Genomic DNA, 70,138 nt, shown 5'->3' with positions numbered 1-70,138 from the left:
GAGATCACTGGTGAACAAACAGCATCGTGAAGATCAAGGAAAGCACCAGACAGGACAGAGATGAAGTTGTGGAAAAGTTTAAAACAGAGTTAGGTTATGGAAACATATCCCAAATTTTACTGAGTACTGTTTTATTAATCTGAAGAAGAGTGTGACACATCTCCAAACCTGCCGACACATGGTTGTCAACCTAATTTGGCAGCCAGGAGGGCGAAGAGAACAAGTCAAGAAGCATGGTGACTGTGGAGGAGCTGCAGAGATCCACCTGAGCAGTGGGAGAATCTGTTCACAGGACAATTATTCATGGCGGGAGCACTCTGTTCATGCACTCTACAAATCTGGCTTTTATGGAAGAGTGGCATGAAAAAAGACACTGTAGAAAAGAGCGGAGGTCCACACAAAGATAGATGTCAGTGACATGGAAAGAGGACATGGACCTAACATACTAAAACAAGAAATTAAGAAATATAAATACCAAACTCAGAGTCAGCAGAAAACAACATAGTCAGGAAGTCATTGGTACAGAATTTAATGTTACAGTTACAGAGATTTCTGACTGAAAGTGATCGTTTGAATAGGAATGCTACATGTCTCCATCTGTCTTATGTGGTAATCCAAGTGTATTAAGTTGGATTTGTTAATATGTAAACATCCAGACTGCTTTTGAAAATAACAGGATTTCCTGAGGATGTTGATCCTACCCATGGCTACACCCTTTTTCCTAGAAAACTTCTTAAAAAAAACACCCTTAGATTTTTCTTGCTACAAAATTCTTATAATTAATTTTTTTTAAAAAACTCTTCACACACTCAGCATAGGCAAAGTGAACGCAAAGTACAGTAAAGCACACCACCGCTGGACTCTAGAGCAGTGGGGATGTCTTTTCTGGAATCATAAATCACGCTTCTCCACCTGGCAATCCAATGGATGTATTTGGCGGTTGCCAGGACAGTGGTACTTGTCTGATTGTGTTGTGCCAAGTGTAAAGTTAGGTAAAGGGAGGATTATGGTGTGGAGCTGTTTTTCAGGGCTCAGCCACTTAAGTCGAGTGAAAGGAAATCTTAATAATTCAGCATCCAAAGACATTTTGACAATTTCCTGCTCCCAACCTTCTGGGAATAATTTGGAGATGGCCCCTTCCTGTTCCAACATGACTGCACACCAGTGGGCAAACTAAGGTCCACAAAAGGGGAGGACAGTGGATGTATTAGACAAACAATGGTGAATATGGAGCTGTCAGGCAGGAGGAAAAGAGAAATGTGGGGTTCATAGATGTAGTGAGAAGGACATGCAGAGGCCTGGTGTGACGGAGGAGGATGCAGAGGACAGGGTGAGCTGGAGGGAAATGTTCTGCTGTGGTGACTACTAAAGGCAGCATCTGAAAGAGGAATGCTAAAATGCAGATATCCACGGATAACACGTTAACCAGAATTAATTCATATAAGGCGCACCAGATTATAAGGTGCGCTGTCATTTTCGAGAAAATTAAAGGATTTTAAGTGCGCCTTATAATCCAAGAAATACAATAATTGCCTGTAAAATATAAACGTAAAAATGTAACTTCTGCAGTGCCAACAGGGCTCAGCAATTGATTTTCCCCAAGTGTTACATAACTGCTGTGCAAGGCCACACGAATAAACTTATAAAGGATAAACTTAATAATGCGCAGAACAGAGTTCAGCTTACTCAAGCAGCTCTTCATAGCAGCCCCATTTTCTCATGTAGCCCCATGGGACATTAATTGCTCATCCCTACAACCATATGCAATTTTTATAATTTTGACATCACATTGTGTGTCCTATGACACAAGTGAGTTCTTGATAAACCCAACAGAATGTGTTGATGATGGCACTGTGAGGCAGGATTAGGTAGAATATAGGCATTCATAATCTATAAAACAGTCTCACAGGTTTTCTATTTATTCTTTGTGAAGTAATTATCAAAGGTTCTATAAAATCAGAAGTGTTCAGGGCAACTGTTTCCAGTAAATGTGCACGCATAGGAATCCAAACGGATACAAAAAGACTGCAAAAAGACTTACCTTGCTGCAAATAAAACATTTATAAAGTATTTTAACAGAAGTTTAAAATACTTTATAAAAGTCAGTAAATATTGCAGTTCTTCCACACTCAAAGACCTGAAGACTTTTGAAGGCTTTCACATTGGAAATTTCAAAAGGCATTGATTTTGAAAAACAAATCTGAGTGATATGATAGTAAATGTGCTTCATCTTACCTGAAAGCTGGACTGTGCTACTTTATGGTAATTTGAACCACAGTTTTAAAATTTGGATTCCCTACTCAATATGACCTATTGCCACTGATTTTCAGTCCAGTTCTTGTGTAATTTAGCATACGTCAGGCTTTTGTCAGTGGGGCAGGTGAGTGATCTTCTCTTGGTGGGTCTGTCTCCTCTGAAACTCTGTTTCCAAATTCTATCGAAACAGCTGATTCCTGACTTCACCCTCGTAAACAACTCTTTCTGTTGACAGCAGTGGGCATGTGAAAAGAGAAAGCGCAGGTAAATCTGAAATCACCTCTTCAGTAGTAGCCTGCTCACCATAGTGAGCCCAACAGAGATTGCCAAATCATTGCATTGCACCTGGAGAAGGACCAGGAGACCATGACACAGGTACAAGGACTGTACGGAAAAATGAAAAATGAGTAAACATGTCCAAAATCTGACTCCTTGGAAGCAAAGGCTCAAGAATTTTACACAGTAATGTAAAGGTGATGAAAGGACGTGCTGTGATTTTTTTTTAGGTCTCCATAAGACTCTATAATCACCACTGTTTATATTATTGAATCTCCAGGCAAATTATTTTAATCTACACTGTCTTTTAATCAGATTCCACCAGAGGGCAATCCTCTTACATGTAATCAGACTTTACATGTGTTTTTTCTATTGTATTATTTTACATTAGACATTGTCTGACATGTCTGACATCTATTGTAAACATACAGTTAAACTTAATGTAGCACTCATGTGTTGTGTTTCATTTCAGTTGATCAATGTAATGTAATATGAGCCCACCTGTCTTCGTAGAAACAAGCAGGTCTCACAACTCAGCTCTTATTTTTTAAGTATTTAAATTAACTTCAAATAATAGACATAAAGACAGTATACTAAATACCACTATAAAGTTTGCTGACTTTGAAATGTGTAATTCTCAAGTAGATTCTAATGTTTTTGTTTTTTTGTCCAATTTTTATTTACTTCAAAGTATTTTCATTGCAGTAAGCTACTTTAAGGTCAGATCTGTCCACATTTAAACCTCAACTACATGAATACTTTTGACATAAATAGGTTTTTTAATTAATGATGTTATCAAACATAATGAGCTTCCAAACCTTTTGGTACTTTTGCTTCTTATAAAAACAAATGTTGGGTCTAATAACGGCTCTTTGGATTTCGCTCATGAAATATCAGAATTGATGTCTTAGTTACAGTTTCTATATTTGTTGACTTATGCACGGTTACCTCTAAGTGCATTTTTACATTTAGCAACCAGTGAGGTTTAAGAAGGTTAAGGTTCTAATCTTGACAGATAATCTTGCGTTAAACTTGACAGTGTGCCTCAAGTAAATGTTGCAAGTGCAGCTGTGTTGCAATGGCTTAGAGCTAATGAGTCACTCATTTGTGAAAATTCTTTCTGTCGTCAAACTCGGACCACCTGGCTCCAAACTGTGTGCCACTGAAGTTCCCTGTAAAACAGATCTGACTTTCAGCTGCTCCCTTATTTCTGAAAGACTCATCACAAAAAGTGGGTCTGCATATGTGATATGGCAGAGTTTTTTTTATGGCAAATAACCTTCCTGATGCACTACCATTTATCTAGGCACATACTGAGCAGGTTTTGCATGTCAGGCAAATGTGTGAACCACTTCACCATGGTGCCACATGCAGTTTTCTATAATAAAAAAATAAACAAGAAAAACAGAGAGCTGTCTTCCTGGAACTTTGCACCTGGAAGTGAGCTATGTCAACCTTCAGGTTTCCAGCCAAGAGTGCGTTCTTGCACAAAACAAAGTTTATCAGCTTTGTGGTATTTTCAGTATTTTCATGCTAGATTATAGAGGTTAAATCCATTTAGTGTTTTCCTCAGTGAGATTAATAATTGTGCTCTTTTTTTTTTCTTTTTTTTAGCAATGACATTCCTGGCAAAATGTAAACCTGTAGGGAGGCAATGAAAAAATACATAAAAGACAACTGAATAATCATTTTCTTTAAAACATTTAATACAAAAATATTCAGTATCGGTCAAAATAAAGGTTGCGTTTCAATGATACATAGAAAATTTAAGAAGCACTATAGCCATTTCATCTTTTGCAGCACAAAACATTTTAAAGGACACAAATAGGATGATTGATTTATACATGTTACAACATAAATTATAACATATACAGATTTAAAATCTTTTAAAAATTTACAATCTACTGGGAATAAATACATGAGATCTGACTCTGAGTACTTACGTAAACGTTACCCAATACTGCTGATCAAGCTTTTTAGAAATGTGGAAATCAAAAATTTTCACAGTAAGTTAGCAAGAAATATTTTGTGACAACATCAGCATTTTGCAATCGTTTTACTCCATGGCTCATGTCACACACAAAAGAAATCAAAAGAATACAAACTGCACACTTCCAAAAAAGCACCAATAACATGTAGCAAATATTTTTGAGAACATTTTATTTCAGTTTTCACCTCACTTTACTATACAAGCTTCACACCCAAAACCACAAAAATATATTTTCATCTTCCTTTCTCTTTATGTATCTCTGACTAAAATCACACCATGACAGAATACGAGGTGTTTTCACTCTCTGCAGAACTGAACGATCCCGTGGCTTTTCTAAGCCTTCGCTCTCGCCACCCTTCCATTGCCAGCCAGCTCCTCTGTCCCAGTAGCCCCTTACACATTCTGACTAGCTCCCGCCTGAATTTCACTCCTACAAAGCCGTACAGCAGAGGATTGAGGGCACAGTGTGACAGCCCCAGACTTTCAGTGATCAGAGTTCCAACGTCAAGCACATAGCCAAGCTCACAGGATGCACTTAACACACCCAGCCTTAGCAGACTATCTGCCAGCTGGAAGCAGGTGTATGGAGCCCAACAGATTACAAATACAGACACTAAGGAGATGATGAGGCGGAGAGACTTGCGCTTTTGGCGGCGAGAGGCATTGCACAGAGACCTGAAGATCCGGATGTAGCAGTAGAGCATAACTAGGAGGGGAACCCCAAAGCCCAGCACTACACTGACAAACTTCAGCCCCACCTGCCACTGTAAAGTGTTTTCAGTGAACCACACCTGGCACACGGGCCCCCTCTGCTGACCGACAAGGTCTATCATCACCACTTGTTTAAAGTAAATGTCAATTCCACTCAAGCCCAGACAGACTGCCCAGATGATGGCACATGCAAACTGAGCATGGCATGTGCTTCGTTTCCAACTTGAGCTGATGGCATGAACGATTGCCAGGTATCTGTCAAAGCTGATGCAGGCCAGGAAGAGGATGCCACTGTACCGGTTTAGGGAGAAGAGAGCACCAGAGATCTTACAAACAGCCAAGCCGAACATCCAGTGGTGAGCCCATTGCACTGCAAACAGGGGCAGAGTGAAGGCCAGAAGAAGGTCTGAAATGGCCAGGTGAAGGAGGAAGGTGTCTGTTAAGGAAAAGGCACAAGCTCCACTACTCTGAGAGATTCTGTAGCGTCTGATCACACACAGCACCAGCACGTTGCCAACAACTGCCAAGACGAACACCAGGCTGTATACTACAGGGGAGTACTTTTCTGCAAAACCATAGATGTCTTCCTCTAAGCACGGGGCTGCAACAGCTTCTGTCATATTTCCATAATAATCATAGTCCTGTGAGAAGACAGAGATACAGAACTCATCAATGTCTTTCAATGTCTGGGTAATTAAAAAAAAAAAAGACTTGCTTTTGGATAAGGTTCAGGTAACACTTTGTGTTTCCTAATGAACAATTATGCATAACAACTAAATAACTAATTTAAATTAATAACTAAATTTTAAAAATATCCACTCACCCAGATATTGTCTGTGGTTGACATGGCTGAATCTGGGATTGGACGGCGAGCCAGCAGAAGACCTAAAACCTTCCAAGGGAGATGAGAGTACTGTTCTCATAAACACGTTTGCCAAACATCCCTTTTCACATCTTGCCTTAGCCAGATGACAGAGGATCAGAAAGAAGAAGTAAGAATTTCAGGAACTGATTGTTTTTTTTTTCAGTTTTAGACAGATGAAAACATAGCTAAAGTGGGAATTGATGACTGTTTCAGGAAATTTTTTACACATATTTTTAATCTGTGTCTCCACCTAGTTGTAAGCGTCAGCCAGACAGACAGAGCATGACTACTGTGCGGAAAAATGAAAAATATTCCATTGCAAGAAAACTTAGAAGAAAATGCATCCTCTTTGAAAACACAAATTGATTACACATCATAAAGTAAAAAACTGTAAGTTGTCAGGTTTTAAAAAGCAGAAAGTTGTTTTTGCAAAGAAATCCTCCACAACTAAGGAGAAGTGAAAGTGCTTTGTTGGCACAAATTTTACACTCGCCACTGCTGCAAGTTCAACTTGCTTTGACATATCAAGCATTTCACTCAACCTACAATGTAGGAACTTGTTTGTTTGTTTCTTCAGGAGTATTTTTTTTCCTGTTTTTGTCAATTTATAGAATGTGAAAATATAAAACAGTTTAGAGCTCAGCAGGACTGCATTACAAGATTTATTAAGTGATTTCAAACATTGGTGACTTTGGATTTCGCTCATGAAATATCAGAGTTGATGTCTTAGTTACAGTTTCTATATTTGTTGACTTATGCATGGTTACCTCTAAGTGCATTTTTACATTTAGCAACCAGTGAGGTTTAAGAAGGTTAAGGTTCTTATCTTGACAGATAATCTTGCGTTAAACTTGACAGTGTGCCTCAAGTAAATGTTGCAAGTGCAGCTGTGTTGCAATGGCTTAGAGCTAATGAGTCACTCATTTGTGAAAATTCTTTCTGTCGTCAAACTCGGACCACCTGGCTCCAAACTGTGTGCCACTGAAGTTCCCTGTAAAACAGATCTGACTTTCAGCTGCTCCCTTATTTCTGAAAGATTCATCACAAAAAGTGGGTCTGCATATGTGATATTTGATATGGCAGAGGTTTTTTTTTTATGGCAAATAACCTTCCTGATGCACTACCATTTATCTAGGCACATACTGAGCAGGTTTTGCATGTCAGGCAAATGGTAAATGGCCTGCATTTGTATAGCGCTTTTTCAAGTCCTTAAGGACCCCAAAGCGCTTTACACTACATTCAGTCATTCACCCATTCACACACTGGTGATGGCAAGCTACATTGTAGCCACAGCTGCCCTGGGGCGCATTGACAGAGGCGAGGCTGCCGGACACTGGCGCCACCGGGCCCTCTGACCACCACCAGTATGTGTGAACCACTTCACCATGGTGCCACATGCAGTTTTCTATAATAAAAAAATAAGCAAGAAAAACAGAGAGCTGTCTTCCTGGAACTTTGCACCTGGAAGTGAGCTATGTCAACCTTCAGGTTTTCAGCCAAGAGTGCGTTCTTGCATAAAACAAAGTTTATTAGCTTTGTGGTATTTTCAGTATTTTCATGCTAGATTATAGAGGTTAAATCCATTTAGTGTTTTCCTCAGTGAGATTAATAATTGTGCTCTTTTTTTTTTCTTTTATTTTAGCAATGACATTCCTGGCAAAATGTAAACCTGTAGGGAGGCAATGAAAAAATACATAAAAGATTTCTGGGGGGAAAAAAAAAAACATCCCTCACTGAAAACAAAAGATCTCTCTATAAACATGCATTACATATTACTCAAGGGCGGCGTACTGCAGGTTTTAGATATCACCCTGGATCAACACACCTGAATCAAATGATTAGTTCATTACCAGAAGTCGGAGAACTTCAAGACATGTTGAAGTAATTTAGCCATTACAATCAGCTGTGTTGGATCAAGGACACATCTGAAACCTGCAGGACACTGGCCATTAAGGCCTCGAGTTCCCCCACCCCTGGTTTAAAGGATGACAACAGGATATAAGCTGTGTGCAGAAGCAATGTTAGAGGTACTTCAAAGGCTCTCGGAAGTGAATTAAAAGTAAATGCTAAAACTGTTTTACTAAATTAGTGTACTAAATACTAAAAGATTTTAAATTTTAAATTGAGGTAAGATGAAAATTTTTTAAAAAGCGTGTTAGCAAGCAGTGGGCGACTTAATTAAAGTCACTCAGTTAAAACTACTAAAGCTGGATTAACTGAGTGAGCCATGTCAACTCACTAAAATATTATATATATATATGTATAAATAGAGCAAACAAGACTTACCTTCTGAACTTTTATAAAAACAGGATACAAGCTGATGAAGGCTGGTGAAAGAGATACTGAAGGCTTTATGATTGTGCAGGCTTTAAAGAAGACAGGATATGATATTATCTTTGTGGTTAAATTAAACATAGGTTTAAGAGGATGACATCAGAATATATCGTTTGCTTGAAATGTGGTAGATAGGATTTCCTGCAGACGATGTCTCTATGCAGACTTTAAAAAACTTTAAAAGTTTATGAGGTTTGGGCACCAATGACACCAAAAGACAGTCAGTCCACAAGTTTGAAACTAAGGTGAACACATAAAAAAAAGGTATGTTTAAGCAGTAGATAATTGCATAGTGAGGTTCAAGAACATTCAAATGCAAATTGAAAAATTCAGTTAAAAAATGAGTCATAAACTAGACAGAGGCTGGATAGTCTGAGTGAGCCATATCCCCTCACGGTACAAGTGTTATTTTTGAAAAGCAGTTCGTTTGAGAGGAACTGAATACTGTTGTGGTTACATCTGTCTCAACCGAAGGTCTCCTGGAAAATTAAGCTATTGTGTAACATCATACATGTTTTTGTGTCTTCTGACAGCCCCTCAAACACTATGCTCCCATGTTTAAATTCAGACTTTTTCTTATGTTACCCAATGTGAACAAAAACTCAACCCTAGTGTTTTATTAATGTGACATTTTACACTTGCATTTTGTAGCTTTATTGAAATAAAAAAGTTGCAGCATGAGTCAGTTATCGGCACATTTATTTATTGGTGGATGCAAGTGTTCAGAACACAGATAGCTTTTGGAAAGAAAGGGTGTCACAATCTAGAGGTGCATGTTTTAGACGAAGAATAAGTCCCTAACTGGAAAGAGAGCAGTCCCCTGATGATGTTTTGTGGTCTGAGGTGGCAATGTTCTCTAGGGTTGACAGATAGCAACCGCTGGTTTTTTCTCCACCAGTGCTTGCAGCACCATTTTTTTCTGCCACAGAGCAGCATGCCTACCACACTGATGTGAATTATGTTATAACAGCAGAAAGTGGAGTCTCACTGAGGAACTCACAAGCTCTCCACAGTCAATACAAAATGACGCTTGGTTTGAGTCAAGCTTTTCCTGTATTTCAGTATCAACTCTTTAGTCCTAAAGGTATTCTAAGCTACTATGTTCACTGAACACCACACTGATGGGCAGTGGCGGTCTTAGCCTGTTTGGTGCCCTGGAACACCCCCTCTGGCACCCGCCCACCCCGCCCCCCGCACCCTCCACCCCGCCCCACCCCACACCCCTCAATCACACATTCAATATATTAAAGATTGTACAATAACATATTTTACTGTTATTGGAACAAATCAATAACTGACGATGACTAATGCACCTTAATATTGTGCTGAACACAATCCAAAAGATTCAGTAAGCTACATCAGTGTCTACTGTTTACTATAGCCAAGTGGCTAACAAACGTAAACAGACATTTTCACTATCCCTACTAATTAATGTTATCTTGTCGTATCTCTGTTGTGGTCAGTGCTATCTTCTATGCTGTTGCATGCTGGGACAGCAGGTTGAGGGTCACAGATGCCCACAGACTAAATAAACTGATCCACAAGGCCAGTAATGTTGTGGGGATGGAGCTGGACTCTGTCAGGGTGGTGTCTGAGAGGCAGATGTTGTCCAAGATAAGGACAATCATGAATAATACCTCCCACCCACTCCATGAAGTACTGGCTAGTTACAGGAGCACGTTCAGTGAGAGACTGAGATTACCAAATGCACCACTGAATGACACAGGAAATCATTCCTGCCCGTGGCCATCTCCCTGTACAACTCCTCCATCTAATACACTGTAAATGCTGCAATAGTTACACCCTTTTTACACACGCTCTTTTTTACTCTGGAATATTCTTGTCAATTTTGTTGATATTTATTTATAATCACCTCTGTTAATTCTTGATATTTATAACTGAGTGATCTGTATATATTAGTGCTATTTCCCAAATGTGTAAAATCTGTAACACAATGTATTGTTTGGAGTTTAGTCTGTTACTGTTACTATTTTTAGAATTTCTTCTTGGACCAACTGTAACCCACATAATTTCCATAGGGATTAATAAAGTATTCTGATTCTGATTGTTTCAGGACACATGACCTGCCATTATCCAATGACACATCTGCTTACCTGTATCTTTTGCTCGTTTCTCCTCCTCTTCTTTTCTCTTTTTTCCTAAACTGAGCACCTGATGGCTTTGAACTTTTCTTGTCCACCTTCCATTGGTTTTAATTTTGCACTCCAGTATGAACATCCACCCCCCAACCCGAGGATCACCACAACATAACCTAATAGACCTACACCTTAGTTCACAGATATGCTTTGTCTAGGGTTTATTTCTGGGATTTCGCACAACCCAGGAGTCAGACCAGGAATACAAAATGGGCTTGGATTTCCACATTATGAATGAAATGTGCTCTATTTGGAAGCAGCCGCCCCCTCCCCTATCGACACTTTGTGTGCCAGACTTTAAATCATCAAACTGTAAATTATAAATTGTTATTGATCCCTTTACTGCTAGTCCTAAAGTATATATATATATTTTACTCTTTTTATATTTATTGTTTTTTTACTTGCACTGTTGTAACTGGAGCCTCGTCGTCTCGTCTTTCTGTATACTGTACTGCATGTAGTGGAGATGACAATAAAGTTTACTTTGATTTCAGCACAGCAGCAAACGGGCGCACCGAGGGCTCTCACGTTCACTTTATAGAATTTCGAAAAAAAAAACCCAAAAAAACCTTTTTCAAACAAATTATAAGACTGTATCATAATGTCTGGTGTTTCGTGTTTGTTGGTTTGTTTTTATTTTGTTATATTCTGCGAGCTGGTTATTAGATGCTGCTCCAGGCAGTGAATCCTCCGCCGCCCCGCCCTCTCCTCCATGTGCCGCAAGCAGCAGGCGCACGTCGCAAACGGAGGGCGCCTTTACTCCCAGCAAATGGGTGGCAGAAAACCGACCGGTGCCTATGCCATCTCCAAAATGCACTGGCTGATGTCTGGCAGCATGAGTACGAGCAACTTTTTTTTTATTGGAGATGCCCGTGATGCTGCTCCCACCACGATGCCACCCTGGGCAACCGCCCATGTCGTCCCTATCAAAAACCGCTACTGCTGATGGGCACATCTCATCTCTGTATGCTGACTTACCTTCACCTGATATTAGCTCAACAACAATTGCATCATCAGCAGATTAAACAATGATGTTGGATGAGTGGACAGCTGTACAGTCACTGGTGTGCGCTATGTAAAGAAGCAACCTCAAAGAGATTCAGTGTTCAGTGTAATGGATGAGGATGTATGGGGAAAAATTTGATGTGATGAGAGGGGTTTGACAAAAACCTCTTGGTCCAAGTGCAGATCAATGACTTTACAAAGTGCTAAAAATAAACTTGTCAGTGATGAAGAGACAATATTGTTTCAGTATTTCCACATTGAATCATCAAGTCAACTAATGTATTCAGTTCAATTTAATGTATGTATATAGTGCAAAATTACAAAAACAGTTGCCTTAAGGCACTTTATATTGTAAGATAGCAAAGACCGTATGATAATACAGGGAAACCCCCAAGAATTTGATGGCCCCATATGAGCAAGCACTTACACATGGTGGGAAGGAAAAATGTCCTTTTAATGGAAAGAAACAACTGGCAGAACCAAGCTCATGGAGGGGCAACCACTTACCTCGACTGGCTGGGAGGGAGAAGGGGAAAAACAGGCCAAAGACAGAGTGTAGAAGAGAACCTGAGATTAATAACAGCTAATAATTAAATGCAGAGTGGTGTATGAATGAGGTCATTAAGGTAAGATGGGCCCCGATTATTCAAGACCTTGTATGTGAGGAGACAGAGTTTAAATTTGATTCTGGATTTAACAGGGAGCCAATGAAGAGAAGATAATATAGGAAAAATACACTCTCTCTTTCTATTTGCTGAATTTTGGATAAACTCAAGACTTTTCAGTAAGTTTTTAGGACAGCCTGATAATAATGATATCCAATAGTCCAGCCAGAAAGTAATTCTCAACTAACTCATTTTTTAGCATCACGATCAGACGTTTCTAATTTGAAAGATATTGCACAAAAGGAGAGGGAAGCAGTCCTACATATTTGTTCAATATGCGCATTGAAGGACACATTCTCACCAAGAACAGTTGCAAGATTCCTCACAGTAATACAGGAGACTAAGGCACTGTCATCCAGAGAAAGCGTCTGGTTAGAGACCATATTTCTAGGATTTTTAGGGCTGAGTACAATATGCTCAGTTTTACCTGAATTTAGAAGCAGAAAGTTAGAAGTCATTCAGGTAGTTATGTGTTTAAGATATTCATTCAGTTTAACTAACTGGTGTGTGTTATCTAGCTTCAGAGCTAGATAAAGCTGGGGATCATCTGCATAGCAGTGAAAATGTATGCTATGCCTTCTAATGATAGCATATACAAAGTAAACAGAACTGGTCCTAGCATAAAATCTGTTGGAGTCTAGATAAAATTCAAACCACTGCATAGCAGTGCCTTAAATACCTAATGCTTGCCCCAATGTCTCTAATAAAATATTGTGGTCAACAATGAATGATGCACTGAAGTATAGCCTCTGACAGCAAAAGGATGATGTTACTGTCAGGTGCCATAAGAAGATCATTTTTAACCAGGGGGGATTCTAGGATCAGAGCTTTGGGGGTGTGGAGCACCCAGAGAGCTGCCCAGCCAGACAAGATAAACTTTACTCGTCACGATGAGACTTCTTCCCTGTCTCTGTCAGTCCCTGCATCCTTTAATGTCTCCAGTTATCCCAGGTTCTCTCTGACTGTCTCCTTGGTGCATTTATACCTCTGTTCCTCCCTGTCCTCGTCATCTGTTGTCTTCGTCTCCGTTATCAGTCATCATAATTTTACCATCTCTGTGCAAGTCTGCAAATTTCTTTATTAAATCATAAGATTCTTAAATTCATCAAGTCTCTCTGTGCCTGGGTCCTCATCACAAAACATGACTGTTTTGTACATTTTAACACAATTTAATCCCCACATTTGTGAAAAAGGAAAATACTTTTTTGAAAAGTCTGTAACAAAACCATCAAATCTGATAAAGGTTATTTAAATGCTGCAAAAGAAGAATGGATTGGAATTTAAAAAAAAATTACATATATCCTAACCTTAATTACTGGGGAAGAAAAATGAATGATGTTCATAGTGAGCAAGAAGTAAACTGAGTGGACAGAGATTCACTTTTAATGTGTATGTATAATATATTACAGATACACAAAAATACACTCCAAAAATAGAAGAGTCCTTGAAATGTACTGTGGCGGAGGTGTGGTCCCGGGCGCGGCTGCAGGGGAGGAGTGGTGCAGTGAGCTCAAAGGGGCGGTGTTGGAGACGCAGGTGAGAACAGCTGATGGCGTTTGGACTGATGATGGTTTCCTTCCCCTTTTATAGTGAGACGGGAGAGGAGCAGAGGGAGAGCTGGAAATCAGCTGAGACTGGAGCTGTCAGACTGTGGACGGTCATAACAAATGAAAACTAGAAATAAACGTGCCATCTGGCGACAAACAACTGTGTGTGTGTGTACGTGTGTGAAGTGCATTTCACATGTACAAATGTACAAAATATTAATAAAAAAAACAAACTTAAATCTTAAAAATGGAGGCAACTTTGCCTATGGTACAATGTATACTATGTATGAAACGATCTTTACTGCATCTCCAAAAGTCGATTCTGTTCATCTGGACGTAACGTTTTGTGGAAGAAAGGTTTTGTCACTCACCCAAGTGACTTCTTTAGTCTTAGCTGACTGCAAGTTTCCCCAATCTTATAGTACATTTGCATAATGAATTGCAAATTTATAAGATTGGGGAAACCTGCAGTCAGCTGAGACTAAAGAAGTCACTTGGGTGAGTGACGAAATGTTTCTCCCACAAAACGCTACGTCCAGATGAACAGAATCGACTTTTGGAGATTTACTTTCCTGGATGATTGAGAATGCATCAAGACGATCTTTACTGCAGATACTAGTATGGCTCTGCAGATGTCACCTCACCTTGAGGTTGGCAAATCTGTCTGTCACTTTTTGGTGATCAACTCTCTCAAGCAGTTTATCTGTTTCAGTTTTGCCTGTCACTATTCCCTGTCCATTTTCTTACCTGGTTCTTCCTGACCATTCTCCTCACGTTCCCCTCTTTCCTCTCTCCCTCTTTGGACTGACAATCATACACAAATAGATTGTATTCAATTAGATGAAAAAATTACATTAATATGAAAAAAGCCCTCTCTCAGTGTACTTTCAACTAAAAGGAAAATAACCAAACCACATGTACCACTAATAAAAGATATAAATATTGAAACATTGATCCAACATTATCCTTTATTGACGGATCATTTGATCTTACACCTTTTTTTGAAAAACCTCCTTATATCCATTATGAACCTGGCTGTCTCTCTGTACACAACACACACACACACACACACACACACACACACACACACACACACACACACACACACACACACACACACACACACACACACACACACACACAACAGGAGTTATAAGGTTAATGGGCATCCAGGACAGTGGTAACAACAGTAGGCTACGGACAATTTTAAGTTTTAGATTTTAAATAGGCTATAGAAATTTCAATGGGAGCAACAGGACTGTCAAATGTCACTGATTTTACTACAGAGTAGGACGGATTGTAGGGTAGCAAACATCGTCGGAAAACACGTTTTCAAAACTGCAGGTTACCTGGTGTAATGTTTTTCAGCTAAAAAGAAACATGTTCTGACTCCTACCTAACTATATAAAGATTAACTGAAGGTTAAATGCAGCTAAATTGTCCTGTTTTGAGGCAGGCACTTACACCTCCGCCTCTGTAACCTTCCCTAACACTATTTTTGTACTTTGCCAAGTTATGAAACCTGACAGAAACTCTTCAAATCAGCCATTTAGCATTACCATTAAACCACTCTTTCAAGAATTATTGAGATAAAAGGAAGGTTGGAGATAAGTAGCCAAGAAAGCTGGTCAAGTGATGGCTTTTTAAGTAGTGGTTTAATTACTGCCAGATTGAAGGCCTGTGGTATAGAGTTGATTAACAGAGATAAGTTAGTCATATTTAAAACTGAATGTAATGCACTATACATTTGAACTGATGATTTGTTACCTTTTTTTAACTGAAAAAGCCATAAATAACAACAAAAGTGGTATTTGAACGGCCTAGAAGTCAGAAATACTTTGCTAAATTGTATTAAACAAGTATAATGTTTCTGCGCTGAGTATTTTCTTGAGTCACTGGTATTTACATACGGAGTGCCACTTTATAAAGTCAACAGAGTATGCGCTTGAGCGTCACAGTTCATTAAATTTTTTCAGCTTGTCCCCTGTTATGTACACACACATAATTCTAGGTGCACCATTTTAGGTGTGTGATACGCCCCAAAACCAAACATTTTTTCCTTTTTTCCTTTACAAGGCATTCAGCCCTGTTTACTTGGTCATTGTTTGCCATCTCATATCAGCATAGAAACTGAACTACAACCTATGCATACTGTGTCATTGGGTATAAGAGCTGTGGTTGTAAACCCTATCCTAGTCTTCAATTTCAGACCTTGCTTTCAGGAGCCAGATACTAACTTCAAGAGTTGAAAGGGACTGCAAATTTTCCTACAAATCAAGGTAGTTTAAACTCATCCTACTAACTGATTTTCTTCATATCTGATTTGGGGTAAACTCTTAATCAAGAAAGATCTAATAATTTTTGGTTGGAATAAAATCTTAAGAAGCTTTCACAACACAGATTTGGATATATAACATTTGCTATAAAGAAACTGTGTAAAAGTGTCTCAAAGGTTCTATAAACAAGAAAGTAAATTGGTAAAGTAAGTGACCTTCATGTTTAATTTGCTCCAAGTTATTTTTCTTCTTCTTGCAGCCATGGAATACCAGACAAATGTGATAAATGCACAACCTCAGGTGACTGTGACACAGTACACGGTCTCCCGTGGGTCGTCAGAGTGGAGTACAAATGCATGCGACTGCTGTGAAGACTGCGGCATCTGTACGTGTCTATATAAGTTCTATGGGAACATGCTGAAGTTTACCAACAGTGTAACATAACAGAAATATGATAAAACATCTCTCACCTCCAGGTCTTTGTGGAACATTCGTTCCCTGCATCCTGGCTTGTCAGGTGGCTCAGGACAGCGATGAAAGCTGCTGTCTGGCCTGCCTTCCCGGCGCCCTGATTGCTTTACGGACAAGCATACGCAACAGATACAATATTGGTGTAAGTGTGGTGCAGATTTCTAATCATTTATTAAACAAGAAGACTAGAATTCTAATCATGAATTCAATCATGAAGTCAGAAAATTCTCTAGAATTCTAATCTAGATGGTGTTTTATATTACATTTTTGAAATCCCAGCACTCTAAATATGGTTCTGTAAAAAAAACAAACTATGATGTTTGTCACCAGTTTACTGTGACTGTGCTTTTCCTCAGGGCTCTGTGTGTGACGACTGGTTAGTCATGGCCTGCATTCCAGCATGTGGATTATGTCAGATGGCACGTGAGCAGAAGATAAGAGGAAACTGAAAATTTATACAATATATGATATCCTCAAAGTATCAAAGTAATATAATATGTGAAAGTGTATTTCTTCAGTTTCTGTATCTTAAATTAAAATGTTAAAAAAATGGCATAGACATATTGTAGTAAAGCTAAAGGATTTGATAAGAAATAAAGTCAGATAACTGGACTAAACTGACAATTTCTTCTTGTTTTTCCTTGTTTATTCTATAGTTTAATAGGATTACATAGTATATCTGTTATATTTTAAATGTGAGCTCTGAGTCTTAGAATAAGGCTTAAAACCCCCGTATCTTTCACTCGAAGTTCAACAGCGACTCATTGTGCTGACACCAAGTTTGTGCAACAAATCAGCGAAAAAATCTGACGGATATGTGGGAATTTGCAGCACGAGTAACTCTTAACCACCCTTAAAACCCCCCAAAACAAAACAAAACAAAAAGAATCAGCCAGTTTATGGTGGTAAACTCAAATAACTATCATCATCATTTCTGAGAACTTTTTTACTACCTACAATACAATTCAATAATGTTCACAATTTTATATTTTTTTTTAATGTTTAACATAATTGTGTTAAAAATACGTGAGTTATAGATGTGTGAATGCAAATTGTATATCCACTCAAAAACAATATTTCAATAAAACTATTGGAATTAATGTGTTGTGATTAAATAGTTGAACACAGCTGTAAAGGATTATGAAAGAAGAAGAATACGTTGGAGACATCTTCCCCTTTCTGACTGACTGTTTTATTTTTGGCTGACCATGTACTTCAGAGCTGTCTAAAGGCACAGGGTGAGGCGAAAAGCATTAATCTGAGTAAGTACAAATGTGGCGTGGGTGTGGTCCTTGGCCAGCTGCAGAGGAGGCGTGACGCAGTGAGCTCCCGGGGCGGCGCAGGGGCGGGGTGAACAGGTGTGCTGGGATCTGACAGTGATTGTGTCTCTTTATGTGTTGGCAGTGACAGACAGAGACGGAGGTGACAGCAGAGAAAGAGAGCGCGGAGTATATGTGTCCACGTTACCCCGAGTTTAATAAAAGGTTTCTGCATTGTCAAAATCGCTCCGGCTGGTATTTCTTGGGTCCACCGTTACAACAAATTAGGGTACCTTATAACTTTAAACTATCAGGACATGTTTTCAGTTTTCCTGGGGAAGTTTGAGGAATGACATCAATATTATAAAGTTATGCTCATAAAGGGTGAATCTTAAAAGTGGCACGTATTATATAAAAAACTCTCTGAAAACTATTTCGCAACTCTTTCTATACATTTTATTTTTATAGACAGCTTCCTCTTTCTGACTCAATGTTTTTGCAGCCACCAAAAACAAAGCTGTCTGAGAAGGCAGGATAAACAGCATTAATTTAAGTAAGTACAAATTAGATTAACTTCACACATCATGACATTTTCAGTTTTCTTGGGATCGTCTAAGGATAGGAAATAAACGTTATCTTATTTGCAAAATCATAAGAATTTATGTTTGTAAAGGGTGAAAATTAAACATTATACATAGGAAAGAACCAAATTATTTCTCAACTCTTTCTATGCATTTCTTTTATCGTTCTAAAATTATTGATATCGTGATTTTTGCCATATATTGTATTCCTGTAGTATTCAATTAGGAATTCGTTGCTTTTCAACATTGTGCATTGTGTGGACCGCAATGACGTGTGAGAAACCCTAAAGAGGAGGAGAAGGGCAAACATTCATTTATATTGAAAGTGGATGTGAAAACATAAGAAAAGAGGAACAAAGTTTTTCTCATCGTATAAATTTCTTCGGGGACACGCTCCTCACACCTCAGGATTAGAAGATTCTTTTATGCTGAGACTATTCCTAGAGACTCGCAACTGCTTCTAATAAGAAACGGTAACAGCAACAAGAAAAGGTAAGAATCTGAGCTTGGGTTAGTAAAGTAATTATAAAAATATTTAGTCTAAATTAAAATGTCAGTTGAAGGCAGCAGGCTCCAACAACCATGATGAGTGTCCTGTATACTGTTTCTACAATATTTTAAAAATGATTAAAAATCTATCAGATATACAATGCTAGTTTGTCAATTTACGTCTTTATAATGTTTAAATGTACTTGTACTTGGGGCGATCGAGGCTCAAGAGTTGGTAGTTTGTCTTCGAATTGTAAGGTTGCCGGTTTGAGCTCGGACAGTCAGCTCAAACCGGTCGTTGTGTCCTTGGGCAACTTCATCTACCGCCTACTGGCGATGGCCAGAGGGGTTGATGGTGCGATATGGCAGCCTCGCTTCTGTCAGTGTGCCCCAGGGCAGCTGTGGCTACAACTGTAGCTTACCTCCACCAGTGTGTAAATGAATAGTGGAATTGTAAAGCGCTTTTGAGGGTCTTAAAAAGCACATTATTATTATTGTCAGATTTTAAGAGACAGCTGAAAACATCAATGATATACCTAAAGCGAGAATTTGCAATCTGATATTAGAATTTTTTTCTGATTTGAAAGTATTCTCTTTTCAGATCCCTGCATTCACCTGATGAAAAAACACAGAGGCCTTTAGACGTTTTCAACTTAATATTTAAACAAACGAAACGAAAAAAAAGGAGCCGACAGAAGTTATTTAAAGGACTATTTCTTTGCACTGCAAGAAGACAAAATGGGAAACCATCAGCTGCTGTCAGTTACAGTTGTTCTTGCAGCTGTTCAACTCACCAGTAGTTACAGTTTCAGGAACTGCATTGCAGAAGCAGATTCTGATGGGAAAACTTTCAACTGCATGCATCGGAATGCAATGCATATTTCTGATATTGTCAGTGACCTGCCACCATCTGCCATCAATCTCACCATTTTAAGAACTCCTCTGACGGACCTTCCTAACAACAGCTTTAGTAACCTAGTAGACCTTCAGCACCTCAGAATTGATAATAATTCCTTGACAACCATCCGTCAGTTAGCTTTCCAAGGCTTGTATCAACTGAAGAATCTAAACATGTCATTAAACAAAATATCAGCGCTCAACCCTTCTCTGTTTAAGGACCTGCAGAATCTCACCTCCCTCTTTTTGGCCAACAATGCATTGGAGCGGCTGCCCGAGGATATTTTTTCATCTGTTCTCAAGCTACACACTTTAATCCTGAGACAAAACTTTCTGTCAGATTTCTCAGGCATTGCTAAGTCTGTGGCACATCTGACAAATCTGACGACACTGGATCTTTGCTTTAACAATTTGACCTCCCTCAGACACTCAAATGTGTCACTGCCCCAGTCCCTCACTGTTTTGTATGTTTGCCATAATAATCTATTAACGCTGGGATGTAAGCCTTCATTTCTCAGCTTTATCAACATTTTAGATTTGTCATACAATTCTCAGCTGCCTACAAAAGCCTTTGATCAAATTGATTTGAGCACTATAAATTATTTGCATTTGCGTTCAACAAATGTAACAATAGTGGAGTTTTTAAACATTAGCAACATCAATCCAAGTCATGTTGATTTCTCTGGTACAGGACTGAACAATGACAGCATGCTCAAAGAATTATGCATACTGTTGAAAAAAAGGCTGAAAGAGAAAAATCTTAAAAATATGAACCTGGGTAATAATGCAATTAGGCAACTTACAAATAACACACTGTCCTATTGTCCTAATATCACAGGGGCTTTGGATCTATCCCGCAACAACCTAAAGAGTGCATATTGCCTTGAGTTTCTTAGAAGACATGTATACATAGAAGACTTCAAAGCAGAGCACAACCATCTCAGCTCCCTAATATACTGTAAAAAAAACTTTCAATTTAAAAAAATGGAAAATCTGAGTTATCGTTACAATCGCATCTTAAAAGTTGACTCTCATGCTTTTTATCATACACCAAATATCAGGACGCTACAACTTAACATAAACAGTATTGCATTTCTCCATATACACGCTCTCAAGGGACTAAAAAAGCTCGAGACACTTCGTTTAGACAATAACCTCTTAACTGATTTGTTCAGTGTCACATTTGAAGATCTGGTCAGTTTGCAAATTCTTAACATTCGCAACAACCGCATTTCTGTCATTTTCAATAGGACTTTTTTCAACCTGACATTTTTAAATACACTGGATCTTGGAGGTAATAAGATTACCCATTTTCAGCGATCGGGTCTTGATGGACTAAAAAGCCTGTCCAAGCTCTATCTAGATGGAAACCAGCTAAAACAAATTGACCCTTTCTTATATCGTGCATTTCAAGACACCCTCACTGTGCTAGATTTACAGAGTAATCAGATTTGCTTCATAACAGAAACTCATGAGTCACCATTCATGAATCTCAGCAGACTGACTGATCTGAAATTAGATCGGCAGCGACCTAACGGACTCACCGTTTTACCACGCACTTTACTACGTGGCCTCTACTCACTGAAATCTTTGTATCTCACCAACAATAACATATACCATCTTGCTCCTGATACCTTTGATGACCTAACAGACTTAAGTTTCCTCACACTGGATAACTGCTGTGTTGGGGTGAAAAAATTAGAACCAGGGGTCTTTAAAAATTTAAGAAATTTGACCAGATTGGCTGCAGAAAATATGGGCATTCAGAACTTCTCTAAAGAGGTTTTTGGGAATCTTACACAGTTACGTTTACTGCAGCTCAACCGCAATGCCATGCAGACTCTTTCTGTAGACGCATTAATGAGTCTACCTATGCTTCGTTACCTTGACATACGAGATAATCCTGTAAGCTGCACCTGCAACAACGGGCCTTTGCAAAATTATACAAAGAATAACACAGATGTTCAGGTGGTGTACCTGTACAACCTGTCATGCCAACACAATCCAAAACTCAAATTTTACAATTTTGACACTAAAGTTTGTCGCGGAGATATAGGAATGTACCTGTTTTTTAGCACATCAGCTGCAATCTTCTTGTTTACAATCATTCCCTTATTCTATGTTAAACTCTACTGGAAAATGAAGTACAGCTACTATGTGTTTCGGGCCTGGTTTAGTGAGCAGTGGAGCAGATTCCATGAGGAGGAGGAGAATTGTAAATATGATGCATTTATTTCCTATAACTCATCTGATGAACAATGGGTCATGGACCAATTGTTACCCAACTTGGAGGGAGGCGGATCATCTTTTAAGCTTTGCCTGCACCACAGGGACTTTGAGTTGGGCCGTGATATTGTGGACAATATTGTTTCTGCTGTATACAGCAGCCGGAAAACCATTTGTGTGGTGAGCAGGAATTTTCTGCAAAGTGAGTGGTGTTCTCTGGAAATCCAGCTTGCCAGTTACAGACTCTTTGATGAGCACAGAGATGTTCTCCTGCTTGTTTTTCTGGAGCCAATCTCTGAGAGGCAGCTGTCTTCGTATCATCGCATGAGGAAAGTTATGTTAAAAAAGACTTACCTGCAGTGGCCTGGTTCAGACTGTACTAACCCAACACAGGCGCAGGAACTGTTCTGGAATCAGCTGCGTAGAGGAATAAAAACAGGGACCAGACTAGAGACAGAAGAATATTCTGCAACTCGTGAGAGCAAAGAAGCTGAAGACTTTACGGATGAGAGATCTGATGAAAACTTTTACTTGCAACCTTAGAAAGAAAATAAGAATGTGTGATTTGTGGTTTTACTCAATTAACCTTTCAGTCTAAATGTGTTTATCTGTGATGAAGTTATGTTGTAAATATGCAATATAATGTGTAATAAATGTAAGAGCAGCTTTTGTTAATTTTATGTTTTGCAGTGTTTATGTATATATGCAATTTCTAAAAATGTCTTTTAAATTACTGTTTTGCATTTAAAGGGATGCGCAACTTTCACAAACAAATAATATTCCATTATGACATGTGTTTTTAATTGTACAGAAGTCCAAAATAAACATAAATGCTTAAAAAGGTTGAAAATGATGCATAATCAAAGGCTACTTAACTCAGCAAAAACAGGACAATAGAAAAAGACAGGTTACTCTTCAGAGGATAGCTATTGCATCTATGCTTAATGCTATGGTTATATTAATATGGGAACATAACATGTTTATCACTCACTAAACAAAAACCTTGGAGTGCATAAATTAAGGGAGAATTGTACTTTAATCAGTCATAGAAATATTGATCCACATGCTTGTATGGAGAGCTTTACCACACATTAGTACAGTCTCATAGGAGGGAAGGACCACGGCTCAGGGCTAAGGAAAGCAGAAAGGGAAGGTGAAGGGTCTCTCTCAAGAATGAATGACGGAGGGTAGTGCATAATATCAGTGTGCTGGGACTTCAGAGAACAAGCTGAAGCGTGACTGAACTGGTTTGAAGGTTGGAAATGGCTGCTCTGATGGTGAACTGGGGCAGCAAAAGAGGGAACACAAGAGTACATATCAGTTCCAAATGGGTCTTCCTGCTGGGCAAAGTGCATTGGCTCTCCTGCGTATGTATCTGGCAGCTGCGATTGGTAAGGAAAAGAGGGCTGGGAGTTGCTGTCAGAGTACTGTAGGCTCTGATTTCCAAGTAAGCTGGATTGGTCCATGAAGCCATTTTCAAAAGAACCAAATGTAGCTGAATTTTTGCTCTTTGACCAGTTTAAACCATCTTGCCAGTTCTCAGGTACAGAAGCCACTTCTCTCTGGCATAAAGTGGTAGAAGGAGCAAACAAAATGCTTTCTGGAGCTTCACAGGTCTGAAGGTTCATGAACAATGGAGGAGAGAGACTTGGTCTGAGGATATCATCCAAAACACTGTCAGCCATATCCGCAGGGCTCGCCAGCCACTCAGTAACCTTGACAATTAACATAAGGAATCATTATTTATTATCAGAGAATCTTATATTATAGAAATCTGAAAATAACTTAAGAGTGACAATGTAAACTGAGGGCCTCACCTGTTTTTGACTGCAGTGTTGCTGCAGACTGGTCTTCCAGCTGGAATGGCTATTTGCTGGCATATTAAAAGAGATATCTAAAAATAAGGAAACAAAACTGAAAAAATGTAGGTATGTCATGCCTACTTCTGTTTTTTTTTTAAATAACCACATAAAATGATGTAAAACCAAATTGATGGTTTGTGTCTTTTCTGTATTCTTTACACAAATTAATCTCCTGACATAAAACAAACACAAAACACTTTTTAGGATAGGTCAAAAAATCCAAACCTATCTTCACACAATGGATGCCTATTAAAAAAAAAAGTATTTTTTTTAAAAAAAAAAATCTTCCTCATCATGCAATACATGGAGTTAAGATCAATGTTTTCTCTTTTTAAAAAAAACCAAAACAAAACAAAAAAAACAGCAGAAATGTTGGTTTAAAGATATTTAACAGTAAATAAACCTTTAAAACTATTTTAGCACAGAAGGCATTATCCAGTCATTCTTTAAGAGGAAAAAGGTTTTTTTCAGTGTTTCACTTCTCTTCCGTAACTGTTTTTGCACGTGTTTGACAGAAGGAAGAGGTGGCGCAAAGACAGACAAGTATAAGAGAGGACAGTGGTGAGTTAATGACAACTGATTGAAGTGCAAGAAATGTTAATTATTCTAAAACCATAGATAGACAGATGCAGATTTACACTAAACATCTGTAAGTCTGATAGTAGAGAAGCTGGTCCTAGCTGGAGTACCAATAACTCTCTGCCAAAGTTAAATCTGAACCAAATACACAAGGTCTACAAGGCTGAGGGGGAGTAACAATTACTGCAACGGTAAATTCTATAGTACATGACAGCACAAAGACACGGGAAGAAAAAGTGACAACAGGTAAACGTGATGTAGGTGGAGGTCATGGTCAGTCTCTAAGGGAAACACTTTGTGCAGAATTCGCAATTAGTGTATTTAAGTTGTGTTTGTATTGTGTGCATAAGAACAAAATAATGTGTGTGAGCTTACAGGATGCAGCATGCACTATTACTAGTTCAATTTAATCTGAATGACTAAATGGTTAAAATACACCAACATAAAAAGACAGTGTAAATGTTCAAGCTATCAAACAAAAGTAAATGTAAGAACTTAAATATTTCTTACCAATCAGCTTGGCAATATATTACTAACAATCACTTTTATACTAAGTACTTATAAGTAACAATGAATGCAAAGATAGTCCATAAACACTTTTAAAATAACGAATTTTGAGCATATAATCTGTATCACAATGTAATAACATCTATCAAACAGATGTTTGATCAGCTGGAAGTTACACAGTTGAAATTATTACCATGTCAACCAGCATGGCTGTGGTCAAACAGAGATCATTAGACATAATCAGTTAAAAACTTGCACCAGAATATCTCCCCTATGATAGTGATAGATAAAGTATAACAAGTAGTTGTTACTTTAAAAAAAACAAAACGTTGAGCTTGAACAAATCTGCGCTTTCCTTTATATTATGGGGGACATGTATTTTAAGCTCTAGACCAAAATACTAAATTTTGCTCTACAAGGGCCTGATATCCACTTACGATGACATTATAGTGCCACAGTTCAATTGAAATTTTAAACGAATATCCTCATATGTGCGTCTCATTTTTGTCAGAAACAAAAATCAGGTAAAGAAAATCTGGCAATTCTTTGTTTTTACACTCATCAGGTCCCAATGAGCCCAAATATCAAAAAGAAATAAAAATGCATGCCATGGAAGAGTTCAAGTCTCAAGAGGTTAATGCTCACCTGCGGCAAAGAGATTCTCTTCATTTTTCCTGGTTGGCTCTTGATCATGATCTTGGTCTTTCTTTGTGGGATGCACAGCAAAGCTACGATGTTGCTGAAGTCTAAGGAGGTTCTCTTGAAGCCACGGTCCATGTGTTTCCCTCAGAGAGTTTAACAGGACCTCCCTGCTCTCTGACAGCAGGTTTCTCCTACTGATCGACGGAAGCTTCAAACGTTGACACAAACGTGCTGCTACTGCACTGACAAACTTCGTTACATACTCTGGATCTTGTGTTCTGTCCTGTATCTCACAGCTGTTAGTAGTGGCTGAACTGGAGAGTTTAAGTGGGCTTGAGGTGAGACCATGAGTTTGTATCTGCTGAACAGGGGGCTCCTGGTTCTTTGGGGTTTGCACAAGAGTAGAAATCACACGTTTCTTTACATTTGTGTTGAAAGACTTAATATTGTCTCTGTCAACAACCGGAGTCAGCAGTGATTCTCTGCTGTTTTCAGACATGACACATGCCCACTTGGTTTCTGTTGTTAGTACATCGAGGAAGCTGTGTTTAGACCAGTGGCTGCTTTGAAAACTTTCACATGAAAGAGGGAGTTGTTGTTGTGGTTTCTCTTCTGTTGTGACATCTGACTGCTTTGACTCAAACTGGATGTTGTTCTTTTCCTTCTCTTGGCAGTCAGTGTGGGCTTTTGAAGCAGGGTCTGTATTTTTTCTGAATGGCACACAGCTCCCAACATCTGTATCAGCTCCCAACAAAGCATCAGTGGACAGTGAAGCAGAATTGTGCAATGCTGAAGATGAATGTGAAATTACAGTGTTCTTTTCTTTTCTTTGTTCCTCCAGTTTTGGCTGTTCACTTAGCAAGCGTTCAAAATCAATAGACTTCACCTCATGGTTAAACAGGCCATGGTGTCCTGTCAGGCGGCCGTCTGTGATGATACTGGGCTCCTGCACAGAGCGCACAACACTTGGAAATGGTGGATTTCTCCTCGAAGAACAATGGCAACTAGCACAACAGCAGTTATGCAAATGTGCCATGTCTATGTTGCTTTGGCAATGACGGTAGTGATGATGATGGTGATTTGACTTGATCTTTGAAATCTCTTTCCAGCCACCTCTTATTTGACTCCTCTCCTTGCGGGTCTTCAGTCGTTTCATTTTTTTCTCCTCATTTGCCTTACTGTAGTGGGTTGAATATCTGGGAAGAGCACTGAATCTTTTTGCAAAGCAACACTTTTTATCTGTTGTTTTTGTTTCTTGTTGAAAATTGTTGACTTTTCCTTCTTATAGAGGTCCTGCCACACACATGGCTCATGCTGCATTCTATTCTGTAGAAAAATAACCACAGTTAGTAAAGCAGGCTTGATAATACAGGATGTGGTTGTACCTCATTGAGGTCGACTCTAGTATTAAAATTAAGAGCAACTTACCAATGATTCAGTGAAACTGACTAAATATAAATTTGAATGTGGGCTTTGACTTGAACATGTAGACCACACATAATACAACTTTCTAAGCACTTCATAAAAATAATAAGAAAGCATGTAACATACTTGCCATAGTTTAGCAGAGATAGATAAAGTATGAAAAATGTCTCCTTTACCTTAACATTATTTGTGCAATTAAACCCTGAAGTGAGGATCATTTCATGTACAGTACAAATTGTAAGGAAATTAATTTGCATGACATTTAAAATCATATTAAACTACAGACACAAAATCATTCCAATATATAATGTATTATTTGACCTGTTCCACAATCACAAGAGTTTCACCATATATGTGCAGCTGTACACACTAAAAACTAGGTTTCGAGAAAAACATTTCACATAAATGGGCGAAAAAGAGACACTGAGCAGATGGGCCAACTGCAGTCAGACTTTGAGCACTTTAAGTACCCCTTCAGATATTTTTGCAGTTTTATAGCTGTGGTTACATTTCTCTGTGCATGCATGGTTGTAATTATTTATAACGTTTGTAATTGTATAGATACTGAATAGTAAGGTGAGTTGAGCTGACTACACCCATCAAAGTTGCCTGTCAAGTTCATATGGTCTGCTGTTAACCCTGTGTAAAAAAATAATAATAATAAAAATAAAAACATTAAAAAAATATAATAATAAAAATATGTGCAGTATTGAGATGACTGCAAGTCAAAAGTACTGCTTATAATATATGTGAATGTACTTATTTCTACTCTGAATGTCTGGGGGGGGAAAGCCCCGGACAATATCCTGTATGCACACAAAAAAGTTAGAACTTATACTTCTGTTTGCCCTGTTGGGCATTCCTACAGTCTGTCATCTGCCTCCATCTCACCCCATCCCACTTCTGTAACACCAACCTGCTACTTTCATTACATCCATAAACCTCCTCTGCAATCATCCTCTTTTTCCTTCTGCCTGGCAGCTTTATCTTTAACATGCTTTGCCAGTTGTGTCCACTATCCATCCTCACCATATGTCCAAGCCATTTCAACTTTGCTTCAATGTCCCTCCTAGTCACTCGCAACTAAAAATTTAGAATCTTCAGCGCCACCTCCCGTCTTTTTGTCAGTGCCACCGTCTCCAAACCATACATCATCGCAAGTCTTACTAACATCTTAACTTTCCTTTTGCATTCTTCTATGCTTATGTCGCCAATCACACCTGACACTAGTGCCCACTCACTCCACCTCGTCCACAACCTCTTCACCACTTCCTGTGTGGACTGTTCGTTGCTTTGGATGGTTGACCCCCAGGTATTTTGAACACAAATCAGCTCGAACTAATACTGAAACTTAATGAAAACTTAACTAAAACGAGCAAACTAACTGAATTATGTCAGCAAACTAACTTGGAGATTAGCAAGCACCTACTATCCCCAGGTGTAATTTAAGTTAAGGTGACACGCGGTGCATGAAGTCCAAGCTGTAGCTGCTTAGAAGCGAAAAGTATTTCCAACTTTAGCAAACTGTAAATCAGTTAAAACCGTAAATACATGAGAAAAAAATAAATGAAAAGGAAAAATAGTTAATAAACATAGTGTCTACTTACCAAAGTCGTTAACAACCGCTTAATTTTATCGCACACCGAATGTGTCGTTGCACGGCAACACGCAGCCGTTGCGTTTTTTACACGCAGTGATAACGCCCAAGAAAGCCCACGAGTTGGACGAAACTACCCTCACAAAACGAGGGGCTACACAGTATCAACTCTGCTCCATTTCTCTACTTATGTAATCCTTTATTATTTACATTCTCATATCATATTTTGCACACTACAATTTTATATGTTCAAACGTCGGAAAATTAAAATATCTAAAACCATACATGTTGCTGACTACTCATGATAATGGTACGCTCTGCTGTGCTGAACCTCACTTCCGGAAAGTGATTCGGGGGGACACCAGTGTTTTTGATTTAGTGGTATGCTATGATAAGTTATACCTCTTAATGCAGTCATTATGTTAATCTCTACCCTTTTCCATTCTGCAGAGCACAGGCCTATTTCATTTCACAATTTCTCTTATCTTTGTTCAACTACATCTCTTATGTGTTCCAGCATGTTGAGCTAGCTATTGTAGCTAACTTTGTTAGCTTCCACAGATCTCTCAAGCGAACAGAGCTATGGGCTATTTATGAATTGGTTTGTATACATTGCTGAAAGTGTGAAGAACTCAATGCGACTGTTTTCCCAACACAGGTAAAGCAGAATGAGTGCAGGAGAACCAAACCCAGCCGCCACACCCACTCCCTGTGAAGACACGCAGGGAGATGGACGATGGATGTCTATGGTGTGTGACTTTTATATTATTTATAGGTTTTATAAAGTACGGTGTTATATTATTCCGTTTGCATCGTTGCTGATGTTTAGTTCTGCAATCAGTGAAGATAAAGGGAAGCTTCATAGTTGAAAAGAGCCAGCTACTAACATATTGTAGTACATATTGTTGCAATAATGGCCTTCATAAATTATTTAAACCTGTCTAATAAATGAAAATGCAATGGCTTGTGAGGGGTGTGCAGTTTTGCAATTGATTGTGAAAGAAAGGAGAAAAGTCTTGGCAAATTAGTATTTTTTCAGACACATGGGGATATGCATAGATATTTCATTAATTGATTAAAAAAAACCCATTAGAAAATGTTTTCTCTATCCACATAACAGCGCATTCTAAATACATTTTTGTACCTGGACTTGCCATGTAAAAATGAAATTGCTGGTGTTACATTCAATACTGCACTGTGATGATATCAAAGTGCTTCTAGAAAGTAGACTCGCCACTCGTTAGCCTTTTGGCGTTGCCATCGGGCATTCATTTGGGTAGTTATTTTAAAGGATGTCTCTAAATGAACACAAATGTCAGTAGTCACCAGAAAACCAAAAGAAACATACCATGCTGATTCTTAAAAAAAACACAAGGTTTTAAAAAGTTTGTCTTGCAATATGTGCGGATGTTGTGCAATGGTTGGTACTGTAGTAAAAATATATATACATCTTTTACATTTTCTTTTTGTAGCACAATCGGTTTGTGTCCGACAGCAAAGACAAAGAACCTGATGTCCTGTTTGTTGGAGACTCTCTTGTTCAGCTCATGCACGAGTTTGGGGTAAAACAAAGATTGCATTGATATGTGTGCCTCTGTCCATTATGTAACTGATTTACGTTTTCTCATAAATGTTTTCAAAGTGTGAAAACTTGTTGTGGAACATGTGAATGCAATATTATTGTGGTTTGTCTGCAGATATGGCGTCAGTTGTTCTCACCTCTCCATTGCCTTAATTTTGGGGTGGGTGGTGATGCAACACAACATGTGCTGTGGCGACTGAGCAACGGTGAACTGGATAACATCAGCCCAAAGGTTCAAAACAGTGCCAGAAATAGATAACATGATCATGCTTGTTTATTCACACAAAAGACTGATTGTGCTCAACTCTGTGTTAAAATCCCACTTCCAGGTACATTGGGTCAAAATATCAGCGACATGTGTTCAGTCATGCATTGCTTTGTCGTTTGTTGTTGCAGGTCGTAGTGCTGTGGGTAGGAACTAACAATCACGGTCACACTCCTGAACAGATCTGTGGAGGCATCTTGGCTATTATCCAAGTTATCAAGAACAAGCTTCCCAATGCCCACACGCTTGTACTTGTACGTGTTTTTCCTAAAGCATTCCTTGTATCAGGTGTTAATCTGCTCACCCGCATGTTTTTTGAAAATGACTAATGAAGTTAATTCAACCATCAAAGTACAGTGCGATGTCACCCCTTTTAGCAGCATCTTAGCTATCTGAAATGAGGTGAAGTGTAAAGTTATGGATGCTTCTTCATAGGCTGGAACTTTGATTATCTGTGAGCCATTTCACGTAGTATATTCAAGGATTTTAAATATACACTGCAGACATTGCTCATAAGAATAAGGGCTTGGAAGTATTTTGTTCTGAGGCCCATTTGGAAAAACAGTGCAGCACACACTCTACAGACATGCTCTTCAACGAGTCTGCAGAGAATAGCAGCTTGATGGGAGCTGTGTAGAAGCTGCAATCGCTGCTGATGCTGTTGCAACTAAAGTTAGAGACTGAAACTGAAATATTTTAGGTACTTAGAATAAAACGAGACTTTTGAAAATTTAATGCTAACTGGAACAACCTTTTTTGGTGAACCTTGGAAACTAATATCAAATGAAAATACAGAGGAACTCTCTTCAGCTTGAGTCTTTGCCAATTTTGTAGAATCTATCAATGCAAGTTGTCTGATGATCCTGTGGTGAATATGTTTATTGAGACTGGGATGAGTTATGTGTATTTAGGACATGTTATATGTATTCTAATAACTATTCCAAAATTCTTGAATTTTTTATCTTGCTATAATGATCTCTTTAACGGGGTTGGCCAGTCTGAACAAAACTAACATCAGATCACTAACATCTATGGGTTTTTTTTTAAAAAGACTTAATAGTTTTCGTTTGTTTCATGCGCTATCTTCAATGTATGTCACCTATATGTAAGTTAATGGTTTAAGAAAATTGGATCCGCAGTAGAATTTTGTTCAAGTCACCACTAAATACAGAAAGAAGAATTAGAAAAAGTGCTGCAAACCTGGTTAACTCTGGTAATTAAAAAAAGACTGAGATTTTCAGACAATAAAAACTAAACTGAAACGGCAACGGCTTAGAAAATCTGCTTGAAAATCAACTGATGCTATATTGTATTGTATGTAAATGGATATCTTAGATTGTTTGGATCAGAAGGTTTTGTGCTATATGATATGTAGTTAAAAGTAAACCAGAGGAGTCTCTGCCTGGTCAGGTGAATGTTAGGGGGCCAAAAAGCTGTACTTGTTTCAGACAGGTCTGAAGTTTAACTGTATTAATTTACTGTATATGTACTAGGGGCAGAAACTTAATTGGAAATTCAGCTAACACGCATATGAAATAAGGAATATGAAACATTTAAAAATAAGTATGCTAATGTTTGTTTTCCAGAGTTTACTGCCCAGAGGAAAAATGCCAAACCCTCTACGGGAGAGAAATGCCAAGGTGAACGAGCTAGTAAAGGACACCTTAACATCCCTTCCCCGTGCCTCCTTCTTCAATGTAGACCCCGGCTTTGTTCACTCCAATGGTAGCATCTCCCACCAGGACATGTACGACTACCTTCACCTGACCCCGAAAGGATATCAAGCTGTATGTGAACCTTTGCATGCCCATCTCAAGGCCCTGCTAGGTGAACCTACTGACAACTGAGCATCTAGGTCACAAAAGTACACTACCACAGTGGTCCTTGTCCCTGTTTCAAGAAACCATTGCACTTATATTATTAAGATGTGTAATGATGGATAGAATCAGTTATTGAGGGCTAAGAGCTGCATAAACTATTTGTGGAAGACCTCTTCAAGGCCTTGGTTGGTGACCACTGTTAAAGACAATGTGACCATACGGTTTTTGTTTATATGAATTGACAAATCCCTACTTCCATTCCCAATATTGCACCTGTTCCATTAGCTTCTCTGACACAAAGAATCAATACAATTGGACAATTTTGTTTGTCATCCAGGGACCCTCTGGTTTAAGAGAATAATAATGAGCTAATTATACTGTCCATTATCACCCTCATGATTGGCACCGCTCACTAAAAGTGATGTCATATCCACCGGTGCAAGTTTTTGTGTCATTTTAGCCGGTCGCACACCTCTCAATTTTTTTTACCTGTGTGTGGGTGGCATTGGCACCATGGCCGGTAATTCCCAAATTATACAGAGGGAGATGCTGCAACAGCTTGACAAAAAGACTTCTTAAAAACTCAGCTTCTGGTTTGAGCTTCTTCTACTCTTAAAGAGGGCTGATGTGGAGGTTTTATCTCAGTGATGACAGTTTGTTTTCGAAAATGCTGTAGCGGGTAACTGAGCCCTAAGCACCAGTATTAATGGTGACTGCTGTGGTGATATCACTGTTTGCAAATGACACGACTAATGCGCTGACCATAAAGCACCCTTTAACGATACGTGAAGAGATGGCTGTTAGAGCACACATCAGTCCAGATGTTCAGTGGTCATGAATAAATTTCAAAAGTAGGCAGCAGCTTTATATTCTAAGGAAGACATTCTGTAGGTCAAACCGCTGAATGCAGCACCTTGTTAAAGGCTTGCTGTGCTGCAGATCTTATCCCTTTGGCTATAGCTCATGAATCCTTCACACACAAAAACAGGTTGCACTTTCTTGAACTTTAGGAACAGGAGCTTGTTGGAAAAGGATGCAGGATATATCAGGTTTAAGCCAAAATATGCCTGTATACAAGATAGAACAACTGCCCTTCTTAGAAGATCCTTGTAAATCATCTCGATTTCACTGTTCTTCAGGTTACCTTTATTTGGCAATAGCTTTATTGCGATGTCTGATGTGTTTGGTTTCTTTTTTTTTTTTTTTTTGTACCTGTTCATTTGAAGGACCAAAGTGTTTTGGGGTTTTTTGTTTTTTGTGTTTTTTTTTGCTTGTCTGCACTTGCAAACAATTGACCGTTACAGTTTACTTGCTTTTCAGCATATCATGTTATCTCATTAATGCCCTTGTATCTTTTCCTTTATCCATAACAGCAACAGAGTATTCATATGAGAGACTGTTTTGTTGCAAGGATAGATGTGTTTGAGTAGGTCGAGAAGCTGTGGTGATATATCTAGATGTCTGTGAATTGAGATAAGTCTTTTGTAATGGCTCCTTCAAATATTTAAAGGCTTTACTTCACACTAACCTGCTTCTGGGCCTCTTGTGTGACGACTGTGCTACATTACATGAACAATTGGATGGCCAACTGTGTAAGTGATGAAAGATATGCATTAAATATCAAAACAAGATTGGATCTGTGTGTTGAGTACCACTGATGCAGAGCTACATGTTTAGGCCTTGGGTTCATCAAGAGTACATATAGATTGTTAGATGTGTAAAAGAGATTTATTACGTTTGCTTGACTGGTTTTGTTCCTGTCTCACGCATATTTTGTGAGCAGAGGCACGTTTCAGAAACTTGAGGAAGGTGAACAAGTCTAACTTTGTCCATACCACCCATTTGTGAGTTTTACCACGAATCTGATCCTTTCTCCAACTGTCATCACACATGAAACAAAAGCAGAGCACTTACAGCTCTTCTTGACATTAGCAAACACGATTTAATATTGACAGTGATGTATCAGTTGCAGTCATGCTGACAGAAGTGATAACCGCCAGCCAGTTTTTTAACGAGAGTAACAGATATATCCTGAAGACAGAATTTGATCCCAATTTTTATCAAATTGGTGAAAGGCAGCAAAAAGATAAAATGCATATAAAAGATTATTGATGTATTAGGTTCCCATCAGGAAAGTTTAACTAGAGGCTATCAAATGGGCACATCTGACATTCAAGTGCTCTTTGAATCTCTCTAAAAGCAAAAAGCCATTACTCAAAACCACTATCTGTTGGCAAGTGTACATCATTCTGTCAGTCACTGCCACATATCGTAAAATTGTTTTTTCAGCCAGTTGATTAATGTGCTGCAGCCATGATTTCATCACCATCATCCTTTATAAAGAGCCGGAACACCAACCCCATCATTTCTTCTCTGGGACTGAAGTCAGTGCACAAGCAGGATTTCTTTCCCCGAGTTCACTGAATTGCCTTTTCTCCAACATGGGACCCAGGGTGCTTTTGCCGCTGGCTCTTGGGCTGGTAATATTAACTGATTGCATCCAAGGTATAGTATGATACTTCGTAAAAATCTTTTTGTATCCTGTGCACCCTATTCTGAAGTCTCCTTCTCTATTATTTTCCTTTTCATTTGTTAAAGGTGTTCATGAGACAAAGAAACAGAGCCTGGTTGTCAGCGCATTCACTGACGGTATGTGAGATTATTTTCTAAACACATTTCGACAAGACCAGCTCCTTAATGATAGTTACAGGTTTGTATCTAAATACTTACTTTATTAAAATTGTTATTATAAATCTTTTAAAGTTATTTCTACAATAAACTGTGCTACAGGATCTGCTGTTGAAGAACTACTTACAACTGCACGTCCAGTCATCCAAAGACAGGACAAAAGACCTTGCACCTGTAAAGGTGACATGAGAATTTTACCAAAGAATGTATAGATATTTACATGTATCGCTTTTATGTAAGTACATCCTCTCTCTTAGAAAAATACAGTATTTCTAACCCATTCTTCTTCTTTTATTATATGTCACTCAGGGAAGGAAATGGGTGTGATGAACAAAGCCTGCCACTGCTTGAATACTGGAAAGTGTAAGTTGCCTAAAACTTCTAAGATTTTTGGAATAGGGAAGGAATAAAATGATGAGAAAAATCAGTGATAAAATCAATTATTGTATTCTCTTTATTATCATGGCTTTGAAGAGTGATTACAGATAGAAGTTACACATTTTTTTTTCATTTCATTTTTTCATTAATTTTCTTTTTTGTGTCCAATTGCTTTATCTTTCTGGATTCATTCAAACCACAAGGGAAAAAACACTGCAAGAAGGAAAAGTTCAAGAACATGAAGATATGCCAAAGGATTAATAAATCCTTCAACCCCTCCGTGCCCATATGAGCAATATAAAGAAGCCCTCTATTCTTACACATGCATGCTTTTGTAAGACTCATTGCCAATCATATTTTCTATGCATACACATGATACTTTTTACAAATGCAGTGTAAAAGAAACTTTATCACTGGAATTTGAACTCACTATAACTTTCTGAATGGGACCATTATTATTTTAAATATCCCACTTAATAAAATCTCCAAAAAATATATTATGTTGTCTTTTTTTATTCATTTTTTAAAAAAGTAATCAATCAATCAAATAAGGTGAATCAAGGTATAATAAAACATCTACGTATATATATTATTAACATGGTTAAATGCTCACAGTGATTATAATTTGTAAGGAGTACACTTTCCCTGCTTTCCTTTTATGAAACTATTCACTGAACTAGCTCCAGGGGAGTGATTACAATGACAGTATTAAAACTAGCGAAACTACATTTTACTGTTAATAGATATAATATTGAACATAAAAAATAGGCATTGCACTAATTAAATAATGTGTATGTCTAACATTAGGATTATGGACTGCGCTATGTTTTCTTAATCATTGTGCAGGAAGATTGTTGTCAAAAAACAGGGAGCGAGAAAGAAGCCTTTCATTCTCAGAAGACTTAAGAGTGTGGAGAACTCAGTTGAACAACACAGGCGCAGAAAAGGCAAACAGAACCATCATCATCAGGCTGCCTTGGTATGGGAAGTGGATGGCAGGGGCGTGAGCTGGGGGTGGAAAATATGACAAGCAAAGAGACACGTTTGAGGTTAGGACTGAAAAAGAAAGAAAAACGCTTACAGCATATTTGCAAATTTATAGCACTGCCTGTGGCCAATTTTAAAAGATGGGTGCGATCATCATAGTTTCTTTAAATGCTCCACACTACAAAGACGTCGTTTGGCATTAACGTCTCAAAATCTTTTGTACATTTCACCTCTATTTTTCTATGGAAGAACGTGACATACTTCTATTTTTCTTTTGCCTGTGTGGCAGCTCTACGCTTCCGTAATTTTCTTATGAGGTCATAGGTTATAGTAAAATACCCGTTGCTCAACAACACTAAAGAACTTGTTAAAGAAAAATGAGTAGAGATAAGATGTGTGGTTTATTCACCTGTGACGGTAAGATTTTGGTACATTGTGATATCAGTCACGGGGTTCCATGCCTTGCATATGTAATTCCCAAAATTCTGGCTGGTTGCAGGGAATACAATAGTAGATGTGTTCTGTAGAGGTGTTGACAGATTGTTGAAGAACCAGGAGAAGTCACACGCTGGTCGAGAATCAGCCTGGCATATCAGGGACACGTGCATGAACATACTTGCACGGGAAATGGTCAGTCTGACTGGGCCATCTGGAAAAAGAAAGATTTCGTTTGAATAATGTACTGCAAAATTATGAATAGTGTTTCCTTGGCACACAATTCAAAAGAATATTGGGCAGATTACTCAGAACTAGTTCTCAATAAACACTCACAGTTCACCAACAGTCTGTACTGGGGGCTCACATGATCACCAGCCTTATTGGTAGCAACACACTGATATGTCCCTTCACTGTCCAGTGTCACTGGGGTGAAATGCAGCATGTTGTTTTCAGTATTATAGGACGCATATGAGTTATTAGAGGGATTAGTGTTAAGCTTCATGTTGTCTTTCATCCAGTAGATCGTGTCATAGGGCCCAATAACCTCACAGGTGAGAGTAAAGTTTTTAGTGTCGATTGGAATTGTCTTGTTTTTGATCATCACTGACTCTATAGCCTCTGTAGACACAAATTACAAGGTGTTAAACACAAAAGAGCATGACATCTTGACTGGAGTACATCCCCATGAAATATTTAGACTTTAAGAACACAATAAGAATTTGTATTTGATCAGTTTCAGAGCCACATGTGCAACAAATTTCCCAAAAATCTTGAAGTGTTCATACCAACAACTGTGAGCGTAGTGGAGTTTGTGCTGTTCTTTCCTGTCACATTATTAATGGCCATACATGTGTATTCTCCACTCATGTTGAAAGACAAGAGGCTAGTTGCATACACTGACGTGTTGGACACAATTGATCCATTGAACCACCAGCAGAATTGGCTGAGTGGCTCTGACATGGCAGAACAGCTGAAGACGGCTTGACGTCCTGTTTCAGCAAAAGCTGGCCCATAAATAATGGGCTTTTCTGGACCATCTGTAACAGCAAAAGAGGATAGGTGACTCTAACAGTAAGAATCTAGAGTGTTAACTTTTTTGTTAACTACAAAGTTCTTTAAATTGTGCCCATGTTGGACTCGTGCAAGTATCCTTCTTCAACTTGCGGTTAAAAATGTGGTGATGGATCAGCATGATGCAAAAGAGACTGACACACCTGTCCCAGACGTTTTGAATATCTGTGCCGCTCCTGAGGAAATTTATTGTCTAAACTTTTGAGCAACAAGCAACACTGGAGTATTATAAGTAAGTATAATACTTAGTAAGTAAGTAATAAGTAAGTAATTTAGTAAGTAATAAGTATTATAAGGCAAAGATAACACTTTGAGTTAGTATGAGCTACAACCGAGCAATTTAACATTATGAAGCAATTTCATAGTCCTACCTTTAATGCAAAAGAGTAGCCTACCTGACTATATAGCATGCAAATTTGTCTTTTGAGCTGGGTAAAGTATTATCCAAATTTGGATAGGTTCTGGTCAGCTGTGCAGTTCATTGTATATTTATTGTGTTGACTCCTGTGTCTTAAGAGACATTGTAGTTGCAACACTAAAATACTCTTTGATAGTTTTATCATGAAATTGGTCACCTGTGTGTCAAGTCATCATGTTTTTCACAGCTGTGTGGGTACGGTTCAGCATGTAGTGTGATTGCTATCCACACCAGAGCATGTAACACCAGTGCTTTCTCAATGAAAGCTGACTTTGTAAAATTGCTGCATTAAGTAAATTACTAATCTATAATTAATGTGAAGCTAATACAAATTGAGGTGCACTTTTTGTAAAAGTGATCAATCAGGCAATAGTAGTTAGGCATATGAGAAGCAAGTCTGCACATTATGAACATTATGACCCTTTTTGTAGAATCCATGTTTTAGAATGGTAAATGGCCTGCATTTGTATAGCGCTTTACACTACATTCAGTCATTCACCCATTCAAACACTGGCAATGGCAAGCTACATTGTAGCCACAGCTGCCCTGGGGCGCACTGACAGAGGCGAGGCTGCCGGACACTGGCGCCACCGGGCCCTCTGACCACCGCCAGTAGGCAAACATGGGGTTAGTATCTTGCCCAAGGATATTTGGCATGCAGCCAGGAGGCAGCCTGGGATCGAACCACCGACCTTCTGATTAGTGGCTGATTAGTGGCTCTGCCACCTGAGCTACAGCCACCCCAACTGAAGAACCGAAATACAATGGATTTACCTAATTTAAGGTGATGCACCATTGACATTGAACCATTTAGTAGCATACATTCTATACATTCTAATATACTCACAATTGACAATGAGGTTATAAGCAGGGCTGGCCTTGTTTCCAAAAGCATTAATAGCCATACAGCAGTAGTTTCCATTATCATAGCGCTCCACCATACTGAGGTGGAGCGTCTTATTTTCCATGTAGAAAACAGTTCTGTTTTCATCATGCAGTATCTCCCCATTCTTCATCCAGTAAATGTATTCAGCAGGTCCAGTTACATTGCATGTTAAGTTATATGAATAACCTTCTATGGCCGGCATCATTGGTGCTTTTACTTCCACATTTTCTATTTGATCTGCAAACAAAACAAACACAACAGTCATTTAGTCAGAAAGACATGACAAAGGTAACTTACATCAAAGCTGTTGTTAAAAAGGTCCAGCAGTGCCCACATTTAACCTTTAGTATGAGCCCTCAAATACTTCAAAACTGGTATGTTAACCGCACTAGCAAAGGCAACACCATCCTTTAGCGCATCTCGGTGAGTTTTAAATGGCCCACGGCAGCCACACAACAGCCTATTGTCCCTGATGCCCTCTGGTTATAGACATAACATTGATAAATCACACACTGGCACGCTATGGAACACTTTCTTTTTTTTCCAAAACCCGCAAAGCATGAAGAAATGAGACAAACACACAACACACATGCACATAGATATGCAAGTATAATTTAACATCTGTGCATTGTCTTTTATTTACTGCCTTCTGTAAAGTTTCATACGATATTGATATGTTTTATGTATTTGTAATTAATTTTTCTGTGCCTGAACTTTTGGTATTTCACATAACTGAAATGATCTGAACTCCAGATAATTGACTTGCAACAATTATCTTGAAATGTTAAAATCATATCACTCAGTTGCGTAAATCTTTAAAATATCAAACTCACAGATGACAACGAGCATGTAAATAGCGCTGGGCATGTTTCCAGCAGCATTAATAGCCAAACAGTAGTAGTTTCCAGTGTCATATCGCTTTACTGGATTAATCTCAACTGTCTCGTTATCCTTGTGGAAAAAAGTCCTGTTGTCTTCATGCAGTCTCTGCCCATTCTTCATCCAGTAAATGTAGTCAGCAGGTCCAGTTACATTGCATGTTAAATTATAGGCGTAACCTTCTTTGACAAAGGTCACTGGTGCATTTAGTTTTACATTTTGGATTGGATCTGCAAACAAAGCAAACCACATAACACTTAATTTCTCTATTTAGCTGCCATTCCTCTTTCTAAGAAGGAAAATAAATTAAATACACTTTTTGCATCAACCCAAAAACATGTTGGCTGTTTTGTTAAGTATTTAAATCCCCAAAATGTCTAAATACTGCTAAAAAACATATCATGACTCTTCATTTGGATCTTCCTTACAGCAAACATTTTCTCAGGGATGTAGATATTAAAACAATTTGTGTCTAGCATTTGAAAATGAGTACAAAATTAAATAAAACTAGTTTTCAAAAAAATAGAAAAAACACATTTCATTGCTTTCTGTCATGCTCACAATTCACCAGTAGTCTGTACTGGGGGCTTTTTCGCTGGCCAGCCTTATTGGTAGCAACACACTGATATATCCCTTCATTGTACGTTGTCACTGGGATGAAGTTCAGCATGTTGTTTTCAATGTTATAGGAGATATGTGAGTCATTAGAGGGGTCCATGTTGAGCGTCACGTTATCTTTCATCCAGTAGATTGTGTCATAGGGCCCAGTAACATCACAGGTGAGAGTAAAGTTCTTAGTGTTGATTGGAATTGTCGTGCTTTTGATCATCACTGACTCTATGGCCTCTGTAGACACAGAACATGAGAGTTGAGAGGGTAAGATGTCTTTAGTGTTCTTTATTCTTGGAACACAATAGCAGCCAGAGTCATATGTTAAAAATGTTTCATCTAATTCCTCTGAATCCTAAAGTTTTCATACCAATCACGGTGAGTGTCGTGGAGTTTGTGCTGTTCTTTCCTGTCACATTATTAATGGCCATGCATTTGTACTCTCCGCTCATGCCTAAAGACAACACATCAGTTGTGTAGTCTGATGTATTGGCCACGATGGATCCATTGAACCACCAGCAGAACGTACTGGGAGGCACTGACTCGGCAGAACAGCTGAAGACAGCTTGATGTCCTGTTTCAGCAAAAGCTGGCCCATAAACAGAAGGTGTTTCTGGTCCATCTGTAACAGAAGAGGAGATAGATGAATATCTAAACAACTATAAATGTAAAACTTAAAAATTGTTCATTTAAACATGACACTAAACTGCATAAAATCTCTAAATATTATACTCACAGTTGACAAAGAGCATGTAAGGAGTGCTCTTGTTATATGAAACGGCATTAACAGCCATACACTCATAATTGGCATTATCATAGCGCTCCACCATTCTGATGTGAAGTGTTTTGTTATCATTGTAGAAAACTATTCTGTTGTTTTCATCCAGTGGCTCCCCCTTCTTCATCCAGTAAATGTAATCAGCAGGTACATTTGTGTTGCATGTTAAATTATAGGAGTAACCTTCTTTGGCAGGCATCATTGGTGCTTCTACTATTATGTTTTGCAGCGGCTCTGCAAACAAAGCAAATCACAAAATAGCTCTTTAGTTCTCCCCCGAGGCACCTGTCTCCTTTTTATGAATGAAAAGTTATTTTGTGTACACCAAAAAAAATGGTCACGTAAGTCTTACCGATAACAGTAAGCATTATGTCTGCAGTGCTGTTTTTGCCACTGATGCTGTTGAAGGCCACACAGAGGTACTTTCCACTCATGCTGGTTGTCAGAGACGGTGTGACATACTCTGACTTGTTGGAGACCAGAACATTTTCGTGGTACCATTCATAGATGCTGGGAGGATTAGATGTTGCATTGCAGGTGAATGTGACGTAGTCTCCTGCCTTTGCCAAATTTGGTCCCATGACATTTGCTATCTCTGGTCCATCTAAACACATAAAGAACACCACAAATTACTTTCACTGAAAAATTCTTATGTGACTACAAACATTCAGATAATACAGAACTGACATCACAGTGATAATCGTTATGTTAATAATGATACAAATACTTACAGTAAACTGTGACTGTGAAGGGGTCGCTGGTTTGGTTGCTTACAGAATTAAAAGCCTCACACTGATAATCTCCACCATCTGAATGCTGGGTTGAACTAATAGTCAGTGTCCTGTTGCCCGTGCCAAACGTTGTTTTATTGTCAGCAGAAATAAGTTGATCGTTTTTCCACCAATGAATGATGTCAACAGGTCCCATCACTTCACAGCTCAAAGAGAATGTCTCACCAAATATTGCTGGTTTGGCAAGATTCACCACGACTGCTGTCACAGGATCTGTTGGAGTTTAGTAAGTAATTTAAATTCACTCAAATATTTGACCTGAAAAAATATGGCATGTTCAACTAGATAATTCCTCTGCACTGTACAAAGGAAAAGGCACAAATCACAACTCTTTCTCTTTGGTCTTAATGGTCTACCAGCTCAGCAGATCTAAGCAGCAAAGTAAAAAATAAAACAAAATAAATTTTTAAACAGATACCAAACCAAACTTACCCACAATCAGGATCGTTGCTGTGTGGCTGCTGAATCTGAACGTGACATTATTGTGAATTAGGCATGTGTAATTTCCTGACATGCTCTCGTTAACTTTCTCTAGTTCAAGCTTTGGTTCAATTTTGTTTAGGTACACTCCATTAACCATCCACTGGAACATTGCTGGAGGACTGGACACCGCTGAGCATGACAGTGTGATATTAGATCCGCCTTTGTATATACTCATAAGGGGCATGACTGTCATCTCCGTGTTACTTGGGCCGTCTGGTGACAGAACAGGGCATAAATTGTTTTAGAGGTTATTGTTGGGACAGCAGATTGTTTTATAGATTGTATGCATGTATTGGTGTCTTTTGGTTAGAACTCACAGCTGATAGTCAGATTCACAGGGGCGCTGATGTCATTACTGACATTATTAGACACATTACACTTGTATAGTCCTTGATCATAGCGGGTCACGTTCATGATAGTGAGAATGGTGTTTCCACTGCTGAGTTGAACTTTTTCATTGGCCGTGATCATTGAGCTCCCATTGAACCACTGATAAGACAGGGATGTACCTTTGGACACACTGCACATAAGTACTGCTGTGTCATTGAACTCCACCAGGTTGGTTGTGCTTGTCTGAACGGTCACATTTGAAACAGACTCTGCGGAGAATAAAACAGCAAGGCATTTGTCATGTTTTATTTAAGCAAATGTGTCCTCCACCAAATATATATGAAAATGTGACCCATATGTTGAAATAAAGTCAGGTTCAAGATAAAAACAAATAAAAACAAAACAGTCTTATACAAAATGGCCTCCTTGGGTGACAGTATTGGTCTGTTGATTTGTCAGTCCAATTCTTTGGTTCATCAAGGATATACTTTAATTTGCATTTACCTCTTAAAATTTTTGTTAAACAATGACTTGGTGTGATGTCGTGTTCTGAGTTGGTATTTACCCTGACTTTTATCAGTTTGATGTAAAACCTTTGTTGTAACAATTGTTGAAAATCAAGATCAACATATTTTTGATAGTGTTATTTAAATTTATAGTGTAATTGTTTTCCCTTTTTTTCTAGATAGATATGTCTACAATGTGATAGTGTGAGTTGTTTTTCTCCTTAACATAATGGAACCAAGAGACTCTGACAATGCCTCTTTTCATAAATCATAACAAAGTTAATTAATTATAACAACAACAACAACAACAACAATAATAATAATAATAATAATGACAATGATACAGAAATCGTGCAAGAAGTATAATGTAGGAAGTGAAATCTTCTTGAAATCTGTGCTGGTGACTAAACAAGAAAAATGAGAGAGCGCTTACCTTCAACTGAAAGTGTTAACTGAGAAGAAATTTCATTGATTAGATCCTGTAGTGCGTAGTTTCCAGAGTCTTCCAATTTTACTGAGTGTATGGTCAGTGATGAAGTACTTTGGTTAAAAGATACTCTGTCACGCCAAGTTTTGGAAATAGCAAAACCCCTATTTAGTATTATCACAATTTGGCGGGTGTTGAATAGCCATCCGCCTGAGCTGACAGTGTAATTGCTGCTAAGGGTAACATTGTTTCCCACTGCGACGGGGTTCTCAGAGGCATATAATGTCTGACTGCATGTCACATCTAGAAAGAGAAAGCAAGTAAAATATTCAGTCGCCACGTAGTTGTCATCCACACACTGGGACAGAAGTAGTTACAAAAGTACTGATATATGTCAAAGTAGTATATTTAAAGAATTTTAATTGATATTAGGATCTATAAATTGTCTAATTCTCTGACCCTGTAGTTATTGTAATAGGCAATAAAACTCATTGAACTTCACTTATCATTCAGTTTTACCTGTGAAAGTTACTGCAGCCAAGAATAGGATGAACACCACTGGAGACTCCATTAAGCTCCTTGGTATCCTTTCCCTAAACTTGAATCTGGCTTTGATGAATAAAATCCTGTGATATTCTCTGCTACCTGCCTTCAAATCAGCTAATATTTACTCTGTAACACTGCAGCTCTCTGTGTTCTTGATGCAAATGCCTTCCCCTGCCTTCACCATCATCATACCACCTCAAAGTCATGACCACACCTTGTTTTACCCTTTTATATTGATGCTTTACAGGTGCACACCTATGAGTGTCCATTTACTGTATACTGTTGTTCTGCAACTTTTTCCAACCAAGGAAACATGTGGAGAGCGTTTATAATTTTAACACGTGACTCTGTACCTAGAATGCAAACCAAATCTGTGGAATCTTGGTCTCTGAACGTCATTTTAGTATTCTCATAAAAAAGATGAGTCACTTCCTCCCACAATAGAGATGGAAACCACTGAATTGGACAAAATAAAAACAAATTTGGGGTTAGGCATTTGCAGATTCAGCTATGATGATCCATTCAAATCTGTAAATGCCTTCTTATTGGATTATTTGGTTATGAGTTGCACCCAGAATATCAAAACTTAAAGAATTTGTAGAGGACAATGGACTCTCTGTCCCACTATACTGGATCGTCTCCTTCTCCTACTTTGTTTACAGTAACCAAAGAGACACGGGATAAATGCACTATTCATCTGTAAACAAAATTACAATTTTCTTTCCCCCATAAGACTAGAATAAAAATAAATAAATAAATAAGTTTCACAAATACCTCTCACAATCAGCTCAATTTTTTATTTTCAATATACACGATATCTGCTTTTCTTTTTTTGGAGCACCTAATAACATGTGGTGTTAAAGGCTATAAACATTGAATCGATTTTAAGTGAAAATAAACCAATAATAGGGTTGATAGAGCAAGGAAATGGCAAACAAAGACATGATCACGCTACACATAAAAAACAAGGGTGTTGCATTCACTAGCTGAGGTCACATCCTAATTTAGGTATGACAGTATTTCTAGTAGATAATGGTGATGGCTGCACTTACAGCCACACAGTGGTAATAGCCACCATATTAGTGTAGAGGCTTATACATAACATCACATTCACATTTGTCTTTCTTCAAATAGGAATTAATTTACAGGACAATGAATAACTGGATTTGGTTTAGAATTAGTTCACATATCCACATAACACAGTATTCTAAAATAAGTGTGCACATTTTAGTTTACACTGTTATGTATGATTTAATCTTTGTTTTCTGAGTTACTTTAGTTGGAGCTGCTCCCGTCCCTTGATTGAGGAGCCAACAGGTGGAAAAGGGGCAGAACAAGCCTTGATGGAAAGCTGCAAATTGGCTCATTTCATAATTTAGGACCATGTGGGGTAATTGGAGTTAGGTTTTGTGTGTTTTACCCCTTTTTGTGCTTTTGTGGGTGATCAGCCATTGTTAAGTTTCCCCTTTGTCTCGTTAAGTTAGTTCAGTTTGTTTCAGTTATCAGTATGGTTTGTCAACTTTGAGTAGAGTTCTGTTATTTTGACCTCTTTTATGGGCCCAAGATTTTGATTCTTTTTACATGATTTAACCAATTATTTATTGGGGTTCAATAAAAAAATCCTTTTTTTTTTTTTTCCCTTTAACCTGTGCCTAAGTTTCCTTCGCTGCTCGGTCCATCACAGTGAACGTGCTATCATCTGTGAAAAGCAAAGGGAGGCAGTGCTCCACAGTGAACACAGTTTGTGTTGAGAAAAAACAAAACAAAGTTAGTTTGGAACAAAACCAAGAAGTACTGATGTTGCTGTTGTAATAGTAACAAATGCACTTGCTATGAGCACATTTGCGGTGATGTCGTTTCTTATGTTGGCGTGATTGTTGAAGGCCAGACAGCAATATGGACCACTTGCTGACATGTAACAGCTTTGAACCCACTAAAACTGAGCTGGATGATTGGAGAATGCAGAACAGACCGCAGACAGATTGGATCCAGCTAAAAAGGAAAAATGTTCGGTCCGTTCATTTTGAGCGCTATGTTATCTCGTCCATCTCAGAAAAGCAATGACAATTAGGCAGACGAGAGACATACAGAAAAATAAGAACTGTGTATTGAAGCTCAATGATTATATTAGTATATAAAACTGCAGTAGTAGTGAATATGCTATTGCCCAACTCACAGCTGATGGTAAAGTTTACTACATGGTCACAGCAGGTCACACTGATCACAGAGAGCGTTTTCATCAGTGAGCTGAGCTCTGTAACTGGAAGTAACCTCAAAGCTGCTGTTCATCCAAAAGAAAGAGATTGGAAGGAGAATAAAATTGAGCACTTGATGATTGATGAGCTGCGGAATTCATTCAGACTCTTAGGTTCACACTGATCAGCACATAATTCATTCTGTGGTAGCCAAACAGATGAAAATAAATGTTTACAAATGTACTTCATAACAATGAGTTTTTGCAGTAAGCATACAGTTAAAGTGTATTAATTGTAATGAATATTAATTCTAGTTATTCTTAATTTTAATTATTAAATATGATAAAATACATCAGTACTTACAAACAGTACTTATAAATATCTGAATATATCTGAATATATAACTAATATAACTAAACGATGACTGTGCTTTACACCATCATTGTTTCCTAAACTAATACCATCATTAGCCATGACGTTTTAGGACAGTATACAATACAGACAAAGCAAAAACTTTACGCACGAATTTAGCCATATTTCTTTTATTATTTGATTATTTGTTTTTGTGCTTTAATTACCTTAAAATAATTAATAAAAAAATATTATATATAATCCCTGCCATAAGTATCAAAATATTTTGGTCTAAATACCCTACATTGTTTCTCAAATTGCTTTATCTGAACATTTAAACTACGACAAAAAGCCAGAAACAATGTGACAAGCTGAAGTTCTCTGCTTTATTCATCCATGTTCTGGCTGGTGCCTATCCCAGCTCACTTAGAGGTGGGTTACACCCTCGGTCATGACAGAGCTAACATAACAACGCAGACAACCACACCCTCCCATGCTTAAAATTACCTGATAGAGTTGTATTGTTGATTGTCATTTATGCTTAGAAATATTTAACCATAGATGCTTAGAAGTGTATAATTAATTGTGTAGTGATAAGTTGTGTGATCTTTAACAGGCTACAGAGGCCTGGTGTGCATTCCACACTGGGAGCATGGGAAAGTTTGTACCTTGTTTAATTGTTATGGTAGGATTAACGTAGTTACATCTGTTCTAGTCTAAGTGCTTTTCTGTTTAGATGAACTGCTGGACTTCCTCACCGGGGGGGGGGGGGGGGGGTCTAGTCTACCCTCTTCCTAACCAAGGATGTTTGCTTGTGTGCTTTTATGACCCTTTGATCAGCAGTAACACACACACACACACACACACACACACACACACACACACACACACACACACACACACACAGTATGTCATATGTTAATGAACCTATGCATATTCATGTAACCTCAATAAAAGGACAGTGTACGGGAGGACGGACGAGAGCTACTGGGGTCAAGCGAAGGAACGGCGTTTGTCTGGTTCTCTCCCGTGCACGAGTACCATGAAGAAGTTTGCCTACTTGCGTCTTGCTTGCAGTGTAATTATATTGTCTTAACGTTCCAGCGAATAGGTTTATGCTACAAACCTATCATTACCAATTAACCAAATAGGCATCTTTGGACTGAGGGACGAAGCCAGAGCACCTGCAAATAACCAGATGCAAACAACATGTAAATTCAAATAAAAGGTGCGGTCTGAGCAGATTCGTATCATTAACCTTGTTGCATGGAAATGACCAGTGATGGGAATGCGTTACAAGCAACGGCGTTATTTTTTTCAGTAACGAGTATCGTTACAACGCTGTTACAGTTGCTAACAAGAAAATGCGGTCCGTTACTATTTGTCAACAAACAGATGGTTGAAGCTGTGTTCGGCTTACTGCATATCAATTGTGTTAATACAGTATGTCAAAATGAAAACATAACTGTAAATTCAGACACGTGAGGTTGTGCTGAAAAGGATGATACCAAACAAGGCAAAGTAAACAGTTTTTAAAGGTAAAATGTGGTTAAAAATGGTCAATTATACCCTGGATCCCAGGGGGTTAAACATTTTTTAAAGTAAAGCAATAGTTACTTTTCAAGTAATTACTTACTTTTAGAATCTTGTAACTCAGTTACTAACTCAGTTACTTTTTTGAAGAAATAACTAGTAACTATAATTAATTATTTTTTCAATATAACTTCCTCAACACTGGAAATGACGATTGGGATAAAAGAAGCATACTAACATACTTACTTACTTTGGACAGACACGGGGGCAGGCAGAAACTAGATGACACTGCAACGTGACGAACAGCACACCAAAAACAACAAACGGCAAAAGCACGTAGACATACAGTAAGGAACAGGCTGTTTTTCTCTTTGCTGGTTGTTAGTCCAAATACCACGAGACAGGGGCCTCCTGAATTCCATTAAACCTTTTCCAATATTATTTTGGGATCATTTTTCATTACAACAGAAACCTGTTCCAGTAAAGTGTTTAGTGCAAACAATTCATCAGCATATTTTTAAAGTTTTTCCATCCCGCTTACCCTCAGTGTGTCGAAATGTTTTTGGTCACCTTACAGAACTGTAAGAATTTATGGCCAGTGTTCACAGTTTCTTTTAAGTTTGCTTTGGCTTTTTGAATATGTCATTCATTATGGTGCCTTTATTTGCTCATGGGATTTTATCTTTGTTCTGCCTCACATTACACAATTTGCTGCGTCATTTAAAGTCATTTAAGGTTAGATAACTTTTCTTTTTTTTTTCCTTACGTAACATTATCAGAAACTGGACTTCCACAAAAGATGATTTCATTTTTTGTAAAACCCACATGCATTTCATCTCATAGTATTTACTCAACACTGATCACAGTTTATTCAAAGCATACTTCAGCATTCCCAAAATAAAAAGTGAGTAATAAATATAATGCATGAAAGCCAGGGTGAAGGATTCAAGTGTCAGAGTGACTTGCTGAAATGTTTCAGAATAAATGATAAACTTTTTTTTTTTTAAATTATGCTAATACTAAAAAGTACAAATAAAAAAACACTTTAGGAAAAGCTCTTATATTTTTTCCCAACCTTTCCCTGAGACTTTATGCTTTCACATTTACCTTAAATGCTTGTGTTTCAGTTATAATGTTTGGTGAGAAACTACCAACTTCAAACCATTATTAATAAACAAGTTGAAATTCTACAAAAATGGTTCTCCCAACCTTGAACATCAGCTCTTACTTATCTGTTCTCACCTAAAACTGTAAGGGTAGTGTTGACCCTAAGTTGTGGGACAGATGTGACGGATCTAAGGGTGAGCGCTCCAATGAGGATGTTGACAGACGCCCTCCTACTGTGATTTGTAAAAACCGCAACCTGGCCAAGCCAAGTAAGGATGAGGAACTTTCCTGCTTGCTTCCACTTGCTTCTTATCTGCAGGTGTTATAGGTCATCTGGGTTTCATGCTTGTCAAACTTCTCAGAAAGGTGATACAATTTTTAGAAAACTGTATTATTTCAGACAACCAATTGTTTTCACACACTAAGAAATACTCTTTCCCACGTTGGATGTGAAGCACAGGCAAACCATTATGCCCCTCTCAATAGCACTGAGTAAACAGCGGGTGTATTGTTTGAGCTATGACGGGACGAAGTTCAGCATCTGAGCAAACCTGTGCTGTGTATACTGGCCAAACAGAAGATGTGATTGATGTATAGGTCATTTGTAGATTTTAAAGGTAAGTGTGAGGGGCCCTGTTGACATGAAATTATAGTCTTAACTCTTTAGTTCCCTATTGCTGATCACTATTCAGAGTCCTAGAAAAGAAAAAACAACATTTGATGAGCCATGGCAGAGTTTTATAAAAAACCTTATGTTTTTTTTACAAACAAATATGATGTAGTATAGCTGCATCCTGCATTTGATAATGGTTTTTGTACACATCATTTTAATGCTAAGGGTGAAATGGTGGGTCTAATTTCAGCCAGTGAATGCAATACTTTGTAGTTTAATCTACAAATTTTTGACATAACCAATAGCCAATAGTTAGCTAGCTAATCAATCAAATGTAATGGAATTAAAAGCTAAGCTAGGTACTTAATCATGTTTCACTATTTGGTTTGAATAAAGTATGAACTACCTGTCAGACTTCTGTGCCATGAACTAGCTGTAATGTTAGCTAGTTCATGGCTATAGGAGTCTGGGTCAGTTGTAACAGCAACAGTCTGGGTTAGTTGTAACAATAATGCAGATGTTACAACTTACCACACTATTACTTTAACTTATATTAAACAAGTTGGGGCAACGACATCAGCAGAGAGAGATTCACTGGTCACATTTGTATATGTGGTTAATGCCATTGGCAACACAATTCCTCCACTGTTTGTGTTCCCACACACACATTATGCAGACCACTGTGTCAGAGATGGACCAGTAGGAAGTATTGGTAGTGGAAATAAATCAGGATGGGTGCAAGAAACAGATTTCCTCATCTTTCTGAAGCACTTTGCAAACCACACCAAGGTAAGCCATGATAAAAAGTAATGGAATTGCGATGCTGGTGAACAACTACATTTTTTCAGCTTCATTGTTATGTTCAAAATTGGTGCAAGAGTTGTAGGTTATAATGCCCACTGAGCCAATGAGGCCAAACTCAAGGAAGACCAACCAAAATTAATGAAATATTCAGTTGCAGAAAATTCCATAATTTGTCTTTTTTGGGGGGTTGGAATATGTTCAAAAGCTAGATTTCTGCATTCTGTCACACACACACACACACACACACACACACACACACAGCTACATAAATGGCTCTAAGTGCATTCATGTGTTGAATAAACAAAGATTACATGTTAATGTTTCGTTAGTACCCTTATTTCATTGTGTTACATTTCACCCCAGGATATGTTACAACTAACCCAGACTATGGGGTTAATTGTAACATTTCACTCTTTGTGTTTGAGACCATACCATGCAATGGGTAATTGTGCTGCAGAGAAAATAGCTGCACTATTTAATAGCAGAGACATGTAAATACTTTGCATTACATTTTGAATCCACTACCTTAAACGAGCTCCAATTTACAGACAGAAATGTCAAAAATGTTACAACTATCCCCGGTCTCCCCTACAACTGAGTAAAAATACAACTTTGTCAGAAAAGAGTATTACACTTGGTGTTATTGCACATGTGTGGGTTTGTGTGTTTGATCAGCTGCAAAAGTCTTTGTTGTGGAGTCTGACAGCAGTGGGGAAGAAAGACCTGCGAAATCTCTCCGTCCCACACCGTGGGTGCCGCAGTCTCCCACTGAAGGAGCTGCTCAGTGCTGTCAGAGTCTCCTGCATGGGGTGGGAGATGTTGTCCAACAGGGATGACAACTTAGCCACCATTCTCCTGTCACTCACCACCTCCACTGGGTCCAGAGGGCATCCTAGAACAGAGCTGGCCCTGCGGATCAACCTGTTCAGTCTCTTCCTGTCCCCGGCAGAGATCTTGCCACCTCAGCAGACTACACCGTAAAAGATGGAGTTGTGGGAGAAGTCTGCAGTGTAGATGGTGAAGACAAACAGAGCCAGAACCGTTCCCTGTGGGGCAAAAGTATTCAGCCCCCTTGAACTTTTCCACATTTTGTCACATTACAGCCACAAACATGAATCAATTTTATTGGAATTCCACGTGAAAGACCAACACAAAGTGGTGTACACGTGAGAAGTGGAACGAAAATCATACATGATTCCAAACATTTTTTTACAAATCAATAACTGCAAAGTGGGGTGTGCGTAATTATTCAGCCCCCTGAGTCAATACTTTGTAGAACCACCTTTGGCTGCAATTACAGCTGCCAGTCTTTTAGGGTATGTCTCTACCAGCTTTGCATATCTACAGACTGAAATCCTTGCCCGTTCTTCTTTGCAAAACAGCTCCAGCTCAGTCAGATTAGATGGACAGCGTTTGTGAACAGCAGTTTTCAGATCTTGCCACAGATTCTCGATTGGATTTAGATCTGGGCCAGTCTAACACATGGATATGTTTTGTTTTAAACCACTCCATTGTTGCCCTGGCTTTATGTTTAGGGTCGTTGTCCTGCTGGAAGGTGAACCTCCGCCCCAGCCTCAAGTCTTTTGCAGACTCCAAGAGGTTTTCTTCCAAGACTGCCCTGTATTTGGCTCCATCCATCTTCCCATCAACTCTGACCAGCTTCCCTGTCCCTGCTGAAGAGAAGCACCCCCAGAGCATGATGCTGCCACCACCATATTTGACAGTGGGGATGGTGTGTTCAGAGTGATGTGCAGCGTTAGTTTTCCGCCACACATAGCGTTTTGCATTTTGGCCACAAAGTTCCATTTTGGTCCATTTTGGAATTAATCTTTTTTTGAATATCTTTTTGTTTCAATAATTTAAAAGAGAAAGTACATAACAGACATAACATAAAACACCAACCTACATTTTCTAGTTTATAATTAAACACAGGATATATATACATATACTACAGAGATTGCAGCATTTCAACTGAAACTACAATGAGGTTAACATGCAAATGTTGGTTTCTTTTACAACAAAATGAAAGCAGATGTTTTAGTTTCATTTTTCCCACCTATTCTTACGCCTGACAAAGCAACTGAGATATGACAAAAGAAGAAAAGAGAAAAACAAAGGTAAAAACCTCAGTCGCTCTCAGTTTGCTTAGTGTGGTTGTCTTCTCTGCATTAATTGTTCACTTTCAAAGGAACATGAAACAGATTGTTGAATCACTGACCACATGCGCAGAATTGACGTCACACAATTTGTTTATCAAGCTGACTTTACAAAAGTAATTTTTCACTGAAGGAGTTACATCCCAGTGAAAGAATTTTTAATAAATCTTGAGGTTTGTTTTTGAAAAAGACAAAACAGTCAGAGTACTTATTGCAATATCATTCACAGAAATATTTTACATTTTATGTTCCACTGTCCTTGAAATCCAGTTCTTCTGTGTTGTTAGTGACACCTTGTGGTTAAATTAAATTAATTACAGTGTACGTTTTAATTACAAATGGCTTGTAATTAAAACGTACACTATAAAGGAGCATAAAGAAAATCATGTGTCAACTTTAATTGTTAAATAGGAATCAACTCCAACTGTGACTTAATGCACATAATTTATTTTTCATATGCGAGTTCAGATGTTTTACAAAAATTCATAAGAAAAAACACTGCTTCTACTTTTCTAACATTTGACATCACATATGTTTCTTTTGCACAAATAATAATAAACAGAATAAGCTGCTGCAGAAATAAATAGCGTGGAAAATATTCACACTAAAACCCCCAAATCAAATTTATGTTGTTTTTCTCTGGAGTGTAAGTCTGAGTTGAAAAGTTTTGTAGATATCAGCTGCATTTAGTTGTAGTAACTATTCTATGATAATCCATGGTGTAGTCATGTGTTTATTTGGGCATAAAGCTGATACTGGGGTGAACTGTCTCTTTAAAGTGAATATAAGTATACTGTTTCTAGAGCCCAACCCAAGAGGACCCACATTCCCAGACTGAGGATTCCTGCAAAAAGTCCACTAAGCTGCATCGCCTCCGATCCAGAGATTGGGATATCTGTTGAGAGAAAAAGAAAGTAATTGAAATTGATTTAGCAATAAGAATAGAAACAAGCAAGTGCTAAAAAGTTGTGCGTACCTTTAACTTTTACCATCTTGGTGGCCTCAGCAGAACGTCCAGCAGCTTTATTCTCTGCAATGCAGGTGAAATTTTGAAAAGTCCCAGGTAGTGAAGGAGTCCACCTGACCTCATTTTTATGAACTGAAAAGTAGGTTCCAACAGGGAAACCTCCCCTGAACTCCCACCTGACGGTGCATTCCACATTTAAGGTGCAGCTAGTCAGGCAGGTGAACTCACTTAACTGACCAGGAAACACAGTGTCAGGTCCGCTAATGCTGACGTTCCACTGATCATCTGCAAAAGATTAGAAAGCTTGTTGCAGTTATGACAAAACACAGCCTTTCTTGTTCTGGTTTAACCTCTGTATCCTTGTACTTACAGCTGAGTAGATAGCCCAGGCTGACAACTGTTGTCTGTGATGTAGGCAGATACGTTTGACACTGGTAGAAACCAGCATCAGAGGGCAGCAGGGAGTCAAAATGAAGTGTGAGGTTGTTTTGCTGAAGCCACATATTTTCACGCAGGGTCACCTCTTGTCCATCTTTATACCAGACCAGGTCTGATAGACCTTGTGGATCACCAAATCTGGCATCATGGCAGATGAGATTTAATGACTGGTTGAGAGATGGTACAGTGTTCAGCGGACTGACTTGTACAGATATTTGATCTGTACAAAAAGAAAAAATACGTTTTTAATTCATAAAGTGAGAATAAAAATATGGACAGTAGTGTTAAGCCACACCTCTTAATCTTTGCATTCAGTTGTCCCAGGTGTGTAAAGTCAAGCACCTAGCCATGCAGTCTGCCTTTACAAATATTTGTGGAAGAATCTGTTGTTCTATAAACATCACTGAATTTGAATGAGATGTAATAACATGCCACCATTGATAAAAATCAGTATGTGGAATTTCCTTCCTCTTAGATATTCCCTCCTGACTCAATAGCTGCAGAGTTTTAAACCTCCTTTGGCATTAGCATCAGCTGAAAAACCACGTGCCCAGGGCCTCATGACAGGGTAGGTGTAATCTGTAGGTAGCAAAGTAGTTTTGTCCATGTAGTGTGTCCTAATTATGTGTAACTCATACACTCACCTTGTTCCTGTCATCAAGGCAAACATTTTAGAAGTACAGAATAAAAGGTACCTTTGTTACTTTCCACTATTTAATGTGACATTTAACTTGATGTACTCACTTGTAATTTCTACAATGGTGTCAGTACTTGTGTAGACTCCTGTTTGTGGGTTGAAGACAGTGCAGTGCAGTTTCACTGTATCATCCAGTCCATCTGGTGTCCAAGTTAATGTGCTCCCGTCGACTGTGCTGGCCTTAAAGGACCAGGTGTAGATGCAGTTTGGAAAACAATTAGATGAGCATGTGAAAGTAGTGGGGGAACCAGCTGTCACCCTGCCAGTCCAAGAAATCTGCACCTTGGTCCCCAAACCTGGTAAACCTGAGGGACAGAGCAGTCAGGATGGCTGTAACACATACCAGTAAAAGCCACTCTGTGTCAATACTGGTACAATACTGGTTAAAAGCACAAAATAACTCAATCTGAGAATTAAATAATATATAATTCATTACTCCATAATGGATATCTATCTGCATAAGTATCAGTTAACTAAACAGGAGTTCAGACGTGTGTCCAGACAAACTTGGCTGGCCCTTAAAAATGCATCCTTTTAAGGCCCTGGGGACCAAAAATGGTCCCGCCCCAAAAGTGCAATAGAAAGATTATATATTCATATTTTTTTCCACTTTAAATTGGTCAGTCTTTTAAAACTACTTCTCCCTGAAATATTCATATAAAGTTTTAATTATATTTTCGTTGTTTTAACCATTTAAATCCCAGTTTTATTACATGAGCGCCCTGTTTTTTTAGCCCCAAAAAACAAAAAACTAAATATTTTCCAAAAAAAACCATTTGAAGTAATATTTGTTTGTTATTATAATTAGGCCTTTAGATGGACCAAAGATTGGCACCAACATTCATTTCGATCCACTTTTATTTTTTTTGCAGGAGCAGATTTTAAAAAATGCATCCACCTTTATGCCTAAGGACAATTCCCCAAAAAGTGCTATAAAAACTTTATATATTCATATTTTTTTCCACTTTAAATTGGTCAGTCTTTTAAAACCACTTCTCCCTGAAATATTCATATAAAGTTTTAATTACATTTCGCGGATTTTAACCCTTTATATCCCGGTTTCGTCACATGAGCGCACTGCTTTTTTTGCCCCAAAAAACAAAAAACTTGAATATTTTCCAAAAAAAACATTTGAGGTAATATTCAATTGTTATTATAATTAGGCCTTTAGATGGACTAAAGATTGGCACCAACATTCATTTCGATCGCCTTTTTTTTTTTTTTTCAGGACCAGAAAATGGTCCCCAGGCAGGCAATGCTGCTCCTCTAGGCCGAAAGAAGTGCATCTTCCCGGGGTAAGTCGCGACGATCACCGGGGCACGATCACCGGGGACTCCTTTCTACAGCACACACGTCCGATACCACGTGACAACAAATACGTCATTTCCTGTTGACTAAAAAAAAAATGCACCCTCTCACGGCCCTAGGGACCGAAAATGGTCCCGCTCGATCAGCGGGCGAAGCCGCTGCTGCACGCCGGAAATGAGGCTTACTTTCCCGCAGGTCTGTCTAAGCAGCCCGCTGTTTTCCAGCAGGGGTCAAATGTGAAGCAAGGGCGCCACCCGGTGGACAAATAAAAAAATTACAATTCTAAGGCCCCTAGTCCAAAACGGAACCGAAATTTAAGTAATCACCAAGACATTAACGGTAATAATTCTGCAGTGAAAAATAGCGTTTATAATGGAAGTCAATGGGGCCGCAAACGGCCCCTAGGGCCTTAAGAGGATGTGTATTGTTAGCTTAGCCACTGAAGCTAATTTAAGGAAGTCAGACCTGAATTTTGAAATGAAATTATGCCAAACTTGTTTTTAGAGAATTTGGCTATATTCCATTCAGCACAGTGCAAATGGCTTGTAACTGAAAAACTAAAATGTACAAAAATGGTCCCAGGGTCTCAGTGGGTTTAAGTGCGAGAAAAAGATGATGTAAGACATATATTAGAATCAGCAGGTACTCAAAGCTGTCAAGTGTAGTTCTTAACCTACATGTATGTGATAGAAGGAACGACAGTATTCAAACGTTTTTTCTAAGAGCACATTTGAAAAAAAAGGTTTTGCTGCTTCCACAGATGTATGGTTAAATATAAACTTTGTTAACATACAAATAATAATGATAATTTACATGAAAACAGAAGTTAAAGAAGCAACTGTCTTTCAGCAGTCACTTAACTTAATTAACGTAGTCAGCCGACCTGAGTGACCGAGGAAGGCTGTTGCACAGTTTGGGCACAACAACCTCAAAAACAGGATCACATAATATGAAGAAAAAGCTACTTTTCAGTCCTTACTCAGTTAATTCATTCCATGTATTTTTAAATCAATATCCAAAATCTTTACACTCAGAAGACGTTATGTATGGATAAATGTGATAAACATCTGCTAAAATAAAACATGAATCAAAGCACAGAGACCCTTATTCTTGGGCCTTATGTATCAGTTACTTTGTTACTATTGTCATTCATGTTCATAGTCAGCATTTAAAAGAATAATAACAGTGAACACAAATGAAATGTTCTCACCCATAAGTGCCACCAGCAGAAGACTCTTCCAACAGGATGTCACAGTAACACTCGCCATGTTTGACTCTGCTGTAGGGTTGCTTTACCTTCTTTGTTTTTATAACAGCTGTGAGTTACTGGGAGGAAGTTTTAAATCATTTACTAAATCTGTTAAAACAGTGCAGATTACAGTCACACTTTGATTTCACAACTGATGTTGTTTAATACTGGAATTCCCGTGATGATGAAATCAGCAGAAGGTGGAAGTTCCCTGAAACAAGTGAGGAAAGAGGTCAAATAGAGTTCAAAGAATGGGTTAGATTTTGTTGTTGTTGTTTGCATGTATTATTTTTTTGTTTGGTTTTTATTTGTATTAATGCATGGACTAGTCAAAAGCTGCGTGAAATTGAAGATGTTTATAGTGCACTCCTCAAAGCACTAGATGGCACTGTCTCACAGGAGTCTTTTAATTCTGGTTCCTTCTGCCTCTAAATAACCTCTGTATTAAAAAATATTCACCAAGAATTACCTGGACCTTTTGGTTTCTCTCAACAAGCCTGCAGATGGGTAGTAACACAGTAATAATGCAACATCCAACTATATATTTCTGTTCTCAGCTAATATTATATTTATCTTATCTTTTCTAGCCCTCGTGAATCTAAAACATTAGTCCTGTGATTGACACTTTGAATGTGATTACATAGAAGATAGAGTATGAATTATGAAATATACCTAATTTAACTTCTGATGGCAGCACAACGATAAGCTTTTTATTATGTCAGATGACATAGGGGTTGAGTCTTCCCTGCTGTCACACACTAAGATAATTCAGTAATTATCATTGCTCAGAGAGGTGGGGCTTTTGAAACAAGGGCAAAGACAAGCAGTAAAAGTTGCTGTCAGTCTGTTACTGGTATAAGTACAATAGAAAAAAAACATTGTAATCTATGCCATGTAGACAGTACTGTGCCAATATCTTGAGTCATCCCTCACGTCTTTATAGTTTGTTTCCAAAGAAGCCAAACTGTCTTGTCCTTTTTTAAAAAGTGGTCTTGGTCCAGGCTTTCTGAAAGTCTTTTAGAGCTCTTCAATTCTTGTACCTGACCTTTTTTTTTTAAAAGGAGTGTTTACTTTTTAATCCACCGAATTAAAAACCATTCAGCATTACGAAGCACCTAACTCAAAGGATGACCCAGTGCTGACTACACTTAGCAAAGAACCAATCAGAAATTCTATTTTTAGACACTTAGTCAAAAACCCATAATTTCTTCCCATTTCTTTAGTTGAATCTAGGAAAAATGTCAAAAATAACAAGTTTTACAATCACAACATCACAAAGGCAGATATCTAACACTGACTTTCAGGCATGAAGAAGCTACAGTAATATTATTCAATGAAGGCCTGACAGCACAAGTCTGGAAAAACACCACAACAAAATACAGTATATAAAATACACAAAAATCAGTGGAATGGTAGGGATAAGATGCAAGCCTTCAACACTGTAAAAAAAAAAAAAAAAAAAAGTTGCTAAAACTTAAAAACTCAAGGCAACCGACTGCATTTACGTTTTTAGGTTCTGATGGATAACTTATAATTTCAAGTTTAGGAGATAAGTTGCTTTAGCTAATGTTTTTGTGTTGACAAAATTAATAATTGTCCTTTTTCTCAACTCATATTTTATTGTTTTTGCAACGTATTTCCTAAAGTTTACACAACATATTTTGTTTTGCCAATCAATTTCCTCAAGTTTAGAAAAAGTATCTTTCATAGTTTTCATGAGGTGCTCCCTGTTGTACCAATGAATGTTTACACAGTTGATTTTCAAATAACTTTGTGTTCAAACACAACTGTCACGGTTCTGGGTCCGTTGGACCCAGTAGTTTGAGTTTTATTATGTTTTGGTTTTAGTTTGCATCAGGGATTGTTTTCTTGTTCTCTTGTAGTGTTGATTATGATGATGTTTATTATTTGAGTTTCATGTTTCTGTGGTGTTTAGGATTTGTCCTTCAGTTGTGTCTGCTTAGTATTTGTCTAGCTCCATGTGCCATTTTCTGTCTGTCTCTCTATGTCGAGTTTGTGTCTTAGTGTGATGGTTGCTTGTTCCTGTTTTATTGTGATGGTCTGCGTCTCATGTGAGTGTGTTCAGTTTTACCTTTGTCTCGTCTTGTTGATTATTCCCAGCTGTGTCCACCACCTGTGTGTAATTCCCCTGTGATTCTCTGTGTATTTAAGTCATGTCTGCCGTCATTGTAGTTGCTGGTCCGTCTGTGTATTCCACCCTGCGTCATCTGTGTGTTTCCCTGCTGTCAACCGCCAAGTGTTTCTGCTCATGTTCAGGTTCGTGTTCTGTAGTTAGTTTGTTCCCAGTCTAGTTAGTCATAGCTCCCTTTGCCGTTTGTATTTACTTTCATGCTCAATAAACCACCTTCACACCTTCACGACTGCCTGCGTTTGGATCCTCCTTCATTGCCTCCACACGGCTCACCTCACTCGCCGTGACAACAACTGCACCACTGACAATGTTGACTTTTGAGATTAGCCATTTTTAACATACTGACAACATTCAGCCACAAATAAAGTCCTTCCAAAAACACAAAAAAAGTCAAATTTTTGTAACAAATGTTACTCATCCAATTTTAAAGGTGGTGTTGTCAGACAGAATATCAAACCTATCTTGATAGATAGTCACTAACAAACAGATTCAAAACATCAGATGGCAGGATGTGAACAACTTCTATCTGGTTTCCATACAGCAAACAACTTTCAAACAAATTTTTCCACCACTTGTCTTTTAATAGTAATGGTATCAACACTCCAATTTCCTGTGAAGTTCAGTATCGTGCCACATTTGTTATAAAACTAGTACAAATGTACCTAAAACCAGATTATAAAAATTGTTTAAAACAGCTCAAGTTAGAATAAAACCTTTCACATTATTCACACTCTCATTACACATACATATAGGATCTTGGGGGTGGGCACAATCACGGAGTCCAAATTACCATCAGGGTGTACACCTCACCCCTGGCGTCGTTGCCCACCTCTCAATTTTAAATACACTTAGACATTAAGGGCTAGCAGGAGGGACTATGCGCTTACCTGCTGCTCCTTGGCAGGTAGCTCCAAGCCCTCCTGGGTTTTAATTGCACCTTAGAACACACATGCATCAACACTACAATGAGCGGGTGGAGGGAGGTTTGGAGTCTTCTCCCACCCCCGTTCTCTGCGGCCTGCTGGAGCGGGAGGGCTAGGAGGAGTTGGCCGTCCGACTGCGGTCTGGAGTGTGGGGCCTCCCTGCTGCTACGGAGTCGGGGTGGTCTGCCTCTCCCCACCGCAGGGAAAAGGGTAACACCACCTGGGTCTGGGTGCAGTTCCCCCCTCCAGGGGCAAGGGTACCTAGACCCGGTTTGTAGAGTACGCTTGGGGAGTGTGATCGTGTGTACAGCGTCTCTTTATGTCTGTCTCCACGTTGGTTGAGTGTGGAGTGAGTGCATATGAGAGCATGAGGGTGGGAATGGATGTTTGTATATGTGTGTGCCTGTATGTCTGTGTCTATATGTCAGGTTGGGTATCAGACGCCACCTCTCTGGGGACACCTCAGGCCCTCCAAGGTTTGGAGGCCTATCTCCACCCACCACCACTTCCCCTGCCGGTGGCGGACTCCCTCAGGTGTCGGTGCGTTGGTGGTTCTTTGTGTCTGGGGGTGGGCGTCCGGGTACACACCGGCTCACTAATTGGCGGCTGCTTATCGGGGCCTGGAGCCTGGGGCTCGCTCGGGCCCCTTCGGAGGTGGGGTGCCCCCGGCCTCTTGGCCTGGGGCTCGGTCACTCAGGCACAGCTGGGGGCCGGCGGAGCTCATGGGCGCGTCACTGCAACTCCCCCTGGCTTCTGCTCCGCGGCTGCTGAGTGAGCCCTCATCTGGGACTCTCCTCAGCTCTTACTGGAACAGTGGCGCGGCTGCCCCTCTGTTGGTCTTCCATGGTCTCTTGTGTTCTGGGGGCCTCTGGATGTCTGGAGTTTTGATCTCCTCCATACCCGCTTCACACCCTGGAGGACGGGGCTGTGGCCCCCCCACACTCCCTAGCAGATCGTTACATGGAGAAATCTTTGGAATACAAGCGCGCTGATCCACACAGGTATGCACACGGGTGTTCACTGCTCGTAGACCAAAATTACACCTTTCTTGGCCGCTACTTCGAAGCACATCTGTCCTGCGTGCTGCACAACAACATTGAATATTTAGTATTTACTGCTGTTTACACTTAGCTAGATTAATGCGATGGTGTTGTGTTTAGTATGTTGCTTTGTTTTTTTTGCTTGTTTTCTATTTTTCTCTCAACAGGTGATCCAGGAGATTTTTATTTTTTTTCTCCCCCCCTTTCTCACTGTCCCTCTCCCCTTCTGTTTTTCCTTTCCTTCCTCTTTCTTTCTCCCTTTCCTATCCCTCACTCATGTCTGTCCCGTCTGTAACATCTGAAAATAGAATATAATAAATAATAAAAACAAAGATCGACCAAATGGACCAATACGGCAATGCCACAATGATCCATTTGGCAAAGTAAATCCATTGGGTATCCTTGTTGGTCTTCAGACAACAATTCTGATGGCTAAAGAACCAAATGGGACAGGCAAAAAAAAAAAAAAATAATAATAGAATAAAACCTTTCAACATTTTATAATAACATGTTATACATGAAATCTGCAATCAGCCATGCAAGCTACATTAAGTAAAGTTAGAACAGAAGACATTGATTCAGAACTTTCTGCACCTTACCGTTTTCTTAAAGACAGAAATTAATTTTCAGAGCAACTTGCCACGAAACCCAAAAACTGTAAATCAAAACAAATTGCCATTCTGTTTGACACAAGTTGCATTTGAGTTGAACATGTTGTCAAATAGGTTAGACTTTGGTTAAGAGCTTGGTTTTGAAGCTTCTTATCCTCTGGGAACAGGTAGATGTCAACTCCATAAAAATGTGTTGCACAGCTTCAAATGTGTACTTGAGTTCTTTGGGAAACTCCATGTTGAGCCCATAAAGTAGGCCAAACAAGTAGGCAAAGGCAGTGGGAAGGTCTGGCAGATCATCAAGAATAATGTCCTCTTCCAAAACAATGGCAGTGTTGACCACTGTGGACTGCGAGTTGGGTCCCACGTAGTCCTCCAGAACAGTGAGGATGCCCACCGTAACACCTCGGGTTGCCCTCTCAACTGGATCTGTATCCTATGCAAAATAAAAAACAACAGTACATATAAGTCTCTGAAAACCAAAACTGAAGATTGAGTAGATTTGCATACTCACCAGACATGTTAAGAAGAGTTTGGTCTCGTCGTCGCGAACAAATATCGGTAACCCTTCCAAACTGATGGTTCGTCGATGCTGGACTATGTTTGAGACCTAAAACAAGGAAATCAAACAAGACTCAGTCTCATTTATAAACCTATTTTGTTTTTAAAACACATTAAGTGTTGTTGCTCAAAATACAGCCTTAAGAAATAAGATGTTGAAATGAGTTATTACAGATGATTGGTCATGTTTTTGTCAGTTTTTTTTTTAAGTAATTTTGATGTGCAACAAATGTAGCACACTTATTACAACATTTATAACAAAAAGTGCCATGAGTGGGATGAGAGTTGAACTGTCTGTCATGACCTGCAATCTGCCAAACACAGCGCTGCTTGTTAGCTTATAATCCCATTCAGGACACACTTTTTGAAAACTAACAATTTTTACATCAATTTAGTAAATATTTAATAAAGTATCTTTCGTTACAGTGGGAACTTCAGGTTCCTCATAAACCAGACACAAATACATTTTTATATATTACCTGTTCATCGAACTTCTGCAACAGGGAATCCATGTCATTGCGGAAAGCAGCTTTTCTAATTCGATACAGCTTAATCAGCCGAAGCGAGTAAGTGTCGAGGGCAGTCATGAAGGTCCCCATGAGATCCTTGGTGGTAATGCGTGAGAATTCCGCACAAATCCACAAAGCAACAAAAAAAATATAGAAGAAAACTTTTAAAGGTACATTATATAAAAATCACATTGTTTTCAAATTTGGTTAAAGGAGCTTAATTTCAAAACATTTAGTTAGTCTCGGTTGATCTATTGGTCAGGCCTTGATTGGATTTTTTTTTTTCTTTTAGTGGTAGTGGTGGTACAAATTATAACTGACGTATTAAAAAAAACAAAAAGAAAAATCTGATCGGCAGATTTTACAGTAAGTCTATAGAATACCTAATCAAATGTTGATAAGGCAAAATAATGGTTTCAATTGTTACAGGATGCATTGCAGAAAAGAAATAAATCAATAAATTGTATTTTAAATTCATTGAAAAAATTCCATTAATTTTATAGTTATGTAGGAATGAAGTAAGAACTAGAAAGTGCATTTTCTGAAGAAACTGCAGTGTGAATGCTTGAATCTGAATGTATTCACTGAAATGAATTAATTGCTGAATTTAAGTTAAAAATTTTGAATGAGATGAAAAATACAGAAATTTTCACCTGAAAACAAAAGTGGTGAACTGCTACAAGCTGACAACCACACAGAAGTTGGAAAATAGCTGAAAATGTTTTAATTGTAAATTAGAAAAATCTAAGAAATGAGAAAAGAAATTTAGACTAAGAAAAACAAAAAATAAAACATCTGAATTAATATTAAAAGTTCATATTCTTTGAATCACTAAATGACTCAAATCTGATCCCTCCACTTTGATCCACACAGTTTAAAAAGTTTAAATGTCTGAGCTTTGAAAGACACGGTGTTGGAAGGAGAAGAACGATGGATACGTTTTGAGGGTAAAATGATGGCTGTAGAGCAAACTGTGGACACAGCAGCAGTTGAAAGAGAAGTGTTTAAGATGAATCTTGGCACAGTGGCAGGCAGAGCTCGTTAAGCAGGCAGGTGTGAGCCTGGTTGCTATAGTGACTGCACCCAATGGCTCCATACACACGTACACAGACATGCGCCTCACTTTTGCTGCTTAAAATGAACAGAAAAGTCAGCCCTAAACAAATCGTTCCCAAATGAAAAGTATAGGTCGTATTGACAAAATTCTTTCACCGTGAGCGGCAGCAATGTCCAGTCTACCAAATTCTCAGTTTTCATGCCTGTGGAGTTTATTATATGGACGTGGTGACAGTGTAAAGACACCATGCTCTTCTGATTTTCAAACGAACCTTCTGAGCCATTTTAACATTAGAGTCTATGGAAGAGTTGGAGGGAGGAGGCTGTGCATTGGTGACATTTATGAAAGAACCATAACACCTAGTACAATAGTAAACACATTGGATGAAAGAGGACAACGATGGCTACGTTTTGAGGGTAAAATCATACCTGTAGAGCAAACGCTGTGGACACAGCAGCAGTTTTAAAAAAGATTTTAAGATTAATTTTTTTGCTCCTCTCACTCTAGCAGTTGAGCTGCCTCACTCTAGCCCCAACATTCCGTCCCATACACACCCATTATAAACTCTGAAACGGGTGAAAAAACATCATGAAACTTAAACTGGAACTGAAGAAAAAGTATAATAGATATTGAAAAGATAAATACAAGTTCAATAGTTGAATGTCTTGTCTTCGTTTTAAAGTTTGAATGGTGGCTCTATGTCAATGTATGTGGAAGTAGTAAGAGTTTAAAAATGAGTAAATTGAATGAGAATTTGAAGGGTCTCCCCATTGAAATACATGGGAAATTTTTGTTGAAAAAAGTTGAATAAAATTAAAAATATAAATGTTAAAAATGAGAAAAATAGAAGCAGTCATGTCCAAAAGATGAGGAATCTAATGGTGTTTGAATGGTTTCTAGCAAGCACCTGTTTGATTCTTTGAAATGAATGAACCTGAGAAAATTTTAAAATGTCACTAATTTCCTCAATAATTCTCTGCAAAGCACTTTTAGAAACATGTAACAATGTTTGCATGCATAGAAAAAGTCTAGCTATTTTATGTTCAAGACATTGGTAATCTACAAACTCATTGTCCTCTTTATCACTTGATGCTACACCTGAACCACTTGGTAATGTCTCTGGCTCCTGAGAGGTATTTAAGGATTTATCAGGGGAGCTACTTTCACTAGGACATGCATTTGCATGAGAAATCAGTCTAATACAGTTTTTTTATATCTTTTGAGTTTTTGTGCTTTCTGCTTGTGTGTGCCGTAAAGGTTGATAAATTGTTGGTAGCATAGTCACATTTTTGGAAAGGACAGGATACAGTCTGATTTTTTTTTTTTAAGTGCCTTAAAATATGTGAAATAAATGTATGCTGTGAGCAGTTTTCCTTAAATTCACAAAAAAATGTTGAGATCTCCTGCCTTTTCTTAGCCCTGTTGTGTGATCTGCTGAGGTGAGACTTCAACGCCCCTCGTGTCCTAAACGAACAGACGCAGTCACTGTAAACACAGGGCAAATGAAATCCTCTTCTATGTCGTAGCTGGTGATGTCTTAAGAGTACTTCTTGGCTTGAACAGACAAAAGAGCAGAACTGGCACTGCATACAAAAGCTATAATGAGAAGAGAGGAGAGGACAGTGTCAACAATTCAAAAGAAACCTGAATTAATCTCAAATTACCAAAGTTACATTACCTGATAATGTGTTTGGGGCGGGGGGCAGGCACTCCTGTTCTGATTCCTCTCCTTACCAACTCCTCATCAGTCCCTCATAAATCAGGACAAGCAGTGGTCTGGAGTTGGCTTTTAATTCTCTAAATAAATAAAAAAAATAGCAATTAGTTTTAAAATAAAATACCAGCTTCCTGACATTACTTAAGAATTTTTTTCTCCTGTCCTAATTTTTTTGGCTCACTAAAGTGAAATGATTCTGCCTTGTAAAATGCCATGTGAAACACAGTAAAACAAATAATTTACAAAACATACATTACATCAAATGTTTAATTTATTATTAACAAATTGTATTCTACATGGAATGCACCAACAGTATACTGGGATGTATTATGTAAGCCAAGGATAATTTTGTGTGATTGGTTTTACAACTTAGAATGACAAACATTGGATTGAGAGTATGAGTGGGATAAAACTCCTGAAGCATCTGTTTAAATTATCAGTGCATTTATTAATGGTGCTCCATAAATAAACCAAAACAATGTTGTTTTGTGCATAACAAAAAGCTCACAATTGTGCAGTCAAAATGTAAAATAAAAGATGCTGAGCATAATAACAAAGACAGATTTTGCAGCTGCTTTGTTTCCAAGTTCTACTGCGCAACTGACAGCCTGGAGTTTGAAATCCTCTTTGTAACCGTGTCTCTTACAGGTGCCATTTATGGTCCTTACACACATAATATGGTAATATTACGTTGAAGCAGAGTAGTATCACTCTGCGAGGCTCCTCGGTAGCCGTAATGCTCCAACAATCCATCAAGCAGTGCAGCTTCATAGCTTACCAAAGTCGTACCAAAACATTTTTTGACATATTTTTTTAAGCTGTGTACCACATAAAATTGGTTCGAGGTCAGTAAGCACAACCAGAATTCATACATAAGGCAGACTGTCGATTTTTGAGATGAAAGGATTTTAGGCCGTGTGTCAACGCGTTAGCCCGGTTAGCTCACTAACGCCACCCAGCCCCACGCACGGGGTGATCCGCGGTAACTAGTGCCCCGTTAATGCAGTTATGGCATTGACTTTACGCTGACAGCACTAAAATAGTAATCTTCAAATGTTTTCTTTTTACCGACCAGCTCCTCTTTGATAGCTGCCGTGTCCATCTTGTCGTTGCCTGCAGGTGAAGCGATGGGGGAGGGGGAGTTGTGTTCAGTGAAGGAGAGAGGCGGAGTAACACAGCGTAGAGACAAAAGTGGACGAAAGAGAGGCAAACTTGCGGCTCCACGAGTATAATTATAATGTAACATAGACTATATCGATATAAACGATATTGTCACATCTCATATTTCATTTAGTGGAGCTCGCTGGCCATGAGGACTCCACCACCCCGTTCACACAGAAACTAAAGCACACATTTTATTGGCTAAATGTGATTCGAACAAATTAAACGACATGGCAGCAGGCGCCCCCGAACTTTATTTTATTTTATTTTATTTTATTTAAATAGCGGCGGGAGGTTGCTGCCGTTGGTCATGAGTGAGCCAGCCTATTTTGTTTCGTTCGGTGGTATGGCGGCCACAGACTGCACTTCATGAAATACGCATAGGGGGTGTCGCGGAGGCTTGTCAGATATGAGCGCACCTCTTCAGTAGTGAAGTTTGTCGGATTTTCATTCTTTTGTGACATGGCACGTAGTTTGTGACATGGAATCTTAAATGATATAGTAAACACATACCCATAAGCCACAAGGCTTCTTAGCCAAGAAAGTAATGCTATGCTAAGTTTCGGAAAAATACGAAGAACTTCAGTTGTGATATTTCTAAAAGACAAATTGAGACTGTTCAAACATATACTGTCTGATATAATAAAAGAAACATTACTTGCCTTTAGAAACTTGAGACGAACGATCTATCCAGCTCCTGGTATAAAAAGCCTCACGTTCTCATTAAGGCAGACGGGCAGGTGGCTTTCAGTCCTTGCAAAAGCGCAAAGTAGACCCCGTAGCATCCAAAAATATGAGATGCGCATGCGTACTCAGGCACAGAAAGGCGCCAACAGCTTCAACTCATGTAAAACTTGAATTCATTCATTTTGCCAGCAATAAATTTCATCTGAGACCAACTTTTGCTCCAAAACGTTAAATGATTAGTTGAAACCCTTAATGTATTTGAGTTTATGGGCCAACTGAACTTTTATTGTTGAATTGTGAAAGAAATGACTGTAAGCTCAACAACTGCAAGTTTGATTTTTTACAGTGAATACATACATCCTAATGGTCAGAGATGGGCACAGAAGAGGATATATGTCACTTATGTCAACAAACAAAAACTCCTCACAATGGGGCTGGACACAACTGGGGTGTCCAGCTGAAGTCCAGCACCTTGAGGCTCTATGATCAGGATGATGTTCTTAAAGAAGTTCATCTGGTTCCCTGAGAATTTTTCTCCAAAAGTACTTTAGGTGGCTGAAGGCAAATGGTGATGAGGAACATGAGGAGAAACAATCATGGATGATCAAGTCCCTGGATATGATGTACCAATGATAACATAGGATGTAGCTGACATCAGGAAATCCAAGCAGTGGCTAAAAAAGGTTGGCCTAAAGGACAGCACAGAGGCACTAATCACGGCAGCACAATGATGGGCCCTAAGCACCAGATCCATGGAGGCAGGAGTCTAACACAACTGACAGAACTAAATAGGCTGACTGTGCAAAGATGTCCTGGAGACTATCCAGCACATTGTAGTGGGATGTGTGTCCACAGTGGTACCAGAGGTAAAAGGAATACTGTGAGCTGTGACCATTAAACTCGAGGGACTAGCTCCAGCAGATTCCAGGCACAACGTCAGAGGTCTCTATTCAGAAGAGCACAAGAAAAGCTGAGTCATCCATTTTAGAAAACTTTCCAAAAGAACATCTCTGAGTCTGTTTGCTTGGTGAACTGTCACTTTTGCCTTGACAGTATATATTTGGCAATGTGGTTAGTAAATTTAGCAGGCTTTGTCACAACACATTACCGGTACTTTTGGTACAGTGTTGTCTTATTGCATTGTTGTGATAACAGGTTGGATAACCGGAATATAATTTATTGGCTGAACTTTGAATTTATTGCTGCAGTTTCATGCTGTGTCATTCCTCTAAATCTTGCATTGTTTGGCTATAACCTTATGTTGAGTGTATATCAAATACACTAACATCAGAAAAACAAAAAAGCATAAAAATTTAGCAATATACCTGAACTACATCCTTCTAAGTTCTTTTTGCAAGAGGAGGAGTAACATGTTTTCTTTCATTTCCTCCTCTCTGGGTGTTACCACAGATATGCTTTATGATTGCTGCATTTCTGAGAAACATGGAGTGACAGAAATATATTGATATTTCTTATATTTATTCCTCTTCCTTATTCCCCAGTGCATTTACGTTTCCTCTTTGCAACATCTAATTCTCAGAAAAATCAAAGACAAATAAATGTGTAAGTCTGTATTTAAAAAAAGGGCCCATGTGATTTATCAGGTGTGAAGAAGTCAGAAATGTCAATAAGCAGAAGAAACAAAAAGTTGATTAGAAAAATGATGCATATTATTACAAACACAGTTTCTGAGGTTGCATTCTTTGCACTCCTTAGAAGAACAATGTAAACTGGTGACACACTTATGACACATTCATCTCAGCATGTAGACGAGCACTCAAGTGCATGAGATAGGAAAGTCGTT

General features: G+C 38.6%; 7 protein-coding genes and 1 long non-coding RNA gene across 9 annotated transcripts; 4 read left to right on the top strand and 4 right to left on the bottom strand.

Moving 5' to 3' along the window:
• Positions 1–4,277: 4,277 nt before the first annotated feature.
• On the bottom strand, positions 4,278–6,177 carry cxcr3.2 (chemokine (C-X-C motif) receptor 3, tandem duplicate 2). The gene is made up of 2 exons (XM_080897064.1): positions 6,057–6,177; positions 4,278–5,874 (listed from the first exon to the last, which is right to left on the bottom strand). Exons 1-2 carry the CDS (start codon positions 6,078–6,080, stop codon positions 4,792–4,794), a joined length of 1,107 nt encoding a protein of 368 aa, XP_080753190.1. The 5' UTR covers positions 6,081–6,177; the 3' UTR covers positions 4,278–4,791.
• Positions 6,178–15,669: 9,492 nt separating this feature from the next.
• Positions 15,670–17,021, top strand: cnfn (cornifelin). The gene is made up of 3 exons (XM_080896446.1): positions 15,670–16,466; positions 16,558–16,694; positions 16,909–17,021. The coding sequence occupies exons 1-3, from the start codon at positions 16,301–16,303 to the stop codon at positions 16,999–17,001; spliced, it is 396 nt and encodes a 131-aa protein (XP_080752572.1). The 5' UTR covers positions 15,670–16,300; the 3' UTR covers positions 17,002–17,021.
• tlr21 (toll-like receptor 21) lies at positions 16,803–22,549 on the top strand. The gene has a single exon (XM_080896441.1). It carries the CDS (start codon positions 19,620–19,622, stop codon positions 22,545–22,547), a length of 2,928 nt encoding a protein of 975 aa, XP_080752567.1. The 5' UTR covers positions 16,803–19,619; the 3' UTR covers positions 22,548–22,549.
• A 247-nt stretch (positions 22,550–22,796) lies between these two features.
• On the bottom strand, positions 22,797–28,839 carry prr19 (proline rich 19). The gene is made up of 4 exons (XM_080896442.1): positions 28,627–28,839; positions 25,598–26,920; positions 23,822–23,898; positions 22,797–23,719 (listed from the first exon to the last, which is right to left on the bottom strand). The coding sequence occupies exons 2-4, from the start codon at positions 26,748–26,750 to the stop codon at positions 23,096–23,098; spliced, it is 1,854 nt and encodes a 617-aa protein (XP_080752568.1). The 5' UTR covers positions 26,751–26,920; positions 28,627–28,839; the 3' UTR covers positions 22,797–23,095.
• pafah1b3 (platelet-activating factor acetylhydrolase, isoform Ib, gamma subunit) lies at positions 28,275–33,914 on the top strand. Of its 2 annotated transcripts, none has more exons than XM_080896444.1 (6): positions 28,275–28,331; positions 29,275–29,365; positions 30,089–30,178; positions 30,314–30,430; positions 30,595–30,717; positions 32,050–33,914. In XM_080896444.1, exons 2-6 carry the CDS (start codon positions 29,285–29,287, stop codon positions 32,308–32,310), a joined length of 672 nt encoding a protein of 223 aa, XP_080752570.1. In that variant the 5' UTR covers positions 28,275–28,331; positions 29,275–29,284; the 3' UTR covers positions 32,311–33,914. The 2 variants fall into 2 exon arrangements, with proteins under 2 accessions (XP_080752570.1, XP_080752569.1); XM_080896443.1 differs by lacking the exon at positions 28,275–28,331 and adding an exon at positions 28,929–28,997.
• A 556-nt stretch (positions 33,915–34,470) lies between these two features.
• LOC308405729 (uncharacterized protein) lies at positions 34,471–35,679 on the top strand. Its single transcript, XM_080896445.1, has 5 exons — positions 34,471–34,788; positions 34,882–34,932; positions 35,074–35,151; positions 35,281–35,334; positions 35,553–35,679. The coding sequence occupies exons 1-5, from the start codon at positions 34,584–34,586 to the stop codon at positions 35,639–35,641; spliced, it is 477 nt and encodes a 158-aa protein (XP_080752571.1). The 5' UTR covers positions 34,471–34,583; the 3' UTR covers positions 35,642–35,679.
• On the bottom strand, positions 35,408–44,681 carry ceacam1 (CEA cell adhesion molecule 1). The gene is made up of 15 exons (XM_080896439.1): positions 44,472–44,681; positions 43,959–44,255; positions 43,007–43,288; positions 42,639–42,902; positions 42,147–42,419; positions 41,768–42,019; positions 41,374–41,649; positions 41,008–41,259; positions 40,590–40,874; positions 39,983–40,258; positions 39,111–39,386; positions 37,560–37,811; positions 37,108–37,392; positions 36,746–36,985; positions 35,408–36,357 (listed from the first exon to the last, which is right to left on the bottom strand). The coding sequence occupies exons 1-15, from the start codon at positions 44,521–44,523 to the stop codon at positions 36,269–36,271; spliced, it is 3,651 nt and encodes a 1,216-aa protein (XP_080752565.1). The 5' UTR covers positions 44,524–44,681; the 3' UTR covers positions 35,408–36,268.
• A 21,546-nt stretch (positions 44,682–66,227) lies between these two features.
• Positions 66,228–67,628, bottom strand: LOC308406159. The gene is made up of 3 exons (XR_013973463.1): positions 67,559–67,628; positions 66,448–66,566; positions 66,228–66,365 (listed from the first exon to the last, which is right to left on the bottom strand). It is a non-coding gene; the product is annotated as an uncharacterized lncRNA (long non-coding RNA).
• Between the last annotated feature and the right edge of the window lie 2,510 nt (positions 67,629–70,138).

The sequence above is a fragment of the Rhamphochromis sp. 'chilingali' genome (assembly GCF_963969265.1).
Source record: "Rhamphochromis sp. 'chilingali' genome assembly, chromosome: 11".
NCBI lineage: Eukaryota > Metazoa > Chordata > Actinopteri > Cichliformes > Cichlidae > Rhamphochromis > Rhamphochromis sp. 'chilingali'.
Note: the sequence above shows the minus strand (reverse complement) of the source record. Positions and strands in the feature narration are given on the sequence as shown.

What these genes read in the sequence shown, in the direction of transcription:
- cxcr3.2 (XM_080897064.1), bottom strand. Translation starts at nt 6,080, where the DNA reads ATGTCAACCACAGACAATATCTGG. An exon ending in CAACCACAGACAATATCTGG is followed by an intron (nt 5,875 to 6,056) that starts GTGAGTGGATAT and finishes GTCTTCTCACAG; the next exon opens with GACTATGATTATTATGGAAA.
- cnfn (XM_080896446.1), top strand. Translation starts at nt 16,301, where the DNA reads ATGTTTAATTTGCTCCAAGTTATTTTTCTTCTTCTTGCAGCCATGGAA. An exon ending in CTGTGAAGACTGCGGCATCT is followed by an intron (nt 16,467 to 16,557) that starts GTACGTGTCTAT and finishes TCTCACCTCCAG; the next exon opens with GTCTTTGTGGAACATTCGTT. An exon ending in GCAACAGATACAATATTGGT is followed by an intron (nt 16,695 to 16,908) that starts GTAAGTGTGGTG and finishes GCTTTTCCTCAG; the next exon opens with GGCTCTGTGTGTGACGACTG.
- tlr21 (XM_080896441.1), top strand. Translation starts at nt 19,620, where the DNA reads ATGGGAAACCATCAGCTGCTGTCAGTTACAGTTGTTCTTGCAGCTGTT.
- prr19 (XM_080896442.1), bottom strand. Translation starts at nt 26,750, where the DNA reads ATGAAACGACTGAAGACCCGCAAGGAGAGGAGTCAAATAAGAGGTGGC. An exon ending in AGAGAATCTCTTTGCCGCAG is followed by an intron (nt 23,899 to 25,597) that starts GTGAGCATTAAC and finishes CCTTATTTTTAG; the next exon opens with ATATCTCTTTTAATATGCCA. An exon ending in AACACTGCAGTCAAAAACAG is followed by an intron (nt 23,720 to 23,821) that starts GTGAGGCCCTCA and finishes TTAATTGTCAAG; the next exon opens with GTTACTGAGTGGCTGGCGAG.
- pafah1b3 (XM_080896444.1), top strand. Translation starts at nt 29,285, where the DNA reads ATGAGTGCAGGAGAACCAAACCCAGCCGCCACACCCACTCCCTGTGAA. An exon ending in AGCTCATGCACGAGTTTGGG is followed by an intron (nt 30,179 to 30,313) that starts GTAAAACAAAGA and finishes GTTTGTCTGCAG; the next exon opens with ATATGGCGTCAGTTGTTCTC. An exon ending in TGGATAACATCAGCCCAAAG is followed by an intron (nt 30,431 to 30,594) that starts GTTCAAAACAGT and finishes TTGTTGTTGCAG; the next exon opens with GTCGTAGTGCTGTGGGTAGG.
- LOC308405729 (XM_080896445.1), top strand. Translation starts at nt 34,584, where the DNA reads ATGTGCTGCAGCCATGATTTCATCACCATCATCCTTTATAAAGAGCCG. An exon ending in AAGACCTTGCACCTGTAAAG is followed by an intron (nt 35,152 to 35,280) that starts GTGACATGAGAA and finishes TATGTCACTCAG; the next exon opens with GGAAGGAAATGGGTGTGATG. An exon ending in CTGCTTGAATACTGGAAAGT is followed by an intron (nt 35,335 to 35,552) that starts GTAAGTTGCCTA and finishes TCAAACCACAAG; the next exon opens with GGAAAAAACACTGCAAGAAG.
- ceacam1 (XM_080896439.1), bottom strand. Translation starts at nt 44,523, where the DNA reads ATGGAGTCTCCAGTGGTGTTCATCCTATTCTTGGCTGCAGTAACTTTC. An exon ending in CATAATGCTTACTGTTATCG is followed by an intron (nt 41,650 to 41,767) that starts GTAAGACTTACG and finishes CTTTGTTTGCAG; the next exon opens with AGCCGCTGCAAAACATAATA. An exon ending in GTACAGACTGTTGGTGAACT is followed by an intron (nt 36,986 to 37,107) that starts GTGAGTGTTTAT and finishes TTCTTTTTCCAG; the next exon opens with ATGGCCCAGTCAGACTGACC.